Below are 72,089 nucleotides of genomic sequence, written 5' to 3'. Positions count from 1 at the left end.
ATGTGTTTTTGATCAAAAATGCTTTTAATAATCCTCTTAACAAAATTTGAAAGGGATTATTGAAGGTATTTTTTGTCAAAAATACTTTCAATAATCCCTCATAAAAATTTTATTAAGTGGATTATTGAAGGTGTTTTTGACCAAAAATACCTTCAATAATTCCTCATAAAAATTTATTGAGGGATCAAAAACGCCTTCAATAATCCAAACAAAAAATTTTGTTGAGATGATAATTGAAGACATTTTAAACCAGAAATACCTTCAATAATCCTTCATAAAAATTTATTGAGGGGTTATTGAATGCATTTTTGACCAAAAATACCTTTAATAATCTTTTTAACAAAATTTGAAAGGGATTATTGAAGGCATTTTTTGCCAAAAATACCTTCAATAATCCCTCATAAAAATTTTATTAAATGGATTATTAAAGGTATTTTTGGTCAAAAATACCTTCAATAATTCTTCATAAAAATTTATTGAGGGGATTATTGAAAGCGTTTTTGACCAGAAACGCCTTTAATAATCCTATTCAATATTTTATTATGGACTATTCAAGGTGTTTTCTAAAGCAAAAATACCTTCAATAATCTCCTGATAAAAATTGAAAGGGATTATTCAAGGCGTTTTTGATAAAAAAATGCCTTCAATAATCCCCTTTGAATGAATAATTTATGGGTTACAGAAAGTATTTTTAGCCAAAAATACCTTGAATAATCCATCAATTATTGAAGGCATTTTTAGTCAGAAATATCTTCAATAACCTCATTTAATATTTTGTAAAGAATTATTGAATGTGTTTTCTAGCTAAAAACACCTTCAATAATCCCATCATAAAAATTGAAAGGGATTATTCAAGGTGTTTTATGGGTAAAACACCTTGAATATTAAAAAAAAAATGTTGGGATTAAAAATGCCTTTAATAATCTCTTCTGAATAAATACTTTATGGGTTATAAAAGGTTTTTTTGGCCAAAAATACCTTGAATAATCCATGAATTATTCAAGGCATTTTTAGCCATAAATGCCTTCAATAACCCTATTTAATATTTTGTAAGGGATTATTCAAGGTATTTTTTAGCTAAAAATGCCTTTAATAATCCCATTATAAAAATTAAAAGGGATTATTCAAGGCATTTTCTAGGCAAAAACATCTTAAATATTCCAAAAGAAAAACGTTGGGATTATTGAAGGCATTTTTAGCAGAAAATATCTTTAATAATCCCTTATGAATGAATAATTTGTGGGTTATAGAAAGCGTTTTTGGTCAAAAATGCATTGAATAATCTATGAATTATTTAAGGCATTTTTAGTCAAAAACGCATTCAAAAACCCCATTTAATATTTTGTAAGGGATTATTCAAGGTGTTTTCTAGGCAAAAATGCCTTAAATATTCCAAAAACAATGTTGGGATTATTTAAGGCTTTTTTGATAGAAAAGAACTTCAATAATCTCCAATTAATGAATAATTCGTGGGTTATATAAGGTATTTTTGGCAAAAAATGCATTCAATAATCTATGTATTATTTAAAACATTTTTAGCTAGAAACACCTTCAAAAACCCCATTCAATATTTTGTAATGGATTATTCAAGGCATTTTCTGGCTAAAAACGCCTTCAATAATCCCATTCAATACTTTGTGAGAGGATTATTGAAGGCATTTTTGGTCAACAATGCCTTCAATAATTCACTCATAAAAAATCTAAGGAGATTATTCAATGCGTTTTAGACCAAAAACATCTTTAATAACCCTATTCAATTTTTTTTATAAGTGATTATTCAATACATTTTTTGGGTTAAAACTTGATTTATCCTCACCTAAAAAATTAAAGGGATTATTAAAGGTATTTTTTGCAAAAAATACTTTAAATAATCCTTCATAAAAAATTGAAGGGAATAATCTCCTATCTAAAGATTATTCAAGGCGTTTTCTGGCAAAAAACGACTTCAAGAATCCACCATCCTTACTTTATGCTCCCACGTCTTGGGAATGAAAACCTTTCAAAAAATCTAAACTTATTAAAACAAAAATAGTGAAAATTTTGTTTCCACTATCTTTACCTTGCCTTTCAATTTTTATCTCATTTGAAGCGTATCTTGTCTCACTTTCCCTTGCCTTTGACATTTTTAACTTTGTAGCTAAAAGCCTTGTTTAAAATTTCAAGCTTTAAAACTTTGTTTTTCTTGTAAAAATCCCTTATTTCTACACAGTTTTTACAAGCTGTCCTGATTTTGTCTCTTTGCAATTGTGAGTTACTTTCCTTCTATCATCTGCCTCTCTCTTGCTTATTCAACTAAAACTTGTTTTGGTTGTGCTTCTCTTAAAAATACATAAGTTTAATTATAAAAGTATGTTTGAAATATTATTCTTAATGAAAATGTTACATTATGATTACATAGTCAAATTTTATTTAGTGCTTAAATTAAATGGTATTGTTTTACTTTAATTTTTTAAATTAAATATAATTTTATTACTAGGTCAAATCATCTTACATTCTATGGATAAAGCTTGGATAAATCTCACGTCAAGAGCCAGTGAAGAATACATAAAAAAGTCACTAGTTTTTTAAACTTTGGCTTCGCAATATCATCTAAAAATGGAAAATTTTGGTGTTCTTGTGTTTAATGTGTCAACACATTTAGAGTTTGTAGGAGAGATGCATTTGATCACATAATATGTCATGATTTTCTCTAAGGATATGTTCGATGGGTATTTTATGAGGAGATTTTGGATGCTACCTACTAGAACAACTAATGACGAAGAAAGAGAGTAAAGTCCTGACATTTATGATTTATTACATGATATGATAGCTAAAAGAGCTATGAATGTTGATGTGGGTAACATACAAGCTAGAAATACTAGTGGAAAGTGACACCATGGTCATAGAATTGATAGTGACAGGTTTTATTATTTACTTAAAGATACAGAGGAGAAACTATATCCAAATTACAAAAACTTCACAAAGTTTTCCTTTATAATCTATTTGTTCCACATTAAGTGTTTTAATGGTTGGACAAATAAATCTTTTAATACATTGTTAGAGGTTTTGAAACTTGCTCTACCAAAGGGTAATACATTGTCAGGGTCTTATTAAGAATTGAAAAAGATGATTTCTGCCTTAAGTTTAGGATATGAAAAAATCCATGCTTATTCCACTGATTGTATGTTATTTTGGAAAAATATGGTTAATGAAGAAATATGTTCAAAATGTGGCACTTCTAGATGGAAAAAAAGCTTGAGTGATGCAGAAAGTGATCCCTAATATATAGTGTCAAAAAAAAGAAAAAAAAAAGCTACTAAGATTTTGCATTGCTTTCCTTTAATTCCAAGTCTACAAAGGTTACTCATGTCTTCAAAAACTGCTCATTTGATGAATTGGCATGAATATAAGCATGCTAAGTATGGACATGTAAGACATCCTGCAGATTCTCTAGCTTGTAAAGAATTACATTCTTGATATCCTGAGTTTTCCTTTGACCCTCGTAATATTCGCTTGGAATTGACTTCTGATGGCTTTAACCCTTTCAAAGTTATGAGTGTGACACATAGCACTTGGCCTATTATATTGATACCTTATAACTTGCCTTTATGGATGTGCATGAAATAGCCAAACTTTATTATTTTCTTACTATTTTCCTACTTATTCATAGTCCAAAAGGCCTTGAAAACAATATAGATATATACCTACAATCTTTGATATAAGTGTTGCAGGAACTTTAGAAAGTTGGTGCTCAAATTTTTGATACCTCAAAAAATTGAAACTTTCAACTGCATGCAACATTAATTTGGACCATTAACGACTTCCCTACATATGCCAATTTGTCTGGGTGAAGTACTAGGGGAGAGTATGCATGTCTTTGTTATGGATTTGATACTACATCCAAGTGGTTATAACATGGTAGAAAGTATTGTTACATGTGTCATCGTAGGTGGTTGCAACTTAATCATAGGTTTTGGAATGATAAAAAGTCATTTAATGGGACCTAAGAATTTAGAAGTGCTCATTTACCAACATTTGTGAGTGAAGTGTTGAGATGGTTGGAACAATGGAATGTTAATAAAGATGGGCCATGGAAAAAAATAGTATTTTTTTCACATTACCTTATTGGAAACATTTTTTATTATGTCACAATCTTGATGTGATGCATATAAAAAGAAAGTTTGTAATAACATTATTGGTACATTGATTGGGCAAAAAAGGAAGTCAAAAGATAACTACAAAGCATGACTTAACCTTGTAAAAATGGGTATAAGGAGTGTTCTTTATCCAAAGACTCGTTCTAGCACTAATACCAATACTTGCCTCAAGCTTCATATCAAATGAGCTAAATTGAAAAAAAAATTATTTTTTAAAGATTCTTAAGGAAATGAAAACTTTCAATGAATACTCTTCAAATATCTCACATTGTGTGTAACATAAACAACTAATAGGGCTCAAAAGTTATGATTGCTATCTTTTAATGCAAGAGTTTCTTCCTATAGCAATATGATGTTCTTTATCTGATAAGGTGTACTTGGTTCTTATTGATTTGTGTACCTTTTTTAAAATCCTTTATTCTAAAGTTCTCAAAGAACATATGCTTGAATTATTTGAGTTTTAGGCTACATCAATTTTATGTGAAATGGAGAAGATTTTTTCTCCATCTTTTTTTACAATAATGGTACATTTTGTTTTTTATTAGGCAAATGAAGCAAAAATTGTTGATCTAGTCATTTATCAGTGGATGTATCCTATTGAGAGGTATATCTTAAAGTGAAATAGATTTTTTTACTTAAATTTAAACTAGGATATTTGTTAATGATCTTTTTTATTAAACTTTCATTTTATGGGTTTTTTTTTATTCTTAAATCATATGTGCACAAGTGCGCAATAGAGCTTGTCTTAAAGGTTCAATTGCAGAAGGGTACTTAGTAAATGAATGCATAACTTTTTGTTCAAGATACTTTGATGGGATGGAAAATATTTTTAATCGACCCTTCCGAAGTGAAGACAAGAATCCCTTTGTAGAGGAAGAAATATCCATTCATTTTATTATAGAAAGACCATTGGGAACATCAAAACATAAAAGTTTTTGTTAACAAGCGTAAAAGTGTCTTATAAATTGTACTTGATGCTATAACTTTGGTTCAAGCACATCGATATGTGCTATTTAATTCTGTTGATGTTGCTCCTTTTATAAAGTAAGATCACTTATATACATGCATATTATACTTGATAATTTTCTTTTGTAGTATATTGTATAGTCTTCTAAGAATTTTTTTTCATGTAAAAAACTTAAGCAATTTATTAAGAGTCGTAATTGGTCTCTTCAGTTTACTTCATATGAGATACAAAAGTTACAAAGTGAAACTTTTCATGATTGGTTTTGTGATCATGTAAGTCGCACATCATGGTTTGGAATATGTAATTAAAGATTTTATAATTAAGTTATTATTTTAACCATATATGAAATTGGATAGGTAGCCAATTTGGATCAACAAGGAGATGCAAACATCACAAATCAATTTAGATGGCTTGCTCGTGGTCCAACTAATACTTTAAGAAATACACTTGTTATATTGTTGATGGTTTTAGATTTCTTACTAAGGCACATGAGAGATATTTGAAAACTCAAAATAGTAGGGTTGTTGTAATAATCAAGATGATGAGTTATACAAGTACAAAAAATGCATAACCTATTGAAGGGGAAGTTAACTATTATGAGGTTTAAAAAGACAAAATTCAATTAAATTATACTGGTAGAATAAAAGTTGTTTAATTAAATATGATTGGATTGATATAAATAAAGGTTGCAAGAAGGATAAATTTGGTTTCACTCTTATGAATTTTTCACATCTAGCTTATAGTGAAACTAATTTGGTTCATGATCCTTTTATCTTGGCATCACAAGCTAAGAAAGTTTTTATATGAAGGATGAAAGACATAATGGTTAGGTTCTTGTCAAGCATGCAAAACTTAGTGATGTATTTGATATGGTTGATGAATCATCCTTACATAAAGAGCAAGAGAATAAAGAAATCCATGTTGAATTTGATGACACACATGGTACTTCAATTTGGGTTAAAAGTGAAGTTGATGATGAAGGAATAGAGGTCACACCAAAGATGGAAAATAAGTATGTAGAAGAAAATCCCCTAGATGAAACAATGAGAAGGACATTTTTTAATTCTATGTAATAGTTTAAATTATTTTTAAGGTTTTGCAACGTAAGACATAGTTCACTAATATATTATGTATTATTAGACTTGATATGACAAAGCGTAGATGATTGAATATCACTAAGGCAAATCATGCCTCTAGTTATCAATTGCAAACACAATCTGAAAAATAACATGTGCCTATAAATCCAGAAGCTTCATAACATGAGCTTCTACAAAAATCTCAAGAACCAATTTCTCAATCTACAAAAAATAAAGATCAAGATAAACAAGTTGAACATAATTCAGGTATAAAAACACTATATTCTATTAGTACAATTCTTTATGTGTTATAATGTTGTACAAATACAATTTTTAATGAATTTAATTACTTTCTTTACATGTAATTTTTTTATGTAGGAAATGTTTAACATAAAAAAGCTCAAGGTCCTACATGTATGACTGATATTTGGGATTTAAAAGAAGGGGAGCATGTTGTTGTTAAGGTCAATGATGATGTATACCAATCGATGATGAATCTTGCTCTTTAACTTGATTCATTAGTAGCATGGTGAGAATGCCTAGCTTTGCACCTACTAACTATACAAATTGGCATGAAATGTTAGATGATAAGAAAGAAGAAATGTGAAAAATATTAGAGGTATCAATACGATAATGTTTTATTTTCTAGCTAATGCCATGACAATAATCTTTTAGTTTCTAGTTAATAAAAGCAATTCATATAATATATATATTGACATTTTCTTTCCAATTACCTCTTTCAAATTGTAGTTAAAGTTTGAATTTCACAAATCTAATTCTGATGAGCTCATTGATGGAGAAATATAAAAAAAAATTAAGTCTTGAGCACTAAGAAACATGGGTATTAACTGGAGGCAATAAAAGAACAAATTGAAGTCTAAATTTTATGATGAACATAAAACACTAAAAGAAATGGCTGCAAAGGTTGATGATTCTAGAGTACACAAAAGTTAATTCCTATATCTTACTACACATTGGTTGACTAATAAAGCAAAGGTAAATGTTTACAAAAGATATTATTTACTTTGTTTTAATACTATGATAATAATTAGAAAGTTATTATAATATATCTTTTCTTATTCATTTGTGTAAAAAAACAAAATAAGACAAAGAAAACATATCGCTCAAAATTAGATAAATCTTATTACACAAGAACAAAATCATTCTCGATGATCATTTAAACCTTAGTACATATATCAATTTTTCTTGTCGTACTCAGTTAAATGAATATGAAGTTTTCTTTTTATATGTGCAATTTTGTCATTACAATAATTAATGTTTTACCTTTGTAGAAAGAAAAAGCTAATGGAATTCCATCATCATTTGCTGAGGTATATATTTTTTCTCATACACATAAAGATAAAAGTGTTGTGAATGACAAGGCAGTTGAAATTGTGGTACTTAATTTAATTCTTACTTGCTTTTACTTATGTTTTGTTTCTTTATACTAAAATGTTTGTTTACAATTTTAGAAAATCATGAAACAAGGTTTGAGCGAAACTAGTGCTCAAAATTTTGAAGGGAGTTCATGAAAAGATGATGTTTATTCAAAAGTTAAAGGACCGAAAAGAAAAAGGCATGTTTGTTGCATAGGTACAGTATCTACTTCATCTAAATAATATGGTCTTTCATTTTTTAATTAGATCAACATAAGGAAGAGGTACAAAAGTTGAAGGCCAAAATTAAAGACTTGAAACAACTTTAAGTATTATTTTATTGGTACTTAAAAGATAATTTTCTAATAAGAATATGGATATCTTGAATATTGCTACTCACATGGTGAATAGAGAGGTATATATAACATCTATTTTAGTTTATATATATGTAAATTGTTATATTGCTCATGAATCTTGAACCTTATTGAAATTTTTTTTAAAATTATTTTGAAGTTCCTAATGCTAGTAATGCTCCAAAAATTGCATGTAAAAACTATTGTTCTTCAAATTCAAGTCATCAACCTAATGAGAATGAAAATCGTAAACTCGTCATCACATGATATATATGTGGAAATGCTTTACTTGATACTTGTTTCTTAGATAGAATGTCAAAATTAATTTTGAATCTAGGTTTTGAATAATATAATTGTGTTCTTGAAACATTACCCATCTTTCCCATAATCATTAAATAACAATATGATTTAAAGCCTACTCTATTTTTCTTGAGAAGGCTTTCTTACCTTTTTTTTTTAATTTTTCCTTTTAAAAGGCTTCCTTATGATGTAAGCATGCTTTGTAGTTGTAGACTTTAATGTTATAGTGAAAATATTTGTTTAATGATAGTTCTGTTGACTAAAATAATCTTAGGTTGGTTTCATTAAATTATTATTTGGAATTAAACTAAAAGAATAAGGAGATTACATAAGTAAATTAGGTTATTTATTGTTCATTCATGGATTACAATAATGAATAGGATGCTTATAATATTATTTTTGCTGGTATATAGACGGATGATTACCTTCTGTATATATGAATAAATAAGATGTTTATAAAATTATTTCTATTGGTATATGAATGGATGATTACCTTCTTACCTTCTGTACATATAAAATAATTTACAAGAATTCTAATTGGATTTTTTTATGTTATACCGATGCTTCTTTGTAAAAATCTATGATGGAATCATTTATTTTAGGAAGTTGTTTATTTATGTGCAGCATTATGTTTGTAGGGGGATTTGGTTTTGTTTTGGATGTTATGCACTTTGTTGAAATAAGGCTATTGTGTTTTGTGATGCTTGATTGGTATATTGAATACTGTTAGTGAGCTGGGTTCATTAAGCTTGTAAGTTATATGATGTAGCTACACTTGTTGACTTTTTCAAGACTTGAGATATATTGTATGAATTAAAATATTTTGGTTTTGGAAAAGGCTTGTAATAGGTGCATGTAACTTATTAAGGTAGTTTTGCAATTATTTGTTGGTTTATAGATTTTTTAAGATTATCTCGTTCAGAGTATTATTGAAGTTTTAAGGTGATCAAAAGGTCTTTTGGTGTCTGGTGGCACAAACTTATGATTGTGTTTTTTAGGGTGAGGATCAGACTTAGTACAATGGCTTTAGTTTTTCACTTATACTAAGTTTGTGGATTATAAATACTTTACTTGAGTTTTAATGTTATTAAATATTTTTTACTTTATTTTATTTTTTTGTTTATATGAAAACATATCATATTATGATTATAAATAAATTAATATTAATAATTGAAAATATAAATTTTAAAAAATTTTACCAACGTCTTAACATTTATACTGATGCAGTTGATCATTGAAATATTTCAGGCGATACTAACAATCATCAAAATATAATAAAAAATTAAAACATATAAGCCTTTATTGATAATCTCTAACTGTCGGTATAGGTATATCCATTAAAGCATACAATTCTATACTGAAAGTCTCTAATCATCGATATAGGTAAAAAAATTAAAAAAAATAAGTCTATATTGACAGATGCTAAGCGTTGGTATAGGTAAGAAAAATTAAAGTCTATACTAACAGGCGTTAATTATCGGTATAAGTCAAAAAAATTAAAACATATAAGTCTATAATGACGGGCGTTAACTGTTGATATAGGTGAGAAAATTAAAATATTTTTTACCTATATTGACAAGTTTTAAGCGTTAGTATAGGTAAAGGCTATACTGACGGGCATTAACCATTGGTATAGGCTGGAAAAATTAAAACATACAAATCTATACTGATGTGTGTTAACTGTCGATAAAAGATATAATGATGGAACACACAACATATGCTATACCAATAGATATACCTTTACTGATGGTCTTGAATCATAGGTATATCTTTGCAAGCTATTTCGATACCTTAAAAACTGTTAGTATAGGTCTATACTGATGGTTAAAATTTCGGAATACACATTTTGACTATTAGTATAAAGTTTATAGTGCTATACTGATGGATTTTGGGATTTTACCAACCCTTTTTCGAATGTCACTATATGTCAGATTTCTTGTAGTGTTAGTAATTATAGTAGTATTTGTTATCTTGCCATTGTGAATTTCTAATTAAACTGTATAATAATTTAACATATCCTTGATTAATTAGTTTCATAGGCTACTTATGATGTATTCTTACTCTAATCCAATTTGTTCAATTTCTTTATTATATAATACATAGTTATATTCCAATCATGATAGAGCATAAATTAATTATTGTTATTTTCCTTCTTTTTGAATTGTAGTTATATTTATCATTTGATATTTACTATTTTGATTTCATTTTTATTTTTGATATGTTAAAGAAATCTATTTTATCTTATTGCTTATAATTTATTAACAAACTCCTATATTTGAAATTAATAGAAAAATATAATAGAAAAAAATCAAATCTTTCTTTGTTAATTCAAAATTCAAATACAACAAATTATATTTTTAATTTGAAATGTTTTACTACCAAATCATCTCTTTGAATTTAGGAATGATAATATTGTTTATTATATGGAATATAGATAATTTTAGACCAATTAAACCCTAAAAAGTTGGCTAAATAAATTTATTTCAGTTAATCTAATTAAACTAGATTGATAAAAATATATGTTTTTTAAAATTCATATTGCTTATTTGATTATTTTTAATTTGCTACTATATTTTGACCAAATTATTCACAATTTTATCTAATAGTTAAAATCATAAATCTTGATTAAAGCTTACAATCATATTACAATATAGTACATTTTTTCTTAGAAAAAATAGAAGATAAGACATTTATCATGTAATAATTTTATGTATAAGCATGTAATCACAATTCATACACCACTTTTCTTTTGGCAGTTTTGATCTTTGAATAGTATTTATGTTGGTTCTAAAATGCTAAATTTAATTATGAATATTGTGAATTTATTTGATTTTTATCGATTAAATAATCATATAAACAATAATCTTTACTTCCGCTAATTGGATGGTAAATCCTAATTATTAGGCTAAATTTCCTTTTATTTTCATTAAAATTTCAAATTAAAATTTATAAATCTATTACCCTAAAAATTTTTAAAGAAAAACAAAATTTAGGTTTTCACCTTATAAATAATATGTCACATGTGTAAATTTTAGTTTTCATAGTAAAATAATATATACTTTTAAGAGTGTATGTAATTGTGAACAAGAGATTGAGTTTTTCATTGAGTTTTATATGTAATTTTACTTTCATAATACAAAAAAATTTTATTGAAATTAATTTTTTTCAAAACTTGCATAATGTTTATTTCGATTCTTTTCATAATAATTTATATATAGATGGCTTTTGTAATTTTTGACTACAAATTATAGATGATTACAAATATTTTATTTATCTATATATAATATAAAAATTAATATAAATTAAAATTTTAAATTAAGAAACATATAATAAAAAATTTCATGCATGGCACGAGTTTAAAAAAAAAAACTAGTTTAATGATATTACAATAAAATCAAGATTACTTTCTATTACTTTAAGATATCTTTTTTTCTTCCAAGTCTGATTTGATGAGTCAAGGGAAAGAGTTTTGAACTATCTAATTCAAGTTGAATCCAAGTTTTGTCATCTCCCCCCGATTATAAATGAAGAAAGATGACAGAGATTGGGATTTTTAAGTATCATAATTTATATTTATGCCCTTCTAACAATTTCTTTTAAATAAATTTCACATGTTTGTGTCTCTCCTAGGTTATCCCCCTAGGTTTTCTGCCTAGGGTTTCTAGTGGGAATTTTGTCTTGCTTTGGCAAGTTTTTCTTTTTGTTCTATTTTGGTGAGATTAGGCTTATGAAGTAGTATTTGAATATATAACATTCTCTGGAGATAGTTTCTCCTGTAAAGTAGTCATGACGGAGAGCCTTGAGGAATGTGGAGGAAGTTGTCACTGACGGAGGAAGAACTACAAGAGGTTAAGATTGATGAGGAGTGGGTGGCACCCACTATAGAAGCAGGGAAAAACTGTCTGTTGGGTAAATCCTTTCCACAAAAGGGATCAATGTAGAGGCCATGAAAAAAGACCTATCGAAAATATGGAGGATCCCAGAAAGCCAAAATGTTCAGGAAAGTGGGGGAGAGAATCTTCCTTTTCTAGTTCCAAAATCAGAAAGACAATGATTGAGTTCGCATTAACCAACCAAGGTCGTTTAATAGGGCGCTGATTGTCTTTAATGATTTTAGTGGCCTGACTACGCCAGAATCCATTTGTATGGACTGGTGTCCTTTTTGGATTCAAGTGTATGGACTTCCATTGGGCCTAATGAATGAGAAAGTTGGGATAGTGCTTGGTGAATCCTTGGGCGAAGTTGAAGAAGTTGAACAGAAGGATGATAATGTTGCATGGGGACGTTTCTTGTGGGTACGGGTCAATATTAACGTCCATAAGCCACTGATGAGATGCTCCAAAGCCTCTTTAGGTGAGGGGGAGTACATATGGTAATGTAAAAATATGAATGGCTACCAGATTTCTGCTATGTATGTGGCAAGTTGGTTCACTTAGAGAATGAACGTGAGGTGGCAATACAGATCAAGAAGATTTCAAATAGGGTGAAAAAGGAGTATGGCGCTTGGATGAGAGTTGATGATGTCAAACCATAGTCCTCAAAGTCCATGAAGACAGATCCAAACCAATTAATGTCTCAAAATACTTATGGTCCGTTTGGGGTCGACGATCAGGAATACCACAGTAAACCCCACAGACCATGGAAGGCAGTGGACAGAATGATGATCTTCCTTAGTCTGGAAAGGGAATTATGGACTATTTGATAGAAACCAGATTGGTGGAGAAATTAGCAAGCGAGATTTACGTGAGGATAGTGGCGCTGATAAGGGATATACCTGTAATTCAGGGCAGAAGAGAGGGGATAGTGCTCAGGCTTCAAATATCGACTTTGGTGGCAAGGGTGGTTATGATCAAGCCAAGGAATATGATCAAATGGGCCAGGGATCTGACAACCCATATAATGTTGATGCTTCCTTTGGGAATGGAGCAATCGAGGCCTAATCCAACTCGTTAACAAGGGTGCCAATTATGGTCTTAAGTGGCTAAAGCAAATGAATGAGAGTTAAGGGGAAAAATACAAAGGTACGCAACCATGGTCGTTCTTTAATGTAAGGGGTTAGAAAGCGGAATTGGGAGAACCATACATTGATGTAATGAAGGGTAATGCAAATAAGAAGCCTAAAGAGATTACGGGAGAGAGTGTCCACGACTTAGGAAAAGATAAAATATCGGCCAAGATTGGCGATGGGAGCCAATCCCACTGGCAACGATGAATTGTTTAGTATGGAAATATAAGGGCTAGGGGCACCCCGTGCAGTTCATGAACTGACTAGGTTGGTCACAGAGAATAACCCCCTAATTGTGTTCTTTTCAGAAACAAAAAGGAAAAGGAACGAGATGGATTGGTTGAGATAACATTATTACAGTAGACAGTGCAAGTAGAAGTGACAGACTGGCTCCTTTATGGAGGAATGAAGTGGATGTCACTTTACTATCTTTATCTACTAGCCATAAAGGGAGGAAATGACGAGGGGGATCAGAGATTTACTGTTATCAATGGTAGGCCGAAAACCCATAGAAGAGTCGAGTCGTGCGAATTGTTAAAAACTCTGAGGAATAGAATTTTATTACCATGGCTTTGTGCTGATGATGGTAGAGGATGAAAAAGTAGGAGGCAGTCAACGTCCTATATAGCAGATTGAAAATTTTAGAGGGGCTGTTGATCATTGTGGCTTCATAGAAATACCAGTGGTAGGACCAAGGCTCACGTTGGCAAGAAGGGTTGACGAAGAAGAAATTCTAGACAGGTTGGACCATGGTTTATGTAATAATATTTTCTTAACCAGGTTCCAATCATTGCTAGGAAGGCACCTCATCTGGACGACTTCTGACCATATGCCATTGTTATTCAGCCTTCATCAACCAAGCAGGACTGTCGTAAGAGAGAATAGACCATTTCATTTTGAAAACATGTAGGTGGACCATGCAGAATTGGAGAACATTATTAATCAAGAATGAAAGTAAAGCCAGCTGTCAAACTTTATCGATTAGAGCGTGCAGGTGAAGAGGTGTGGACGCGAGTTACGTTAATGGAGCCGTACACGATTTTGGGACTTAAAAGTCTCACATAAAACACAAGCAAAGACAGATTGAGCAGCATTACTTATACCTTGTAAACAGAGATCAACTCCACAATGAATTATCTGATCTTTTACATCAAGAGGAGATTTTTTTGCGCCAAAGATCAAAAGAATTATGGCTGGACGGGGACAGAAACACAAGATATTTCCATTGTGTGGCCATGAGAAAAAGGAGGAATAATGCTTGTCTAGAGTCCAGGATAAGTGTGGGTGGTGGTGTGACAAATAGGAAGAGATTGAAATATTGTTCCCGCCATATTTTGAGGCCCTTTTCATGACAAGAGGGGTGACACTTAATACTTTCTATGGTAAGGTGGGTGCTAAAGTCATGGATGAAATGAATAGATTCTTTGATGGGGAGTTTGTGGAAGCTGGGGTCAAAGAAGCACTGCATCAGATGAATCCAGGTAAAGCCCTTGGGCCAGACGGGTTGAGTGCAATGTTCTTTCAGAAACACAGGCATATTATAAGGAAGGACATCACAAAAATTATTTTGGATGGATTGAATAATAATCTCTTATTACAAGAAATTAACCATACAAAACTGGTGCTAATTCCGAAGATCAAAGCCCTAACTTCTGTCACGGATTACAGACCTATCAGTTTGTGCAATGTGATCTACAAATTAATCTCGAAAGTGCTCACAAATAAACTGAAAAAGGTCCCGCCGGAGATCATCAATAAAAGTCAAAGTCCCTTCGTACCTGGAAGATCAATTTTTGACAACATGATGGTGGCTTTTGGAACCACGCATTACATGCGAAATAAACGAGGTGGACGAGGTTGTCACATAGTGATCAAGCTGGACATAAGTAAGGCGTATGACAGGGTAGAGTGGCAATACCTATGGAAATAATGAGGAGGATTGGATTTTCGAAAAGATGGATTGCTTTGACCATGGCGTGTGTACGTACTGTGACTTATTCGATTCTGACTAATGATCAATAATATGGTAGGATTGTTCCATCATGAGGACTTAGACAGGGTGATTCACTTTTGCCATACCTATTTCTCCTATATGTTGAGGGTTTGTCTTGTCACTTACAAAATGTTGAGAAAGAAAGAAAGCTGAGAGGAGTTGCTATTCGAAGAAATGGACCCAGAATTGCCCATCCTCTTTTTGCAAATGATAGTTTATTTCTTATAGAGGCAAAAGAATGTGAAGGGGAGAAGTTGAGGCAGATGCTAAAGGACTATGAAGTAGCTTCTGGACAAGCAATTAACGTGGACTAATCTGCAATGGTCTTTAGTTCCAATACAAGGGCCGAATGTAAGATTAAACTAATGGACATTTTTGGGTATTCATAATACCATGGACAATAGTTCTTATCTGGGGCTACCAATTGTGGTTCGAAGAGCAAAAAATTTTGTTCTGGACCTAATCAAAAATTAAGTATGGGCAAAGATACAAGGGTGGCATGGCAAAATTCTTTCTTAGGCAGTTAGAGCTGTACTCATCCAAGTAGTAGCATTATCAATTCAATCATACATTATGTGTTGCTTTCAGTTGCCAAAGAGCTTTATCAACGAACTCACAAGCTTAATGGCTAGTCTTTGGTGGGTTGATAATGAAGAAAATAGGAAGATTTATTGGTGTATATGGGACCCCATGTGTTGGTCTAAGATGGACGGTGGCCTGGATTCAGGGATTTGAAGGCATTCAATTTGGCTTTATTAGCTAAACAAGGATTGAGGATTGTCCAAAATGAAAATTCCTTATGTATTAGAGTTTCGAAGGCTAGGTATTTTCCAAGTGGCTCCTTTCTAAAGGTCAAAAAAGGCACGGCTCCTTCGTATTTGTGAATTAGTTTGTTGGCTGTCAGGGATATACTGCTAATTGGTACGAGATGGAGGATTGGTGATGGATCGAGAGTGGATATTTGGCAAGACAGATGAGCATGGACGGCTGGTACCCCGCCAAAAATTTTGAAAAATTTTCTTTTATTTATACGTAGATATGTTTTTTGTATTAAATAAATTTAAATTGGAACTTCTTTTAATTTAGATTTTTTAAATTAAAAAGACAAAATTATATTAATAGTTATCTATTTATTTTAATTACTAATCACAATTGACAAACACTTAAAATCGATAGATACGTGATAAACATTAAGTCATAATTCATGTGAATTTAAAAAAAAATCAATTTAATTTTTTAAATTCTAACCTATACTGAATAAGATAAATTAAATTTAAAATTTCAATTGAAACATTTTGAGTGTGACATTTATAATAATGTGAAACATCAAAATTTATCTTCTACATCATAATTATGCCTTATTTTGATAGAAATTGAAAAAAAAGTTTTTATCTCATTAATATATTGATCAATTTAGTTTAATTCTTTTCAATATCTAAATAACTAGTTGATTAAGCAAACATTTGTAGCTATAAAAATCATCAAAATAAAACTATGAAATAAGATGGAATATGAGTTTTTTTTTTTATGGATAATTTGGTTGTCAACATAGAACAAATATTTAATTTAGATTCAACAGTTGAAGATTTTATTTTATTTTTAAAAGAACATTGCACAATTTTAAATAAAATTATTTATATGCTATATTTTTTTATTTTGAATTAATAAAATTTAAGATTTTATAAGTTTGTTATTTTTTTAATATATTATTACATATATGTTTTATGTTAATAAAATATATAGTAGTATAACTCAAATGAAAAATATATAATTTTAAATTTTTAATTAGCCCCTTCAAAATCAAACACTAGGATTCGCCATTGCAAATGGGTGAACAAACCACCACATTATAAAAGTTGAAGCTCCTGAGGAACATCAACCTACATCAATGATAGTAGCTCTCTTAATTGATTAAAGATCACCAAAATGGAGGATTGGCATCATAGATGAGATGTTCTTTTCTAAGGATGTGGAAAGAATAATAAGCATACCACTATGCAAAGATAGCGCTTGAGATACTCTCATTTGGAATGACACATTGCTTGGGAACTTTGCTGTAAAATCGATTTATTTTCAAGCAATAAGGGTGCTAGAAAGAAGGTGTCCAAACCAAGATCAATGGCATCCAATCTAAAAAACCATATGGATGGCTAAAGTGTTTCTAAAGGTGAAAATCTGCTTATGAAGACTTATACATGACTATTTACCAACAAATAGTCAACTAAGTATAAGAGGTTTGCATTTAGAAAACAAATGTTCAGTATGTGGCACCTATAGGGAATCATGGTAGCATATTTTTGTTGAATGCTATCTTAGTAGCAAGGTATGGAAAAAGCTAGAGAAGACAATTAACTTCATACCTTAGAATAACTTTCCTAAAGATTTTGGTTGCAAGTCTTTAGCAGTGCAACATGGACAGATTTTATAAAGACCAACATGCTATGCATTCGATTGTTATAGATAAACGAAAACTTATGTGTTCACCAAGGAAAATGCTTGAGTTATAGGAACTTGACAAGGTAAGCAAGATGTATGGTAGGAGAAATGATGGGATGGTAGGGAGTAGTAACTTAAACACCCAGTAGATTTAATGGCATCCCCCAAATCAAGATGTGCTCAAACTAAATGTTGATGCCAAGTTTGTTGCTTCCACGAATGAGACATGCTTAGGAATGGTGCTTCGGGATGCAAATAGAAATATCATCTTCTCTACAGTGGCTAGAAAGGCCAAAATAAACTGTCTTTTAATGGCAGAAGTGAGTGCAACAAATGTGGTTTACAAATGGCTCAAGATCAAGGGGTGGAGAAAATACTTATGGAAAGTGACTAACTAATAGCTATAAAGGAAATTATTGATCAGATTGAGTCTTTCTTTGCAAGACGAAGTATGATACAAGACATCAAGGAGCTAGCTATTGGTTTTCAAAAGTGCTCTTTCAAACATATCAATAGGAAGGCAAATGGTTTTGCACATAATCTTGCGAAGGTTTCTATTTAGTATGGGGAAATAAGGCTATGGTCATGTGAGCTTCCCCCTTATTTGTGTAACTTAGATTTATTACACCATGAATGAATTAGCTTTTATGATAAAAAAGAATCATAATTGAGTATTAGAATTTTAAGGTTTGCATTTATTGTACCTTAAATAATAAAAGAAATGTTGTCCTAGGTCATGGGTATTTGATATCAAAATTGTTGTATTTTTTGGAAAAATTTAGATATTTGAATTTACAAGTAGTTCAAACAATCAGTGGTGAATCATGAGCAAAGAGTGACCGAATCATGGTTACTCACCTATTAAACAACCACTTGAACATAAGGCTACCATATGATTATTTTTTGGTTATATGAAAATGTGATTAATTCTTGTTTGGTTTGAATTTGTGATTTTTCAGATTTAAGGATAAAAAGCCTTAGAAATCAAAACAAAAACTAATTATGCTACATGGATATATACATATCTTTCTATTTTTTTATTGAAAATTGTGAGATTTTGTAGGATGGAGTGAAGAAATAGTCAACAAACATTTTTTTAATTTTTAATACATTTTTAATTTGTATGAACTTTTTTAATTTTTAATATACTTTTAATTTATGTTAACTCTAATAAAAAAAAATCTTACGTGCCTAAATCTTTTTAAACTCTTAATGTTCAAAAATCTAACCAATATACATGTTATCTACTTACATGTTTTCTTAGTTAATACTATAGTCAACTAATGCTTTTACTCTTTCTAGTTGATAGGTTTCTTCAATGTTATTTAAACTTTATGTATTTTTAATCACTTTTCTTGGGGTATTTTTAGGTCTAAAGGGCAAAATGGTTTTTCCCTCATTATAGATTGCCAGTAAACAATAGGGACATCTTTTACTTTTGGGCTAACTTAACATACACAATGCCATGTCAGCTTGACCCATCACCAATGTACCTTGCAAACCCTTCACTTTTCATCAATAAAAAATGCCATCTAGGTACTATCAATCATCTTGCTTTCTTTTACTTTCCTTTTATTTTACTATTTTTCTAATCTTTTATAGCTAACATTTGACTTGAACATGCAAGTGTAAGGAACACTCTCTGCCTTTACATATAATTACTCTCTGCCCTTGTCTTATGATTTTAAGGTTTTATCCTTTAGCTCAAAACTTGACACAAACATTTGACACATCAGGTAGGGGTATATACATTATTTAGTCGAGCTAAACAATGTCGCTCAGAAAAAGAGTTCCTAAAGAAAGAGAGCCAACTATTCCTATTGAAACTAAAACACATACCAACCAATCTACAAACTGATTTATGCTTATGCAAGTAAGATCAACCATGGAACAATTCCAAGCCCTAAATAACAAAATCTAGTCCCTTAAAGAATTGCTTCAAATTATAATCCTACTACAAACCTCTAATGTACCCAATGTAGTCACCTTTAGTAAATAGCCAGCAGAGAGACAACCGAGCTATGAGAACATTAAAGCCTCTTCAGCGTCAAAAGAAGAAGAACATACCACTCTAACCACCTATCACCATTACCTTAGCCATAACTCCACTCATGCCATTGCACAAGAATCTAAACAGAATGACTTAGAGCCATAATCAAACAGAGACTTCGAAGCCAGGATGCAAGCCATAGATAAAAAATTGAAAAGAAAAGCCATCGCATTTGAGGACAAGCTAAGGTTCCTAGAATGATCACCCTTTATTAAAGAAATAGATCAGACCATGCCTCTTAAAGGGTTTAAGATGCCAACCTTAAAAATTTATTATGGTACAATTGATTCTTTTGGTTATTTGAAACTTTATAGAACTAATATGTTGATACAAGGAATGGATAAGGCTCTCACTACAACAAATTTAGTAATTTCTCATAATTTTTCTAAGTGACACATTATATTTCGTCATGCAAGGTATGTAAAATGTGATGAAAAATATACTTCATCACATTTTTATATTGTTTTGATATTTTATATGACGATATCAAAATCGTCACACGATAACATCACCAAAATCTTACCGCCAAATTTATTTGGTGAGATGTTTTTGTGACATTTTTTTATTTTAGGTGATGTTATAATTTTGTTACCAATTTAAAATTTTATCCATGATAAATTTTTTGTAAGAGATTTTAGGTGACGTTATTAATTTTTGTCACAAATTGAACACTTTAGTTAACTATTAATGATATTGCAATTTTATCACATCAATGTATGGTGTTATATGATGATAATCATAAGATCGACAAGATCTTTTATCCCAATCACTGATGAATCATGTCCAAATCTCGTGTTTATCCTAACATCAACATGTTTCATCCTAAAGAGTACTAGGATTATGAGTTGAGGGTAAATTTTAAATTAATTCCTCAAAAATAGTGTTGATCCTTGATTAGGTTTGTTCTTGATTTGTTTAATCAAAATTTAAAATAGGTTACATCCACTATAACAAATTCAAGATTTTGTAATTGGCTTTAATTAACGAGATCTTCTAATCTTACTAGTGACACTTACTTAAGCATTTCTATAACTTTTTTAATATAATCCTAATGTTAACTGTTTGATTCAGTTCCAGATTAGCGTAAATTGATTTTTTTTATCATTTTTGTTTTACTGTGTTCTATTTTAATGACCAAGATGATTATAAAGTTGTTCATAAAATTGGAAGGCAAAAATACAGTAAAGTTTTCATAGCCATAAATGACAATAACAATAAGCACAATATAATCAAAATCCTTAAGCCCATAAAAAAAAAGAAGGTTAGAACTTATTATTATCTATCAAATTTGATTAATATTCGAGTAAATTTATATGAGATAGAACTTTAAGGTGCATTTGCAATGATTATTATAAATGCAATATTTATTATTATTATTATTGGCAAATTAAAAGAGAGATAAAATCCTTTAGAATCTATATAGTAGGCCAAATATTGTTAAACTTCTTGATATTGTAAAAGATTAGCACTCAAAAGTGCCTAGCTCGATATTTAAGTATGTTAACAGTACGGATTTCTAAGTTCTCTACCTTACTTTGACAAACTATCATATCCACTACTACATATATGAACTTCTCAAGATAATACTACACCTCTCATTTAAACTTTTATATATAGAACTATGCTTCATCATGTTATTTGTCTGGTGGTTGTTTTTAGTTTTACTCATTACTTTGATTGATTTCCTAAGATTGACTATCTTTTTTAAGCTTTTGATGGATTTTTAATTTGCGTGTTTGCATCATATGATGATAGGAAAAGATTTCTTTGCTTTGTAGGCATTAGATTACTACCATTCACATGGAATAATGCACGAAAATGTCAAGTCTCACAATGTCATGATAAACCATGAGTTGTGCAAACTTCACTTGATAGATTGGGGACTTGTTGAATTTGACCATCCTAGCAAATGTATGAGAATGACTTTTATATTTTACTAATTCAAGCAAAGCAAGTGTTTTACTTGGATAATACCAAGTTAGGGAAAGATTAGATAATAGTGCAAAAGTTTCATCATAGGCACTTGTATGATATTCCAAAGATGTAGCATGTTGAAGTTGGTGAAATGTTTGATGTGGATGAAAATCAAATAGATCAAGAGAATGAAATATTTGATAGTGATAAAATTATGCAAATTGATGAAAATGAAATACCACTAGATAGGGATGATATTGTTCCTAATATCATTGAGTCTAATTTAATGGAAAAAAACATATGAAACACTGAATCATATGTCTATGGAAGAATCTGACAAAGATGATGAAGAATCATGTACAATTTTGTAGTGCAAAGACGATGAAAAACCTAATAGGATAGAAATTTTTAAGGCAACTCACTAGTCAAAGAATAAAATATAGTCAACACTTGAAGCTCAAGTAGCTTATGTACGAAATTTCAAATTAAGAGTTATAAATTTATTGTTGTAATATAATTTTTTGAGTTAATCAAGATTTTTGTTAAATGCTAGGAGAAAATAGTGGAGTTACAATCAGTTCTTACCAAAAAAGGAATAGAACCTAAAATTATTTATGCTATCATGGATGAAGTGCTTGATACTAGGTTAGGATACATCAAAGGACTTGGATACAAGCCTAAATCTAGTACTAAAACCTTGTTTACAAGTGTTGTTAACTTAGAAGAAAATTTTAAAAAGACACAGGAAGAACTTCAACAATATAAGTAAACTTTTGGGTTTTTTCAAGCTCAAATTGAAACTATGATAAATGCTTTAATAGCTGCTGGAATCCAAGTGCCCATCCCCCAATTTACAAGTATATACTTGAATATACCTTTATCTATGTGCTTATAATCTGTTAAATACTATTAACTTTTTTTTTTTTGCAACAATTCTTTCTAGTTATGCTAGCCATTATATATTAGAATTTTGTAAACATGTTAGCCATTCAAGTAAGTTGTTCTTCAACTAGCTATATTTCAAATACAGGCATTAGTATAAGTGATACAGCTCGTGGTGCCTTTTGGTATATTGATTTTATTGTGGTTGTGATGTTGCTAGCATTATATATCTAGGCTTTGTTTAATACCTAATTCAAAAGTAAAAATGGTAACTTTTTTGTCACTCCTTTTTTACAAATCAATTGATTTTTACTTATTTATTGAGTTTTTATGAAGTTTACTTGTCAATTTCTTGACAAGGCCTATTTTTTAATATAAGGTAGGGCCTCATTTAAAAATTTGATATCCATAAAATGGATTAGTTTGTTTTTTATATATGTTTTAATCTTTTTATGTGTATTGTGGTTTGTTTTAATACTTGTTATTAATTATTTATTACAACTTCAAGTGACACAAATTCACCATCAACACAATCACCCTTGTGCAAGATTTGGATTGAGAGCTTAAAAACAAGATTTCAATGACTACTTATTTTGTAGTTCTAATACTCTTTGCATTTTAAACAATATTATTTCTATATGATTTTATGGTAAACTTTAGAGAATATGCTACATTTAAAAACCAATTCAAATATTTAGTGGATTTGCAAGAACACTACATTGGATTATTTTCATAAATGATTGTGATGATTTTATTTTATATATAGGATTTAATGACATTAATTATGTCACCAATGCTATGATGCTTTACCTTTTGTTACTAATATATCAAATTTTATCATTTATTTTGTGACAATTATAGCCTTCAATGACATTTTTTTCTTTTTTTTCATAAAGAGTGATAAAAACTAACGTCACAAAAAAAGGCATAAGTTGACATTTGATTTTATTGTCACGTTTGACATTATCTTATAATCATTAGTGATGATAATTATGTCATCAATGCTATAATGATTTACCTTTTCGTTACTAATATATTGGGTTTTATCATTTATTTTGTAATGTTATAGCTTTTAATGACTTTTTCTTCATAAATAACAGACGTAGACTAACGTCAAGAAACAAAAAAAAAGTATAAGGTGACGTTTGATTTTATTATCACGGTAGACATTATCTTATAATCATTGGTGGCGATAATTGTGTCACCAATATAGTAACAATAACTATGTCACTAATACTGTGATTATTTAACTTTCGTCACTAATATAACAAATTTTTTCATTTACTTTGTGACAATTATAGCATTTAATGACTTTTTTTTTATACATAGCTGACGAAAATTAACATCATAAAAAATAAAGCATAAGGTGACGTTTTATTTTATTGTCATGGTAGATTCACAATAGGTAAGGATATTTTGTTATTGTCACATTAGACTTTTAGTGACGGTGCAAACGTGATGAATGTTGTAACATTTAATTTTTTGTCAAGGAATATATATGGTTATGAAAAACAAATATTTAGTGACATTATTCTATGTGCCACTAATGGCCAAATTTGTTGTAGTGTTTCATGTGTAAAAGTCTAGCTCAAAAGGGTAGCTCGATCCTAGTATTATCTTCTGAAATCGGGTCCATTACCACATTTAAAAAGCTTAGTCATGCTTTCTTGTCTTGTTTTGTCAACAATAAGAGAACTAAGAAAAAAATACTCAGTCTGATGTCTATTCAAAAACTCTCAACATAAAAGACTTAGAATAGACCACTATAGTTGCCGTCATAACTAGTGGATTCAATGACAAAGAGTAACATTTGAAGCTTACACTCTTTCTTGAATTGCCAAAAACCTTAGCCAACGTGGTACTTGTTGCAAAAAAATATATAAATATTGAAGCTATAATAAAAAATAAGGTGAGAGAGACTTATGCCACCTCTTCGATTGAAAAAAAAGTAAGGAAATCTATGATCCTTCCTCAAGAGAGAAACAAAAAAAGTACCCTAGGGCTAGAAGCCTAATCAGACAATGGAACCACATATCATTGAATACCTTTAGAGAGAGTATTATGATGTAAATAGAAAGGGACCCCGAGCTCATATGGCCAAAGCCACTGAGGTAGAACACTCGATAAGACCCTAACAAATGTTACACATTTCACAGGGACTTCAACCATAACACTAAAGATTGTGTCGACCTAAAAAGTGAGATAAAAAGTTTGATCAGAAGAGGTCAGTTGGACAGAATTATGGATCAACCAAAATAAGGTCAAGGCAAGCTAGACTACAAAAAGGAAAATCAAAGAGAAGAGTTAAAAAAGAATTAGAGGGAGACCAGAAGGGAATTGAGGTGGTGGAAATCATAGGAATGAACAAGAGGAATAAGGCCAAGCTATAGGCAACTAGCCCATTATGGGCATCATTAATGTGATAATTAGTGGGAGCTCTACCTCGGTCAAAAGAAGTTTGACTAAAGGATGATCATGGCCTTTGCATTCTTAGCTATGAAAGAAAAAATCTAGAAAGATAAGTTGATCTCTTTCAGCTCAAAAGATTTAGAAAGGATTCAGTTTCTCATGAAAATGCAATAGCAGTCATTGTTGTGGTGTACAACCACGTGGTGAGAAAGATTTTATTTGATACGAAAGTTTAATTGATGTATATACTATGCCACCATGTTCATAATGGGTATAAGGGAAGAAATATTGAAGCCATTCACTACCATTTTAATTGGTTTTAGGTATGAGCAAGGACCAGTAAAGGGAACTATTAGGCTACCGATCACACTAGGCATCGAGCTAAGATGCATCACTTCGGTTATTGAATTTATGATGGTAGACATACCTTTAGCTTTCAACATGATTTTAGGTTGACCTAGCTAGTCTATTATGTTGGTAGTTGGCTTAACTCCTTATTTAAAGATTAAGTTTTCGATGCTAAATAGGGTTGGAAAGGTCAAAAGAGACCAATCCATAGTACGATAATGTTATGTGACGATGATAAAGGGTAGGACTAGGAAGTATATTGATAAATTGACCAAAACCAAGGAACCAGAGAAGGCACATGTGACCAATGTGAATGTCAGGGAAGTGGAAAAAGTAAAGTAAAACAACTTTGGTAGAAGCACTATGAAACAAAAAAAAGGAAAAAAAGTACACTATTAAGCTACTTTAAGCTCTTAAGCTTAAGAGTTGTACATATTACGAACTTTTGCAATTTTTGAGCAAACGTATAGAAGTCGAGCTCTTAAGCTAACATATATACATACATGACAAATAAGACCGAGTTTTTAAGTCAATGATCTACCATAGCTAAGCTATTAGGCCAGCAAATATGCATATCTATGAAACAGAACCAAGCTTTTAAGTCGATTAAAGAAAATTTGAAATGAAATTCTACATTTTGATCAAGTTCTACTTTTTTACTAATTGTTTCATTGACAATCAAGTAATAGTTACATTGGGATTTCTCCTTCTCATAGAAAATAATCTTGACCTAATTAAGAAAAAAAAATCATTGATCAAAGACCAAAAATTGATGACAACCAACCAAAATCGGTAGAAGACCTCATCTTTATACCATTCTGGGAGAATAATTCTAAAAAGTGTACGCAAATTAGGGTAAATATTCACTATAAAGAATAACTAATTCGATGATTAAGAAATAATGCAAGCTTATTTGCATGGACTCCATTCGACATGCTGGCTATAAATCCTAAAATGATAGTCCATCGACTGGACATTGATCCAAACGTAAAACTAATTTGACAAAAGAAAAAGACATTTGCCCTAAAGAAACAAAAAACAATAGAGGAAGAGGTTGCCAAATTATTAAAAACAGGTTTCATCAGGGAGGCATACTATCCTAATTGGATTGCCAATGTGGTCATGGTAAAAAAGCATAAAGGGAAATGGAGAATGTGTGTGAACTTTACTGACCTTAATAGAGCTTGTCCAAAAAAAAAGCTTTCTTCTTCCTAGCATGGATTGGCTAGTAAATGATAGTGCCAAGCACAACTTGCTTAATTTCATGGACATTTATTAAACCTATAATCAGATTAAAATATTTAAAGAAAATGAAGAAAAATAGTCTTAATAACATAAAAAGGTTTGTATTGTTATAAGGTCATGCCCTTTGGCTTAAAAAATGTAGAAGTAGCCTATTAGAGGCTAGTTAATAAGATCTTTAAAGACCAAATCGATAAAATATGAAAGTATATGTGGATAATATGATTGTGAAAATAAGTGCTTGACTGAACATTTAAAAGATTTGGAAAAAAAACCTTCAATACCCTAAGGAAGTACAACATGAGACTCAACTTGAGAAAATATCTTTTTGGTGTAATGTTAGAAAAGTTTCTCAGCTACCTGATCAACAAAAAGGTGTAAAGGATAATAGGGAGAATTGTTGCTTTAAGCAAATTTATGTCCAAGTCGATGGAACGGTGCCCACTGTTCTTTAAAATCTTTAAGAATATCTCAGACTTCAGATGGACACCACAGTGTTAAAATGCTTTTGAAGAGCTTAAATAATTTCTTTCCTCACCACCTATCATATAAAAGCTGAGGCTTGACAAAATGCTCTACCTATACTTCACATGATTAACCAAGTTATCAGCTCAGTTTAGTCATAAAAGAAGAAAAAAGATAGAGATTGGTGTATTTTGTAACTAAAGTGTTGATAAGATCTAAAATGAATTATTCTAAAATAGAAAAACTGACCTATGCAATTGTCACATCGATTAAAAATCTCAGGTGATACTTTTAAGCCCACACAATTAATATTTGGTAGACTAATCATTTGGTTAAACTCAGTAAGTACAACCTATATATACTTTCGAGTTTGGCCCTAAAATCAATAGTGCTAGTAGATTTTATCGTAGAATACATCTTGGTTCAAATCGATGAGCAACCCAAAGAGGCTATTGAAATCAAAGAGGAAGAAATGTGGAAACTTTTTATTAATAGGTCATCTATTAGCCAAAGAAATGAAGCCGACCTAATTCTAATCAATCCAAAAAACCTAAAGTTTGGGTTCAAAAATTCAAATAACAAGGTAAAAATGAGGCCTTAATCATTGGCTTGAGATTGGCAGCCGAGCTGAATGTGAAAAACATTATTGTATACAACAATTCACAACTAGTGGTCAGCCAAATAAACAAATAGTTTGAAGCTAGAAAAGAAGGACTAAGGAAGTACCTAGATAAAGCACTACCCCATTTGGTTGCATTCTTTAAGGTCGAGGCCAAAAAACTACTAAGGTAAAAAAACACATTAGTTGACTCATTGTCTAAACTAGCTTTAGGGATGAGAAAGGAAAGCTCAACTCATGTTCTGGTGGAACAGCTAGCAAAGAATACTATTAAGGAAAAACTAGTTGGCCAAATTGAAAGGAAAAAATCATGGATGACTCTTATCAAAGCATACCTAATAATAAAGGAACTACCCTAAAATAAGGTCCGAGCTAAAGCTTTAATGAGAAAAGCTCTTTGGTGCACTATGATAAATGGGAAACTGTATAAAAGATCTTTTAGTTTGCCCTACTTGTGATGTGTAAATGAAGAAGAAGTAAACTATGTACTCAAGAAAATACATGAGGAAATCTATAGCAACTACTTCAGACCTCTGTCACTCGCTTATAAAGTACTCAGATAGAGCTATAATTGTTCAACTATTAGAAAAGATGCAATGAACCAAGTTAAGAAATGTGATAAATACTAGAGGTTTGCACATATACAACACCTCTCATCCATTGAACTAGTCCCTATCATTAACCCTTGGCCTTTCATGCGATAGGGTAGATGTCATTGGCCAATTCACCCTAACCATAAGGCAAAAATGGTTTGTAATAATAGCAGTTGACTACTTAACAAAATGGCTTGAAGCCAAGGCCCTAGGCACCACTACAAAAGCTCAGGCTGAACTGTTTGTCTCAAAGAACATAATATATAAATTTGGTTTACTTCGGTCCATAATAATGGACAATGAAAAATAATTTGACTATCCAATGTTTAAGAAATGGTGTGCCAATCTCCATATTGAGTTAAGGTTCACTTCGATCGCCCACCCCCAATCTAATAGGCAAGCTGGGGCAGCCAATAAAACTATATTAAAAGCCCTAAAAAGGGGGCTAGATGAAATTAAAGGTAAATGAGCTTACAAGCTACCCGGTGTATTTTGGGCTCTCAAAACTACCACCAAAGTCTCTACATGAGGGACACTATTTCATCTAGCTTTTAGGATAGATAATAAAGGAGCAAATTGATCATTCCACTTACTCAGATTGCTCAAAAACCCAAGTCAAACTGACCAAACTAGTCAAACACCAGGTCAACCTTGTGTTAAACCAAAAAATCAAATTCAAACACTAAGAAAAAAAACACAAGTCTCACATTAGTGCACACTATGTTAGACACATAAATCAAGTCGGTAATTACTCACAGGTTCACTTGGTCCAACCTTTGCCTACATCAACACTAGGTCACTCACCTTGGTAACCCTCGGACAGACCAATTAAGTGTATAATTCAAAACCCACTCTTAAGGTTAAGCTCGACACCATCAAGCACACATCAAATCAGCATATACCAGATCAGCCAAGTCTATTCTCAATAGTTTAATACTTAGATTGCTTGATTAGAGGACATAATGTTAGGGTTATTTTTGTGCCCAATGGGCAAAATGGTCTTTTCTCTCATTAAAGACTATCAGTAGACATTTAGGAGCAATTTTGACTTTTAGGTCGACTTGACATGTACAGTGACCAGTCAACTTGACCACATCACCAATTTACTACAAATCCCTCACCTTCCATCTATAAATAGGGCCATCCAGTTACTATCTAACCATATTGTATTCTTCTATTTTTATTTTATTTTACTCTCCTTGTGACCTCTTATAGTCAACTTCTGACTTGAGTGTCAAAGTACAAGTGCAAAGAATACTCACTGCCCTTGCTTTTAACCATTTTTTCCTCTCTCTCTTATGATTTTAGGGTTTTACCCCTCAACTTGGAGCTTGGCACAAACAACTTTGAAACCGATCTATAGCTTATAGGTAATAGAATTCTCTCAAAAGTTCTTTGCATCTTTTTTAATTTTTATTGTTTATATCTTTGTTTTTATTAATTTTTTTTCATTATCACAAGTATATTCTTGATTCGTTAATACTCTAACTTTCATTCCATCATCCATTTTAGTACTTGAAACTAATGCCATTAGTAAACTTGCTGACTGGCATGAACATCTAATAAAATGCTGACATGTCAATAAGTCTAGTCACTGTCATATCATTAATTATCGCATAAACCTTGAAGGAAAATTTCTAAAAAAATTCATAAAAATTTTAAATTTTATTATAAAAATCTTTAATACTTTTAAAAATTATAAAAAAACTCAAATATTTATAAAAATTGAAAAAATTAAAAAAATATTATGAAAACTTAAAAGATTCAAAAAATTCAAAATTTTAATATCCAAAAAATGATGAAAAATTCATAAAATGAAATTTTAATAAAAAGAAATTTTTCTTAAAATTAAAAAAATTCAATGAAACTTAAAAAATTGCAAATAAAAAATCTAAAATATTTTGGAAAAATCCAAAAATTTTAAAAAATTTTAAATTTTTTTGAAAAAATTGTGAAAAATTTTCCTTTTTCTGAATGGTGTAATTTTAATATTTTAATATATTTTATGATTTTTTTTATTTTTTTCATAAAATTTTAAGTTTTTTATTTTTCCTAAAATTTTTTTAATTTTTATAATATTTCAGATTTTTGAAATTTTTTATTTTCAAAATTTATAAAATTTCTAAGAAATTTTTTTATAAAAGTTTAGATTTTTTTAATGTTCAAATTTTTTCAAAACATGCTAGATATTTTTACTTTCAATTTTTAAAAAATTTTTGGGAACCCTTTTTTGAATTTTAAGAAAATTTTATTTTATTGAAAATTTTTATTTTTTGAAAATTTCAAAATCTTTTTGGGTTTTTTATTAAAAATACGTGATTTTTTTATATTTTAAGTTTTTATAATTTTTTTAATTTTTATAATCTCTAGAAATATTTTGAAATATTTTATTTTTTTATAATTTTTAGAATATTTCAGATATTTTGAAAATTTTTTAAAATTTTTGAGAAAATTTTTTTTAGATTTTACGTGACAATTGATGATATGATACTGAATGGATTTTTTGACATGTGTTAGATTCTTATTGGATGTTCATACGATATTAACAAATTGACTAATGATTTTAGTCCAAGATACCAAAATGAATGACGGAATAAAAGTTTCAATATCAAATTGATAATTTTATTTCTCTAGATGCCAAACTAATAGAAAGTGTATAATAGTACAAGGGCTATTTTTTATTTAACCATTTATTTTATTAGTTTTATTCATTTCCATTTTGTATATATTTAAATTGAGCAACGCTAATTAATCTTGTCAAGACAATCTTTATCATTTTGAAAAAACATTGTCCTAATTAACTACTTATCCAGTCAATCGATCGAAAAATCAGTTGGCATATCGTTAAAATTGGCATTTGAAGGTTACAGATTCAAATTATTCATGTAATGCTCTTTTTAATCAAAGTATTAAGGTAAGGGATTCAAAGATAAATTAAGAATAAAGAAAATATTTATCTAGAATGCTATTCTATCTATCAGTAAATACTTACAAGAAACTTAAAAAATTAATCTCAAATTCTCAACTCAAAAGCAAAGACATCAAGAAACTTATTTAAAAATCAATAAAAAAATTATCACTTTTTGTTTTATGTCTTCAAGTAGTGGTGGAGTTAGAAATTTTATTTAGTGGAGATTTAGTTCAAATTTATTAAATTTTACGAAAAATAATAATAACAACATAATAGTATTAAAAAAAGCTAAAACTTCCATATCTAATCATATTGTAAAAATTTTACAGTTGTCTTTGACATAATTTCATAATTTGAAAATATTGTATAATAACTTCATTATCAATACTTTTGGACACTTTTGTCTTAATGTGCACAATTAAACTATCAATCAACTATTTATGTTGCATAATGTAAAAAAAAAAAATTAATTGATCTTGCTTTCCATTATACAAACAAGTCTTTAAAGTATTTATCGCTGAAAATGTTTCCTCTACTGTGAGAATGATAACAATAAATAGAATCAATACTACTATCAAGAACAAATAAACTGAATCAATGAACACTCTTTAAACTTTATTTATAACACAAAAATTCATAAATTTTTTATGTCAATGAGGGCTTGAGCCTCCGTTAGATCTTCAAGAAAAAAAAAACATCATAAATATACTATCTTTTGCTTAATTTTCTCTAAACCAAATTATTAATATACTTTTTCTCTAAACCTATTCTCCTATATTTATTATCTGATTTGTTCTCTTTCTTTTCATTTTTATTAATCCAAAACTCATCGATTAATTTGGTGTTTGGATTGGTTTCAAATAAGTTTTTGGTCTTTTGATTGTTCAACCTTTTTTTACAAGAAAATATACATTTTTCTGTTCATTTTTAATTCTTTCGTTCATTTAGATTGATATAATTATGGGTTTGTTCATTTGATTAGAATGGTTTTTTCAGTTTCCAAGTTAATTAGATCACATTTCTTTGGATCAATCTTTAATTCAGAGTATTTGTTAACTAATAAAATTAACCCTTATTCAAGATCTTATTCAAATTCCTTTTAAGACTTGGATATATGATGAAATATTATGAACAATTTTTAATTAACACTATGTTACCAATTGTTTTATATGAGGTTGTTAAAATTTTGATTTTAATTATTGAAATTAAAAATTCAACCTATTGCCAGACTACATAATTGTTAGCTATTCTAGTTGGTAAAATTTTAATTTTAATTATTAAAATTAAAAGTTCAACACTTATTGACAGACTATATAATTATTAACTCTTCTATGTTTACTAGGTTGACAATAACACAACTTAGTCAATTAGGATATTTAGTTTTTTTTTTTAAAGGATTTAGTTACAATCCTTCATATTTTGTGGAAAATATCAAGCCAAAAAAAGCAAGATAAACCTTAATATGTGTACAAATTTACAATAGACATGATTTCCACTTTCTGTTTCCCCTCTCATTTTTTTAATTTATTAATTAATGCCTACGTTGTCTTCATATATAGCTATTACTCTTCTTGCCTTCAGTAATTTTCAATTTATAATTGTCAATGGCATTTGTTTGATCAGTTTGCTGCTTCATTTTCGTTTATGCATGCCTTGTGTGGTTTTATCAGGACAGAGAATTTATTTCTCTCTGCTAATCCAATGCTGCCTTTTCTTACACTACATATTTTAGTGAGATGATTAGAGCAGAAGCTGCACAAGCCGAGCGAGATAGTTTTTAGATTAGGCTGATGAGGATAAAATTTGTTAGATATATTAACTTCATGTGGCCACGATCCCACTAAGTTTAGGAATTTGTTTGACTTTTCTTCCTATGCCATTATATGAATCAAATTAATCATGAATAATTAACAAGGTAAAGAAAAAATAGGCATCTCACCGTCTTTCCTTTAATTATCTTAGATTATGAAGTGCGTCATGTGTAGTTGTGGTAACAGATTTATTCTAGGTTATGGAACACACTACCAAAAAAAAGGGTATCACCTATGGAATTTTTCATTGGTAATAACCTAAAATTTGTGGGTAATACATTTATCAACAGAATTTATTGATGAAAAATTTTATTGATGATAGACAAGTCGATAATACTAATCCATCAATAATGCGTTAAATCTGTTGATAATTACGAATGAAATTTTTCGTGGATAAATTCCGTCAGTAATAATTTTGTCGATAATTAAAAGGAAAATCCATCGATAAAATCTATCAGTAAAAGTGTCGGTAATCCGTTGGTAAAATTCATAGGTAATCCATCGGTGATCCATCCATAATTGATTGATAATCGATCACTAAAATTGCTTTCTATCAGTAATGGCCTAAATTCTATCAGTAATACTAAAATTTCGTTTGTAATATTGAAATTCTTTTAGTAAAATCCATTGATAAAATTATAATTTCATCAATAAATTGATTAATTTCATCTATAATTATTTGAAAAAACCTGTAAATTAAAATTAAAACATTTGTAATTATTTAAAAAGTTTATTATTTGTCTATTTTTATTAATTAAAGTATCAAATCCACATCATAAATTTATAAACAATCCAAGTTATAAAGTTAACCTCCATAACATCCATAAATAGCCATAACATCCATAAAACATCCATAAAGTACATCATACAAATCCTAAAAATTGTCATATTGCTACTACATCTCCTAATCCAAAAACTTTGTTATCATCATTAGGTCTAAAAAATTGTGTTGGCAAAAATTATTTAGACCCCATCAACCGCAACATTTGATCTATGAAAGATCAAAGCTCAACTTTTAGCTTAGTCTTCAACTCATCAATTTATTCTTGCATCTGAGGCAAAGAAGGCATAGATGATGGACTACAAATTGAGTGAGACATTCTTGCTGCAACAATGAATTGACTTGAGTAAAGTAAGTCCTTATATCTATCTGCAGATCCAAAGTCATATACATGAGTGCGCGTAGCTTTAACCCTTCTAATAGCTTCAATCCATGCCTATAGAAAGATATCTGGATGATTGGAAGAGTTTTCATTATATTTTTAAGATAATGCAACAACATAGTTTTCTTATAAAAGGTTTAAAACAATTATCATTACATTTTACCTATATAGTTCAATAAAATAAGACAATTTTAAACAATTCAAAATGTCAAGATTTGATCATAAATGCACAATAGTTTTCACCTTTAACAAAGTCATTGCATTTCAATATGCACAAAACACTATCTAGTTTAATACTAAATTTCTTACAATTACTATACTATCTACTTCATCAATAATCATAATACACAGCTAGAATTACAAAGTAATATATACAGTAGTTTTCACCTTTCACAAATATGATCTCATCTCAGTACTCATAAAACACTATCTAGTTCAATACTAAATTTTTTACAATGACTAGGCTTTCAATTACTACACTATTTACTTCATCAACAATCACAATACACAATAGAATCATAAAGCAAAATATGCAATACTTTTCACCTTTTGCAAATGTGATCTCATCATAATATACTATAAAGATAGTTCATTAACAATCACAATACACAACCAAAATAGCAAAACATGTTACACAACAGTTTTGACTTTTCACAAAGTTTTTACATCTCAAAACACACAAGATATTATATATTTCAATAAAGTAAGGTAGTAATTTGAAAGTATTCACAAAGTAATTCGAAAGTCACATACACTGACAACTTTGGACTTCTTGTCAATGAAATCACCACTTCCTCTGAACATCTATGAGTGCAATTGAAAACTTCTATAAATGTCGATTCTTGTTGCAACTCAAGTGATTGTATTCATTGAAAGACATATTCAATGAAATATGTAACAATGTAATTTATATAAAATTGACCACTTTATGATAAAATAACTCGTGAAAAAATAGCATACCATTCTTTTTTATGAACAAGAAATGCAATTAAACTGCCAATGTGCTTCATAATACTTTCTTATTTTTGTGTCTGATGATTTTGTTTGACTTTGGCATAGATGTTTTGCCATTTCGGAGTGCTCCATATATTTTCAATAAGAGCATCTTAAATTAGAGCAGTGATCGACCTCCACTCCATCCTTTTATAATGTATGTTGTTATCAACTCCATGCTCTTTCATCACCAATTCACTCTTATCATATAACAAGTCTTTCAGTCGATTCTAAAAAATATTATTCTATACCCATTGAGTAAGAGCATCATCTGACTCAACCCAATGACATTTTTTCTAACATAATAAATATGAATACAATAAGTCATTGACAAGAATTTCAACTTTTCATTCAAATAAAAAAAAATATATACAAAAAAATTAATATCCAATTACTATCTTAAATTTTTCAAACCATGAAAAACTTCATTGGCATAGGAACTTTATCCCATGTAGGCCAAGGACTAGTAAAATTCCCTTAAATTATGCCTGAAATTGTTGAACTAATGAATGATTGCTCAAAACAACTACCAACATCTATTTATTAGTGAGATTAGTTAAACTACATGAATTATTTCAAAACCAAATAACAATAAGAAAAAATCTATAGTTTAAATTGCAAACTGCACAAATTGTTTCAAAATCAAATAACAATAAGAAAATATTTATAACAAAATTTTGTCATACCTATCTCCTAGCGAAGTAATCCATACCTATTTGTCTAAATCTATAGGAATTGGTAAGCTTTTGTTCACCCCTTAATCCTCTACCTTGTTTTCATCCCTTTTTTTTTTCTCCAGGTGGTGGTTCATCAGTGAATTCTAGATTGACATCATGCTCCATTAGTGGATCAACCATCATCAGTGTTAAAGGTGACCATTATGGTGGATCACACTGTATCTATACTAAATATGACCTGTATGGTGGATCATATTATATTGGTAGTAACGATAACTCGATACATGAATCACCTTTCATTGATCTTGCCTAAAACCACCTCATTGAATAACGCTCTTTGCATGACATCCTATCATAACTATTATATAGAACAAAAACATTCCATAAGTATTCCAAAAACATAAAGAAAAAAATACATATATAATATTATTTTAGAAATACAAGATTAAATTTAAATGATTAAAAGAGTAAATGAAATGAGCAAAATATATAAAAATAAGCACATAAAATATTATAATTAAAATAAGCTAAATCAAGTATTATATTTAACATTACATATATTGACCACATTGAATAAACATTATATATAGTACTAAAAATCACACTACATACATAAATTGCTACTAGAAGAAGTAAATTCATGTGTTTCATCATCATCATCATCATCATCATCTTCTTCTTTTTTTTTTCTTTTTCATCATCATCATCATCATCATCTTCTTCTTCTTTTTTTTCATCATCATCATCATCATCTTCTTCTTCTTCTTCATCTTTATTTTTTGGTTCTTCTGCTCGAATCATTTATACTAAATCTATTTCATAATCACCAACAATAAGAATTGCAGGATTATCAAGTTCTTTTGAGATAGTAACTATAGACACCCATTTTGGTCCGAGCCTAATTGGGCTCATTTTGGTCCAAGCCTAACTAGGCCCATTCTGGTCGAGCCAAACTATACGCCATTTTGGTTAGACCCATTATGGCTTGTTTTGGTCCAATTAGTTACTTTTATTATTATTATTATTATTATTATTATTATTATTATTATTATTATTATTTTCCTTTTCTATTCAACTTACACATGAATGAAGATCAGGATCACAATATTTTGGGGTCAACACAGAACCAAATTAATACTGTTAAAATTTTGGACCTAAAATCTCATCTAGACAGAATGTTATCCCAGGAATCAAGCCTGGGATTGATTCTGTCCATTTCTTGAATTGATCCTAGGTTGCCTATAAACTAAACCTATTCTATAGAAAAGAACAAATAGAAAAACAGAGAGAAAATCACTGAAAGAAGGTTTGGGGAAATTTCAGGCAGAAAGGGTTTCGAAATTTGGTCTTGGGATTTTGCAGGTTAATTTATGGTTCTAAGAGTGAATTCAGGTTTCTGGAGGTGAATTTAGGGTTGTAAAAGGTACGATGAAGGCTTAGAATCATCTGAGAGTTTTATTGGACTTTTCTAGAATTTTTTTCAAATTTTTTTGGATTTTTCTAGGTTTGGTTGAATTTTTTGACGAAGTATGAATTTTTCGATGAAGTTTTCGGCAATCGATTGAATTTTTTGATCACATTTTGGCCAACTTCCCAAAAACTAGTGGTTTCTAGTTTTCATTTGAATTTTTAGGCAACTTTTCCATAAACTAATGAATTTTTTTATCCTGGTTGAAATTTTCGATGGCGTTTTTTAGAGAGAAGGTAAAGGATTTTGGAGTTAGATAGAGAGAGGCTCTGAGATTTTTGAGAAAAAACACTGAAGGGTGCTTTATATACTACCCCTACATGACGTCATTTTGGATAAGCCAAGATCTGTGCATTGACTCGAAGACCCACACATCGACCCACGTTCTGACTCGACCCGATCGTAGGTTTTTCCTTTTCCATTTTATTTTATTTTATTTCTAACCCATTTTTCATTTTTATTTTATTTTATTTTATTATTTTTTGGTTTATATTAAAAAAAAATATTTCCACCATTGATATTTTTTAAAAGAAATATATTTCAAAACAAAAAAAAATAAAAAAAAACAAAAAAAACCTTAAAAAAAAGGAAGAAAAATCTTTATGGATAATGCTTTCAAAATAACAAATAAATAAGAATTTTGAAAGATTTTACTACTCTAATAAAATTAATAAATTATTTGGTAAAAAATGATGATCAAGGCTTGGATAATTCAAAATCGTACTGGTACCATCTTTTGGATGGGCGTTGTGAGGATACTATAACCTTTCCCATGTGCAATTAACTTTCGAACCTAACCTTTATTTTGTAGACTAGCTTCAATCAGGTGGCCAATCACACCTAACCAAAAAAAATTGATGGTGACTCCCTTTTATTCTAAGTCTAACGGTAGGTCTATGAATCTATACGTTATGACAGCTTGGCGACTTCACTGGAGAGCATATCAGAGAGTCAAGCTAGTAAAAGATTTCTTATTATCCAGGCCTTGTCTAACAAATTTGAAATTACCTCTTTTCATTGCTTATATCTGCTTTATTATTGTTTATTTGTCTATTCTATTATTCATTATTTATATTTTGTCTAAATATCTGCTTATTATATCTATCATTCATTTGCATGTGCATAACATAAGCCCTTCACCCGGGCTCTACCTTTAGGAGGGAGTGAAGTACCTATACTCTTGTGAGATTTCATCTCTTCGCATGGACCTACGAAACACTCTAACTTAGATTGAATCCTTTCCGCTTGAAGCCTATGATGGATGAGGATTGGGGTGCCTTACTAGTTTGTAATGGACCATGATATAGGGAATAATTTACAAACCTTTTAGAAATGGCCCAAACCACATATAATTGACTTTAGAAGCCCAACCATAGATAAAGCCTTATTTTCCCACCCTCTGTAGATAATCCAAAATTCTAGGTGATGTTGTTATCTTAACTATTATGTTTTCCCTATATTTCATTGAAATGACTAACTAATTTCTTTGTCTTCTTTTTACACATTCATGAACATGTTCACAGATTGCATAGTATTCTTACCCCGAAACTATTTCAACAAAAGCCTTCATGGATTCCATAGAATGTCAGGTTTACGCCTCATCTATGCTGTCCAAATATGACTCTCCCATAAAAGTGAGAATGGAATAAAAAAAGAGGCAGCTAAAAGAATGAGACTGTTTGCCACCTGGTCATATCTCTACACTATCAGGAGAAGTTTGTCTACTTCTCAAATACAATGACTTGAAAAGCCTATCAGACATATGGAATGGTATGACCTCTTCAAGGCGTGAGGCTTTTTGTGAAAAGTTTAAACATATAGCATATCTGTTATTAGTGGAGGTTGACTACTCACTTATCAGGGTGATGGTATAGTTTTAAGATCCCTCTTACCGATGTTTCATCTTTAATGAGGTTGATTTAGTACCAACAATTGAGGAGTACTCAACTCTGGTGGGTATGCATTTATTGTATCCAGATAGAATATACATGAAAAAACATAAATTAGGAAGTCATAGGAAGCTGGGCCAGATGCTAGGAGTGGAAAAGAGACTATAGATTCATACATTCGAGAAAAAAGAGATCATAAGGGAATTCTATCCAGGATTTCATTATCAAGCATCCAAACGATGATTAGGGAATGAATGCAGTTGCTCTAGCCATATATGGGTTAGTTATTTTTTCTAAAGTCTTAGGACACGTTGAGATAGAAGTGATGGATCTATTTGAGCAGATTGAAAGAGGTTGTAATCCTTCACCAGTTATTTTGGTAAAAACTATCAGATCTTTGAATTTCTATAGGTAGATGGACAAAACACATTTCATGGGCTATTTACTCTTATTGTATATATGGATGAAAAGCCATTTTGAATGCAAGAAAAGTACTTTTACCAAACTTTATTTGCATAATCAAAGGTCGATTAAAGAATTCTGTTAGAGTACATGGCCAGAGGTAATAACTCAAAAATAATGGAAATGTTTGCTATAAGGGCTCATAGCTAGTCAGGTAAAATGGTTAGCTCTATGAATGGCAAGGAGCCTATGTTGTATCAATGTGGAGATGAGATAAGGCTCCCACTTCTAGGCTTATGGGGGTTAACAAGTTTTACCCCATTAATGGTAAGGAGGCAGCATAGAGTTGAACAATTTATTCCTATGACTTGCAAGCTTAGCCAGTTCAACTACTCATATGGGGAGCCTAAAACTTTCTAAAAGATTGATAACATGATTAAATCTTGGGAAAAGCCCAAGAGAGTAAGCCCAGGGTCATTCATTGATCGAGTTACTCAGGGATATTTGGTTTGAAAAAATAAGAGAGGTCAGAAGATTACATTTAGGTATCAGGGTCGTCACTTACCAGTGAGTCAAGAGTTTTATAAAAAGCTTTCGAATTAGAGCATGAGATAGAGAAGGAGAAACTAAGACAAGTGGTCTTGAAGCTGCAGGAAAAAAAGGACCAATGGTAAAATAAAGTAGAGAAACTAGAGGTCTAAGCCCATAGAATTTCTAAAGAATACAATAAGGCCCAGAAAGTTGTTAGAGAATGAGATGATGCCCTAAAAGAGCTAAAAGAGTTACAATAGGAGCATAAGAGGTTATGCATACAGGTATAAGCCAAAGAAATAAACAATACAAAGTTGGCTTGTGAAAATGAAGAGTTGAAAAAAGAGTGTGACCACATAGAAAATGCTTTCATAGAGGTTGAGTAGGAAAACCAATGGCTTTTCGACCACATCCTGACTCTGACATCAAAGTTAAGTGAATAGAAAAATCATGTTAGGTTTTTTATAGAAAGGCATAGAGAATTATCTTATCAGGTGTGGTGCGGTAAAAGAGAAAGGTTAAGAAGATAGAGATACATAGAACACCTCACTGTTCAGATAGACAAGGCTATGATCCAAGTAAGCGAAATGGCAGAAAAGGCTGAGGCACTAAAAACTTTGATTGCATTAGTAGGAGAGCAAGGACAGAAACTGTTGAACTTCATTGAGGAAACTAAGACCAATATGAGCAAGTTAGACGTTTCTATAAAGGAACAATATTAGGTTTGATGTAAAATAGACTCCTGTGGAATAAATGAAAAATTTCTTTTGTTAGATTTCTTTTAAGGGGTAAATATTTTCTTTTCTTTTTAGTTCCATCCATTTGCATTACATTCACTCATGCATTCATTATCATAACATTATCATTGAATCTTTAATTGTGGTATTAAGGTGCAAGAATAGCTACTCATCAATACAATACTCGAGCTCGAACGAGAAAGATGGATAGGACAATGCCAATCGCTTTGAAAGGATAGGAAATACCCAAAAAGCACTAGAGGGTAAGCTAAGCCAAATTATAGAAGCCTTGGAAAAGATAAATAGAGGGAAATCAATGGAAGAAGATACTTCATAAAAAGTTACTAATTTGGCATATCCTCTAGGCTTTGGTTCATAACAAACCGCACCATTCTTCCAACCTCAACAGGTAGCTTTTCCAAAATACAACTACCCAGGAATAACCTATACACCAGGTCATGAGAATGTCCAAAGTTATGATAATCCTATCTTTCTCGACAAAGTAGCTGAACCCATTCAACTCCCTATTGTAGATAAAGTAAATAAGAAAAAAAAGCCACAGGCAGCTATGCCCTTAAAAAATTTTAAAATTGATCAGGCTATGAACAAGCTTGAGAAAAGATTAAGAGTGGTAAAGGGGATAGATTTTTATGGGTCCATGGATGTTATGGGACTTTGCCTAGTACCAGATGTGATGGTATTACCCAAGTTTAAAGTGCCAAAATTTAAAAAATATGACGGTACTAAATGTCCTATCACGTATATCACCATGTACTATCACAAAATGACAGCTCATGTTAGTAAAGAGAAATTGCTTATGCATGTGTTTCAAGACAGTTTGACTGGATCTTTGATAAGATGGTACATCCAATTAGATGGGACTCACATCAAGGCATAGAAAGATCTAGCTAGATCTTTTATTAATCAGTACCATAACATCATTGACATGGCTCCTAACATCTTTCCCTACAAGCCATAGAAAAGAAGGCATTTGAGTCATTCAAGCAATATGCTCAAACATGACGGGATGTGGCTGCCCGGGTACACCCCTCTTAATAGAAAAATAAACTACTGTGCTATTTGTTAGTACTCTAAAGTCGCCTTATTATGAAAGGATGATTGGAAATACGACTAAGAATTTTGTTGATATAGTGATTTTGGGAGAGATCATCGAAAATACCATTAAGAATGGTAAGCTTGAAAGAGGTGAATCTTCCAAAAGAGTACCTAAAAAGAAAAAAAATGAGACTCAAGCTGTAAGTCTTAAAAGACAGCAATTCAAAAGCTACAATCGGCTTACTTACTCTATATACCACATAGTAAATCATACTTCTACATCTCTATATCAATCAACTACTCGACCATCTTATCCATCTTCTCCAAGATCCTTTGCTCATCCAGTCAGCACCACAAACAATACCAAAGAACCATAAACTAGAGAAAAACCAACCTTTGACCCCATACCCATAAGCTACACAGAGCTGTATCAAGAGCTCTATAAAAACCATTTAATAGCCCCAGTCCTTGAAAATAGCTTAAACCTCCTTACGCTAAATGGTACGATTCTAATGTCCATTATGATTACCATTTCAGAGTGGTAGGACATTTTACTAAAAACTGCATTCCCTTCAAATATAGGGTACAAAGTTTGATTAAGGAAGCACTGATAAGCTTTGATACCAGTAAGAGCTCTGCACCTAATGTCAGTAGGAATCTTTTGCCCAATCATATAATCAATACTTTGGACACAAGTGAAAGACATGTGAAAAAGAGAGTAAAAGAGCTCAAGATGCCATTTGAGCAACTATATGAAGCCTTATGCCAAGCCGAAATGATACAACCAATGGCTCTATGCACTCATGTGAAAAAACACATCCTAAATCAAAGATGTAAATATTATGACAGGGCATAAGGTCATTCAATTAATGTCTGCAAACAATTTTGTGGTAAAGTTCAAAAACTAATGGACTCTCACCAAATAGAGCTGTATGAAAAGTTAAGAGCCTTGGAAGACACTAAAGTGGCTATGATAGACAAGTGGGTGCTAAAACCTTTCACTATACATTGTAAAGAGAAGTCACAATTGGTTGGGAATAAGTTTGTTCCCAAACCAGTAGCCCTTAAAGTTTCATACCCATTTCCTTATAAAGATAACAAAGCAGTGCCCTGGAACTATGAATGTGAGGTGATAATGCAAAGGCAGCAAAAGGATATGCTAAAGTTGAAACTGCCCATATAACAGGGGTAAGGGCCATAACTAAAAATGAGAGGTGTTACACTCTAGAGACTTTGAATAAAACAAAAAAAAAGAGAAGCAAACTGAACTAAAGATCCTAGAAAAGGATACTTAAAAATCTGTGCCTGAAAAAGACGCCTATGAGTTTTGAAAGTTAGTACTCTATAGTAAAGCAATTAAATAAGCTGCCAATCAAAATTTCTCTATTATCACTTCTCTTGAACTCTGAGCTATATCATAATGTCTTGTTAAAGGTATTGAATTAGGCTTATGTGGCCCATATTGTTTTTGTAAAGTATGTAAATTATCTGGCAAGCAATCTAGTAGTGCCACACTATATCTCCTTTAGTGATGATGAGATTCCATCGAAAGGTAAAAAAAGTACCAAAGCATTGCATATAATTGTTAAATGTAAAGGCCATATAGTAGCCAAGGTCCTTGTTGATAATGGATCAGCCATTAATGTTATGCCCATGTCCACTTTGGCAAAGTTACCCTTTGATATGTCTCATATCCAAGACAGTCAAATGGTAGTTTGAGCATTTGATAAGACTAGGCAAGAAGTATTAGGAGCTGTTGAGCTACCCATACAAATTCATCCATGTGTTTTTAATATAAAATTTTAAGTTATGGATATTTTTCCCTTATATAGCTGCTTATTGGAAAAACCATGGATTCACAAGGCAGGCACTGTTCTTTTCTCATTACACCAAAAAATCAAATTTAATGTAGAAATACAATTGGTGATTGTGGCCAGGGAGAACGATTTGTTGGTAACCGAATGGAACCTAGTAACTCCATCCTGAAAATCAAATTCTAAAGCTCAGACACTTGCGTGGTCAGATCACTTATCCCTTTCATGATCTTATCCAAACCTTCATTATTACTTAAACCATTGAATGCTTCAGCATGTTCAAAAAATGTACTGGGCCTAACAGGAATCATTTGATCATGATTCCATGAGTTCACAAGACTTACTTGAGTTGAAACTAGTAAGGATCCTTGAAAAGGCATCAGCTTAAGTTCTTTAAGTCTATGAACCATTTTCGTCAACTCAATAAGTTGTTTTGTCATCTTTCGAATGTCATCACCAAACTTCTATTAATTGCATTCTAATGCACTAATTTGAACCTCCAATTAATCTCTCTTATTTTTGGCTTTTTATACCCACTAAAACAAATACTTTACTTCAAGGTTTTACACCAAAATGTTCATACTATTATTAGTGCTGAATAAATGACATAAAACAATGTCTAATTTGTATGCTACACAAAATATGTCTATGAATGCCTAAGTATGATAATGATACAAATATATCTATAAAAATGGAATAGCCCAAAATATACAAATCATCTTAAAGATGAATGTAGAATGCAATAATTGAATCCAAAAAAGATGACAAACTCCTTACCTATCCTAAATCTCTTTTTTTTTTAAACCTTATTCTTCTTTTTATTTGGACTCTTTTTTTTATGCTAACTTTACTTACACTATTACCTTAAACACAAATTGCATCAAAATCCCCCACTTATCCTACTTTGGGTTAATTTTTATAAAAAAAAATTAGCATGACTTTTAACTTCTAAATTACTGATGATTTCATGATAACTTCTTTTGTTAATGACTGACCCAAAACAAATACCCTTTCATAAAACATAATGCCTATATAATGTATGTAACAAAATTAAAGACTATACAAATAAAAATGAATCAATAATAAAAAAATAAATAAATAATAGAAATAACATAACAACTATATAATACAATATAATATATATAATGTCCTAACTTTCAGTTATTTTCTAAAAAGGTGGCATGACTCTACCTTCGACAGACTTCTTATGGCTCACGATATGCTAGGTCAAGATTTATTCATCTAAAAGTTCCGAAATCAAACCTTACATCATTGTCCATTATAGACTAATAAAGCACATTCATTATAAGCTACAAACGAAAAAAGTTCGATCTGAGTGAAAGTGTTTCACTAGCAAATATAGAGGTTATCTCCTCACAATAGCATAACTACTTAATTTCCTCCTAATAAGTATAGAGCCTAAGTTTAGAGCTCATGTATGTAATTAAATATACAAAAGTGTGCAAAGCAATTTATTAATCAAAACAAAATAAATGAATTACAAATAACAAAATCAAAATAAAATGATAATTAACAAGTTATTTATATATTTTTTGAAAAATTAAAATAAAAGGAAATAAATTAAATATCAAACAAAACCAATTAAATCCAAAACTTTTGAAAGCGTATGATTAAAATTTTTTTTAGACCGACTCTCAAAATATCTCTATTGAAATTGCCAACTATTATAACGTATTGATCTAGAGACTCAATCGCTAGAGGTAAACATTTAAAATTGAAAAAACACGATGAGTCACCACCAATCTTTTTTAGTGTATGATTGGCTACCCAAAAATTTTATCTTTTTAATAAAACAATAAAACAAGTTTAAAGTTTATTAAAAAAATAATTTTGGTCTATGAAAACAAAATTAGATTCATGAGTCAATTACGTATGGAGAAAGATTAGCACCCCTGCAGCTTTCATAAAATTAGTATCAATTAATCATGCGCTATTTATAACTTTGGACAAAAAAGGTCATTACATGAAATTTAATTATAATTCTCTTCATTTTTAAGAAATAAAATTATTTAAAATCTTTATTTAGAAATGCTATGAAAACCTCTAAATTAAAAAATACCTTCAAATTCTCTGACATAAAAGAAAAATTTGAAGATAATCCTTTTCGTCTACAATTTACCATAACATTTCCTTTAGAATAAAAATAATATTCTTTGAAAATGATAATTATTGGTGACTCTCCAACATCTAGGCAGAGCAACAAAATTATCTTCCTCGAAATATTATTTTAGATTTATTTATTTTTTTTATTTTTTTTAAAAATAATTAAATTATCAAATAGCTAGACATAAACATTAATAATTAAAATAAATAATATATAAGCAATAAATACAAATATGGAGGTAAATGTGTGTCATAAGTGACGATGAGATGCAAATTTAAGATTGGGTCCTTAAATATAAAAAGGACCACCTAGACTTTCCAACCTACAAACAGAGTTTAGGTGCAACTTTTTATGTTTAAGGTCCTACTTTTTTTTTCATTCATATTTGAAGTCCCATTTTATTTTCATTCTTCATTTAATTTTATTATTTTAAATTATGGAAATATATGAAAATTTTTAATGAAATAAAATTTTCTAAATACCCGATCATTTAGGTGGTATTTGGGAACAAATTATTTCACAAAAAGATTTTCACATAAATCCTTGAATTTTGGGATGGTTAAGGAGTTTTGAATGGTTAAGGTTTAGGACTTCAGTTTAGGGTTTAAGGTTTCACCTAGGATTTAGAGTTTCATCTAGGGTTTTATTTTACAGTTTCATTTTAGGATTTCACATTAGGGTTTCGGGTTTTATAAAAGGGTTTCGGTTTTATCTTAAGGTTTAAGGTTTCGCATATGGTTTTGGGATTTTGCTTATAATTTAGGATCTCACCTAGGGTTTAAGGTTTCACCTAGGATTTAAGGTTTTATTTTAGAGTTTTACTCTGAGCTTTAGAAATTTACGAACCTCTCTAAAAAAAATCTCTAATATCTAAGTAGATTTTTTGAGCAAGCTCATTTTTTCATAATTTCTCTAAAAAATGAATTTTTATATTTTCATATATTTTATTTTTACTAAAATTTTATTATATTTATTATTTATTATTTTTAATATTTAATAATTCTCCAACATCTAGATGAAATTATTTTTTTTAAAACACAAATTTTAATTCCCTCCAACACGTAGGCAGGGATCTTATGGTTTTTATTTTATTTTTTATTTACTTTATTTATTATTTTTTTAAAAAAAATTATTATTATTATCTTTTTATTTTCTTTTAAAATTTAAAGTGCATAGAGATGAATTGCATAAAAAAAAATAAAAGCATGAAAGATTAAATTGCATTAAATTAACATAAGCATAAAAATTTAACCAACAAAGAAAAAAAATGTAAGGGATTTAAATTTTAATTAAATTTAATCAATACTAAAGAAATGTGTTTAGATAGGAGTGATATGAAATATGCATGAAAATAAATGTTATTGAGAACAAACAATCTTAAGCCTCATAAAAAAAATTAATTTGTAAATAAATAACGTATTGGCCCCTGAAAGGTTTTTTTTTTTTTTTAATTCCTATTCCTTGGACCTCAATGAAGTTTTTATTATTTATTTATTTTTTCTTTAAAAAGAAAAACAAGGAACTGAGTAAACAAAGACATGAACCACAGACCATGAAGTTTCAAACCTTATTAAGCATCCAAAAAACATAACCGAATTCCCCATGAAGAAAAGGTTTTTCTTTTTTTTAAACAAATTCCCTAAAACGTTCCCTATTTTATCTGCTTAAAAGTTTCTTGGATCCCTAAGGGCAACAAACAGCTATTCCACCATCACAAACAGCAACTAAAACTCGGCGGTCAGCCAACAAAGAAATAAAGCTGATGCAAGCTTGGACCTTAGGACATTTTTTATTGTTGCAATGGGGAATTCAGGATCAAAATTTTCTCTTTCACTAAAAAGAAACAAGGAACTATTCAGTTTTTATTTTCCTGGGATCATTTTTCCATGAATGTGGCTTTCGATTAATTCAGGAAGAAAAAGGAAGACAGAGAATTTTTTCTTTTCAAAGTAAGGTATAAAAATGCAGAATAAGATTAGAACCTTAAAGCAAAACTAGAAACTTAAGCCAACCCAGAAAAGGCTTGCATTATATCAATCTTTTTAAACCTTACCCTAAGGAATGAAGGACATGAGCTTTTACAGGAGCTTTTTCATGCTTTCATAATCCTTCACCCGACTATGAAACCCTACTCAAAAAACAAGAAAGCGAATATATTTCTAACCCTTTTTAATCTTACGAGAAACATATGTGACCCTAAACAAAATAATATGACAGCACTTTATGTTTTGAATCAAATAAAAACATGAAAGTTTGGCATGCAGAAATAACCGGGGGAATAAAAATGAACTACCTTTTTTGTTTTTGCCAAGCTTGCTCCCGAACTCTTTTCTCTTCTGTTTCTTTGGTTTTCCTGCCAGCTTTCTGGTTTTTTCGAATGCCTCGCAGCTTCCTCACGAACACCCTTTTTCTTCTCCTGGTATTCTTTTTCTGGTTTTTCGCTTCCGTCGATTTCCTCTTCGTTCTGCCACTGCCTCACGTTTTTTTTTTTTTTGTTTTTTTTTTATTTTCTGGTCTTGTGTTCTTTTCTTTTCTCTCTTATGGTTGTACCCGAAAGCTCTTTTCCTTCTTTTTTTATTATTATTTTTATTTTTTTGCTAAATCCTTCATGCTTACTGCCAGTTTTTCAGCTTTTCAGCCGCTTCTCCCTTCCGCCATTCCGTTTTTCCTTGCCCTTTGCTGCTCTTCCTTCCTCCTTGTTTCCCTGTTTGCTCCTTTTTTTTCTTTTTCTTTTTTGTGCTCTTTTGGTCCTTCTCCTTTTTCTTTTCTATGAATGCCTCCCCCCTTTCGTGCTTTTCTTTCCTACCCTTTTTTTGCCTGCTGCCAGTTTCTGTTTGTTTTTCTGCCATTTTTCTTTGTTTGGGCCGCTGTCACGTTTTTCTACTATTTGTTTGTTTTTTTCATACCCATGCACCCACGTTAGTAAGCCATAACCTTCTTTCAGTTTTTAATTTCCTCACGCGGCTTTAAGCCTCATGCAGACCATGTGTCATGGACTAAGCTTTCTCTCAACAAGCAATAGACCGTGCGGCACTTGAATGGGCGCTCCCAACCAAGTCAGCCTTCAATAGATCGATATCTGAACAAATAACCATAAGCCATGGTTAGTCACAAGCATTCACAATAAGGCACAACATATCGAGATCAATCTCAAGCACACACACAAGAAGGCATATTTGCATCGAGAAAAAGAAAAACACATCAAGGCAACAATCGGGACATTCAATCGGGGTGAGTTTTATTATAAACGGGAATCATACATTGGGACCTCCCACCGTCACCAGGGCCAGGGGGGCAGCCCTTGGTGGGTGGTCTAAGCTCGCATAGCAACCGGTGAGACAGCCCAACACTACGCTGCCGGTTCACCCCCCTAAAGAGCCTTATAGATTTTAAAACTATGCTACTAGTAACCATTACAATGTTTGAAATGGGGACACTTTTCCTAGCACAAGGGATCTTCCCGGCCATGGCCCTATACATGGGTGGCTCATGGCAACCTAAGTCCCGGTCATGGCCCTATACAAGGTTGGCTCATGACATCCTCCCCCCACCTATTCTATCGACGTCCTCGTCGACTTGTTGGCTTGAAATTCTTCAATCTTCCTCTGAAATCTCTGGAGGTTGTGTTCTCTCTCCCAGCTAGTTTCTTCTAGTCCTAATCCCTCCCACTTCACTAAGTACTCCCGAACTAGTTTCGAGATATCTTGGTTTCCCTGTCAGCTAAGATCTCTTCGACTTGACGCTCTGAGGGTGGCTTCATGGTGATGGTGGCTCTGGTTGGCTCCCTTCGGCTAGCATCTATACGATCTGCATGAAAAGGTTTTAGGTTGCTCACATGAAATACTGGGTGCACCTTCATCCACTTTGGTGGGTTAATTTTGTAAGAAGCATTCCCCACCTTGGAAAGGACCCTTACTGGACCTTCATATTTGCGTACCAGTCTATGATCTCTCTTTCTCAGGAACCTGGTTTGTTCAGGAACTAGTCAGACAAGAACCAAATCACCAACTTGAAATTGTTGAGCTCTACGACCCTTGTCTGCCCATTTCTTCATCCGCTTTGATGCTTTCTCCAGGTAAGCTTATGCAATCTCTGTGTTTTGTTTTCACTTTTTGCTGAGATTGAAGGCTCTCGGATTCTTTCCTCCATATTGTTCCAAGGAAGTGTGGGGTAGCCTTGGTAATTATCTAGTGACCACCTCAAATGGGCTCTTGTTGGTGGAAGAGCTTTTGTTGGAATTAAAACAGAGTTGAGCCACGTCTAATAATGAAGGCCAGTCTTTCTGATTGACTTGAACAAAATGCCTCAAGTATTCCTCTAATAATTCGTTGAACTGTTTCGTTTGACCATCGGTTTGAGGGTGATAGCTTAAGGAGATGTTGAGTTGGGACCCCAATATCTTGAAAAGTTCTCTTCAGAAGGACCCCGTGAATCTCAGATCTCGATCGCTGACAATGTTTTGAGGGAGGCCCCAGTATTTGACCACATGTTTGAACAATAGTCGAGCTGTGTCTTTCGCAGTGCAATACTTGTGAGCGAAAATGAATGTGGCATACTTAGAGAACTGATCAATTACCACCAAAATAGCTCCAAGGTCACCAACCTTGGGTAGGCTCGAAATGAAATCGAAGGAGATGCTTTCCCACGGTCTGGTGGGTACTGGTAGTGGTTCGAGCATGCCTGCTGGTTTTCTCCTTTCAACCTTGTCTTGTTGGTAAATGAGGCAAGTCTTCGTATAGTCCATCACATCTTATCGCATGTGAGGCCAATAGTATCCCTGTTTCAATAACGCCAAGGTGCGTTGCCAACCCGGGTGTCTCGCCTATGGTGTGTCATGACATTCCCTCATTAGCATCTGTCTTAGACTTTCTGCTTTTGGCACAAACACTCGAGGCCTCTTGGTCCATAGGACCTCATTTTCTTGCCAGAAGTTCTTGGACTTCCCTTCTTCCACTAGCTTCAGGATGGCACAAGCTTGCGGGTCCTTTCCTAAGTGATCTCCAATCAACTTGTGAATGTCTGTAGTGGCTCTACTAGTCGCCATTAGGGTAATTCTTCTAAGGGCCACTAGATCTACTCGCCTGCTCAATGCATCGGCCACTTGATTGGTCTTTCCAGCGGTGTGCTCAAAACAAAAGTCAAATTCGACTAAAAATTCCTACCACCTAGCTTGTTTTGCCATAAGCCTTGGTTGGGTGAGAAAATGGCTAACGGTCGTATTGTCTGTCTTCACGACAAAGTGTAAACCCAACAAGTAATGTCGCCAAGCCTTCAAGCAGTGAACCACTGCCAGGAGTTCTTTTTCTTGGGCTGTATATTTCCTTTCAGCTTCACTTAGCTTCCTGCTTTCAAATGCTACCGGGTGATGTTATTGCAACAGCACTCCTCCAATAGCAAAATCGGATGCATCCGTTTAAACTTCGAAGGGCTTTTCAATATCAGGGAAAGCTAAGATGGGATCCTTCATAATAGCATCCTTCAATCCCTCGAAGGCCTCTTGGCACTCACTTGTCCAACACTATTTACACTCCTTCTTCAATAGCTCCGTGAGGGTCGTGGTCTTGCAAGAGTACCCTTCCACAAACCTTCTATAGTAGTTGGCTAGTCCCAAAAATAAGCGGAGTTCACTAACGTTCTTCGGTGTTGTCCACTCCTTGATGGCCTTAACCTTTTCCATGTCCATTCGAATGTGGCCACGTTCGACAATGTGACCGAGAAAATGGATTTGGGTCTGAGCAAATGCACACTTCTCCCTTTTTATGTATAATTGGTGGTCATGTAATCTTTGAAGTACCTGGCACAGGTGCTCTTGATGTTCTTTCAAGGTGGAGCTATATACCACTATATCGTCTAAATAAATGACTACAAATTTGTCTAGGTAGTCATAGAACACCTGATTCATCAATGTACAAAATGTGGTAGGAGCATTGGTCAGCCCAAAAGGCATAACAAGAAATTCAAATGCACCATACCGTGTCACACAAATGGTCTTTGGCTCATCTCCCTCAACGATTCTGACCTGATGGTAGCTAGATCTCAAGTCCAATTTGGAGAAGTACTTGGCCCGGCTCAATTGATCAAACAAGTCTGTTATAAGGGGAATAGAATATTTGTTTCTTATGGTGACTTTGTTCAGGGCCCTATAGTCAACTTATAATTGTAAACTTCCATCGTACTTCTTCTGAAATAGCACTGGCGCTCCGAAAGGAGCCTTTGATGGTCTGATGAACCCGGCTTATAGCAGCTCATCTAACTACTTTCTTAGTTCAGCTAACTCTGGCGGGGCCATGCAGTATGGCGCTCTAGCAGGGGGTTTTGCTCTTGGGAGGAGCTTAATTTCATGGTCCACTGCTCGTCGAGAGGGTAAAACTTTAGGCAACATCTCTGGCATCACCTCTTCAAATTCTTCCAACATTTTTTCCACACCATCAAGTATTGGTTCTGCTTTCGACCCTTCTTTGTAAATCGGCACTGCCACAAAGGAGGGTTCCCCTCTCTTTACCCCTTTCTTGAACTGCAAAGCTGAAATCATTTTCTTCTCACTCTTTGGTAAGATGTTGGCTGACACCACACATGGGTGTTCCCCTAAGAACAACAAGCAGCTAGCGGCGGGGATAGGGATGACTTGAGCCAACATCATGAAGTCTAATCCGAGGACAACATCAAAGTCATCCATGGGGTAAACTGTAAAGTCTACCTTTCCTTCCCATGGCCCCAATCGGGTTGTCACACTTTTGAAGCTTCCACTGATCGTAAAGGCTGACGAATTGACCACTTTCATTCGTCCACAATCTTTACTAACCTGAAGACCACACATTTTTGCTTCTTTTGGTGTGATGAAAGTGTCGGTTGCACCCGTATCCACCATGGCCTTGGTGGTTTTCTCATTGATCGTCAAGTTTACATACATCAAGCCTCTACTCTACTCTTTCTTTATAGTGTTCAATTGGGTGCGGAGGGCATTGAAGAACCTTATTGAACCCATCATGGCTGGCTCCTCTTCAGCTTCTTCAATGCTCTCTGGTGCTTTTGCGGACTCTTGAGACGAGGTCCTTAAAACGTTAAGGGCTCCCCTGTGCGGGCATTCTGCCACCTGATGTGGCCCCTTGCAAAGAAAGCAAGCTAGCGGTTGCCTCGGCTTGAAAATCCCTACGTTGCTTGTCTTGGGTTGGGTGCTATCTCGACCAAAGAACCTCCTGTCTGATCCCCCACTGAAGGGTCAGTCCAACCTAGTCATCTTTCCCTCACTCCCAAAGTTAAAGCTACTGCCAGCTGATGGAGGGTTTTTTCGTTTTAAGGAGCCATCATTGTAATCGTGAAGACGTTCAGCTGCAGCCATGGCTGTGGCCACATCTTGCACTTTTTACCTTTGTAGTTCTGTCCTCGCCCAAGGCTTGAGGCCTTCAAGAAAATAGAACATCTTGTCCTTTTCAGACATGTCTCGAATATCCAACATCAGGGTAGAAAAGCTCCTTACAAACTCTCGCACCGTTCCGATTTGCACCAACTCTCGAAGTCTCTTTCGGGCCATATATTCCACATTCTCAGGGAAAAATTGGTTTTTCAATTCTCGCTTCAGATCCGTCCAAGTCTTAATCGGGCACTCGTCATCGACAAACTTGGAGTGCCACCACAGCTTGGCATCCCCTGTGAGGTACATCGACGCCATTGTCACCTTGTCTTCCTCTGAATTTGTGTGTACAGCTCGGAAGTATTGCTCCATGTCAAACAAGAAATTTTTAAGTTTCTTAGCATCCATTGCCCCCTCATAGCATCGAGGCTCTGGCACCTTGGGCCTTTTTCCCCTTTCCATCGAGCTCGAACCTGATTTGGCCACAGCCATTTGTAGGATGCTCACCTGTGCTCTGAGCTCCTCAAACTCCTTTTGGAGAATGTTCAAGGCATCTCTAGCCTCTTCGTTCACATTGTGGAGAGTATCAGACAACTCCCGCTGGGTTGTCTCGATCTCCCTCACTCGGTCTTTCGTCGCCATATGAGTTTTCATTACGACCACCGCGGCCTCAAGTTCCTCAATTCTCTGTTGATGATCCGATCCACCACTTGTGGCCATCTCATCCATTTTTCTAGCACTTCTCAATCGTGCTCTGATACCACTTGTCACGGACTAAGCTTTCTATCAACAAGCAATAGATCGTGCGGCACTTGAATGGGCGCTCCCAACTAAGTCAGCCTTCAATAGATCGATATCTGAACAAATAATCGTAAGCCATGGTTAGTCACAAGCATTCACAATAAGGTACAACATATCGAGATCAATCTCAAGCACACACACAAGAAAGCATATTCGCATCGAGAAAAAGAAAAACACATCAAGGCAACAATCGAGACATTCAATCGAGGTGAGTTTTATTATAAATGGGAATCATACATCGGGACCTCCTACCGTCACCAGGGCCAGGGGGTAACCCTTAGTGGGTGGCCTAAGCTCGCATAGCAACCGGTGAGACAGCCTAACACTACACTGCCGGCTCACCCCCTTAAAGAGCCTTAGAGATTTTAGAGCTATGCTACCAGTAACCATTACAATGTTTGAAATGGGGATACTTTTTCTAGCACAAGGGATCTACCGGGCCATGGCCCTATACATGGGTGGCTGATGGCAACCTAAGTCCCAGTCATGGCCCTATACAAGGTTGGCTCATGACACCATGCATGGTTTGGTTGGATTCCATTTTTCTTTACATAAGTTTAGCCCTCAAACAGAGCTAAAGCCGAACGGCTCACTTGGGCTTTTATTTTTGGGCTAATTTTGGGATTCTTACATTAGTTTTATTTTAGCTTTAATTGGGCCCTCACAATTTTATTTTGGGCTAGCCCTTTTTTTAAATAATTAATTATTATTATTATTATTATTATTATTATTATTATATATTTTTTATGGCTAATAATGGGCTTTAAGGATGAGCCTCTATCAGGTTTTTATTAAGTCATTTTGAGTATTATTCAAGCTAATGCAATGAGACTTACTATAGGGCCCATATTGAGTCTCATCCTTCAGCATTTTAAAAATGGTGAATTAATGGACCAAAAAAATTGATGATTGAGGCTTAATTACAAAAACAAATAAAGTTTAAAAAAATAAAATATTCTAGACAAAATTAGGTGTTTACAAGTGCCTAGATCTATTTAGAATGCAATTATTGAGTGATCTCATTTTCATAGATCTGTGTTCTATTAAAATACATGAATATACTATGGAAGTGTTGGAAAAAAATATTATGGAAACAATATACAAATTAGAAAAGCTTTTTCCTTAAAGTTTCTTTGATTCTATAGAATAATTGCCAATTTACTTGCCTAACGAGGAAAACATTGGTAGATTTATTTATTATCGATGGATGTATTCATCTGAAACATAATATATTTAAGTTGTTAGACATTAACATTGATTAATTTAATTTTCCTTCAATAATATTTATTTTATGCTATGATGATGAGTAGGTTTCTTCTTTATTTCAAGAAAAAATGCACCACTCAAGTATTTGTTGAAGTATCTATATGTGAGCATATGTTATCAAAAATATATCCACTTTTTGCTCATTCTATTTGAATCCAAAAGCATCAACAAGATTAAATTGAGTTTCATATAATGGTGATGGGAAAGTCATGCAATCTAGAGGATTTTTTTTATATTTTTAGTCATCCTGGCCAAGCATTTAGTCCACAAAATAAGTCTCAATGGATATTAGTGAATAAACATACCAAGGCACACTTATATGTTTTATTGAATTCTAAAAAGATAAATCCTTACATTGAGGAAGTAATATGTCAATTCTATTATTATGTTTCTAGTAAGTTGACAATTTTTCTAAGTTGTAATTAATAATTTTAGGATATTTGATTACTCAATGAGAAGAGAATTTTTAAATATAAGTGATGAAAAATTGGAGAAAGCATGTGATGAAAGATTTTCACAATGGTTAAGATAATTTGTAAGGGTTTAGTGCATAATAACATATGTGAATAGAAATTATATTTTCATATAATTTAAAATAATGATCAATTTTTTTTTTTTTTTGTTTTACAATTGGATAGGTTGAAAAGAAAAATAACGATATTGATCATTGTCTAGTTGAGATAGGTTATGGCCTCGAATGTGAATGGTTTTAAGTTTCATATGGTTAACTATGGCCAAACTTGAAAGACGATGAATTATGGGATATGTGTGAAAGAAAGTTATTACAATAATTATGAGCGTGACTTTTATGGTATCTTGGAAGATATCATTAAGTTAGAGTACTTTAGAGGAAAGAATAATGTTGTACTTTTTAAATATCATTGGTTTAACACAAAGAATGGAGTAAAGGTAGATACTCGTTATGGTCTTATCGAAATTAGATACAATTTAATGCTTGCTAGCAATGAACCATTTGTCTTAGCTTCGTAAGTACATCAAGCCATCATTCTAGAAGAAGAGGTCAATATGATTAGTGGGCAATTTTCAAAACAAAGACCAAGAGTACATATCAACTAAGTAATATTGATAGAGATGAAGAACAAACAACTAATTTAAATAAAGACGTGTTCCAAAAAGTTAAAGTTTATATTTCACGAAATGTTACTGCATAACGTATAGATCCATAGACCTACCTCTAGACTTAGAATAAAAGGACGTCGCCACTAATCTTTTTTTGGTTATGTGTGATTGGCCACCTAATTAAAGCTAGTCTATAAAACAGAGGTTAGGTTCAAAAGTCAATTATGCATTTGGAAGGTGTGACACCCTTACAATGCCTATCCAGAAGATGGTAACAGTACAATTTCAAATTATCCAAGCCTTGATCATTATTTTTTACTAAATAATTTATTAATTTTATTAGAGCAGTAAAATCTTTCAAAATTCTTATTTATTTGTTATTTTGAAAGCATTATCCATAAAGATTTTTCTCCCTTTTTTTAAGGTTTTTTTTTTAATTTTTTTTTGTTTTGAAATATATTTCTTTTCAAAAATATCATTGGCAAAAATAATTCTTTTTTTAAAAATATAAACCAAAAAATAAAAAAATGGGTTAGAAATAAAATAAAATAAAATCAAAAAATAAAATAAAATAGAAAAAAAAACCTACGATCAGGTCGGGTCAAAATGCGGGTTGATGCGCGAGTTTTCGGGTCAACACGCGGATCCTAGCTTATCCAAAATGACATCATGTAGGGGCGGTATATAAGGCACCCTCCAATGTTTTTTCTCAAAAATCCTAGAGCCTCTGTCTCTCTAACGTCAAAATCCTCTGCCTTCTCTTTAAAAAACTCAATTGAAAACTTCGATCGAGATAAAAAAATCCATTAATTTTTGGAAAAGTTGTCAAAAAATTCAAACGAAAACTAAAAAACCATCATTTTTCTGAGAAGTTGGCTAAAATGTGATTGAAAAATTCAACCAAACCTAGAAAAATCTAGAAAAATTCAAAAAAATTCCAAAAAAATCTAAAAAAACTCCCAGATGATTCTAAGCCTTCCCCGTACCTTTTACAACCCTGAATTCACCTCCAGAAACCTAAATTCACTCCTAAAACCATAAATTAACCCCAAAATCCGAAAACCAAATTCCAGAACCCTTTCTACCCAAAATTTCCCCAAACCTTCTTTCAGTGATTTTCTCTTTGTTTTTCTCTGTTTTCTTGTTCTGTAGAATAGTTTTAATTTATAGGCAGCCTAGGATCAATTCAGGAAACAGACAGAATCAATCTCAGGCTTGATTCTTGGGATCGTATTCTGTGTAGACAAGATTTTAGGTCTAAAATTGCAACTGTATTAATTTGGTTCTGTGTTGACCCAAAAATATTGTGATCCTGATCTTCATTCATGTGCAGGTTGAGCAAAAAAAAAAAGAAAATAATAATAATAATAATAATAATAATAATAATAATAATAATAAAAGTATCTAATTGGACCAAAACGGGCCATAATAGGTCTGACTAAAATGGCTTATAGTTGGGCTCGACCAGAATGAACCCAATGGGCCCAAACCAAAATGGGTCTAACTAGGTTGGGACCAAAATGGGTGTCTACAACTGCACCTCTTGCATATCTTTGTTAGACAAAGATGTTGCAAAGACCAAGATACCCACTCTGGTCATAAATTGGAAAAATAACCTGGATTGAACCAAGATCGAATGACCGAGATTAAACCATGAGTTAAATGAAGCTACCCAGATTAAGTCGGGGCCAAGAATAAATGATCTAAGAAATAATCTGGATTGAGCCAAGATCAAGTGATTGGGATGAAACCATGAATCGAAATAAAATGATCAAGACCAAGTCAAGGTCAAAAATAAATGATCGGGGTAGAACCATGAATCAATAGAGATAATATGGACTGAGCCAAGATCAAGTGATCGGGACGAAACCACAAGCCAAAATAAAGTGACCAGAACTAACTCGAGGTCGAAAATAAATGATCAGGACGAAACCATGAATCATAAGAAATGATCTGGATTGAGCCAAGATTATGCGATCGGATGAAACCATCAGTCAAATGAGGCGATCAAGTCCGAGTCGAGGTCGAAAATAAATGATCGGGATAAAACCATGAATCATAAAAAATGATCTAGATTGACCAAGTCAAGTGATCGAAATGAAACCACGAGTCAAATAAAACGACCAGGACCAAGTCAAGGTCAAAAATAAATGATCAAGATGAAACCACGAATCATAAAAAATGATTTGGACTGAGCCAATATCAAGTAGGCAAATAATGTTAGTGCATCCCTTATCTAGGATGCAGATGAATCTTTAATTATGGTACTAAGGCTTTTGTCTTTTTTATTTTGTTACATTTTTTGGCAAAGAAACTCTCTTTCATTAGTCTAAACACCTATCTCCACTGCACACTTTAATGAAGAAAACATGCATATCTTCGATGAAGAAACCATCTGAGCACATATCTTTGGCACAGAAATCAATTTGACTATTTATTTTTACCCCAAAGAATGCCATGGAAATCAGTTCTTTTTTATTTTTTTAGAAGCATTCATCCTTTGTTCTTGTCTCCTTCAATTCTTTAAGACAACACACAACTTCTTATGATTTTGTTCAATTATTAATCATTATTACAATTTCAAAGTGTGGGATGCAAATCATGCATTTCTTCCATTCATGGCAAGATATAAAGAGGAAGGACAATGTATAAGACTAAGAGAATAATAAGATGGCTTTCATTTATTTAGATAATTAATAAATTACAAATGATGGTATAGAGGTAAAAAGAAGGCTATTTAGGAGTAACTATTTGGAGTAACAATGCCCCAAGACAAATGATTAGATAATCATGACGATAAACCTTGGATCTCTTTCAAAAACTCAATTGAAACTTGATGCCCTTACACTTCAAAGCTCTTCGAAATCTATTGTCCCTAATATGCCTTCTTAAGTAATGCCAATTCCAGTTGCTTTCAAAGTTTTGACCTTTCCTTTAATTCCAAGTTGCCCTTTCGAGTTTTATACTTGAACTTCTCTTTATTTATTTTTTTTTATGGTTCAAACTACCCTTTCGGGTTTTCGATTTGACCTTTCTCTTTTTTTTGTTTTATTTTTTTTAGAATCAAGTAAAGTACTTCTTTATCACGTCAGAATTGATAGGACCAAGAATTTCATCTTCATCCATTTCTAACAAGATCAAAACTCCCTTTGAAAAAGCTTTTTTTACCATATAAGGCCCTTTCCAATTTAGAGTCCATTTTCCTTTATATCATGCTGACTTGGAAAAATCATTTTCAACACCATCTCTTATTCTTAAAACTGTCGAGGTTTGACTTTTTTTTCATGAGCTCTCATCATTCTTCTTTGGTACAATTGGCCATGGCATAGCGCCGTCAATTTCTTCTTATCGATAAAGTTTAATTGCTCATTGCGCTCTTGAATCCATTCAGCTTCTTCTAATCCCATTTCTCTTAGGACCCTTAGAGATAGGATTTTTACTTCTACTGGTAGTACAACTTCTATCCCGTAAACTAAAAAAAAAAGGAATTGCCCAAGTAAAAGTGCGTACAGAATTTTGATACGCATGTAGAGAAAAATGTAATTTTTCATGCCAATCCTTATACATTTCAGTCATCTTCTTCAAAATTTTTTTAATGTTCTTATTTGTAGCTTCCACTGCTCCATTCATTTTTGGGCAATATAAGGCTGAATTATAATGCTTGATCTTGAACTGAGCACATACTTTTTGCATCATCTTGCTATTTAAATTCTTTGCATTATCAAATATAATTTTTTTTAGAAGGCCATATCTGTAAATTATTTCTCTTTTAATGAATTTACAGACCACTGATCTAGCACCGTTGTGAAAGAGACAGCATTGACCCATTTGGTGAAGTAGTCAATCATTAAAAAAATGAATCTATTCCCATTTGAAGCCTTTGGTGTGATGGGGCCAATGACATCCATGCCCCACATAAAAAATGGCTAAGGTGGTGCTATGACATGTAAAGCACTGGGTGGAGCATGAATCTTGTTAGCATAAATCTAGCATTTATGGCACTTTCGAGCATAATCGATGCAATCTTTTTCCATTGTCAACCAATAATATCTAGCTCGCATAACTTATCTTACCATCATGTGCCCATTTGCATGTGCTCCACATACACCATTGTGCACCTCCTCAACAATTTTTATGGCTTTAGATGCACTTACACAACGTAGTAACACTTGGTCCTTGCCTCTTTTATACAAAGTTTCCCTATTTAAAAAGAATCCCATGACCAATCTTCTCAAGATTCTTTTACCATTTTCTGTGGCTAAATCTGGGTATTGTTGGTTCTTTAGATATCGTATATTATCATGATACTAGGGATGGCCACCTTTCTTTTCCTCCAAGTTGGCACAATATACTGGTATGTATTTGATATCCAATTCGATAGGTTGAATTTCTACAGTATCACCAATCTATACCATTACAGCCAAGGTAGCCAGAGCATCTACAATCTGATTTTTTTTTTAGGTAAATGTTCAAACCGAATTGTTTTAAACCATTTGCATAACTTTAAAATGTATTTATGATAAGGGATAAGTTTGGAATCCATTGTTTCTCATTCGTCTTTCAATTGATAAATGACTAGAGCTGAATCCCCAAACAACTTTAATGTTTCAATTTTCTTGTCCAAAGCAGCATGCAGCCCCATGACACAAGCCTCATATTCAGCTACATTATTAGTGCAGTTAAAATTCAATCTTGCTATAATATGATAGTAGTGATCCATTAAAGATATCAAAACTGCTCCAATGCTATGCCACATGGCTTAACGGCCCTATCAAAATACATCCACCATATTTTTTTTTCATCATCATCTTCTTCTGATTCTAAGAGGGCCATTAATTCCTCATTTGGGAAATCAAGCTTCATGGGCTCATAATTTTCAACGGCCTTGTCTGCCAAGAATTCGACAATGACACTTTCTTTGATTACTTTTTTACTCATATATACTATGTCATATTTAGAAAGCATCACTTGACTTCTTGCGATTCTTCCTGATAGGGAAGGCTTCTCAAAGATATATTTGATGGGATTCAGTTTAGCTATGAGCAAAGTTGTATGCTACAGCATGTATTGCTTTAGTCTTTTAGTTGTCTAAACCAAAGCACAACACATTTTTTTAGTGATGAATACTTGGACTCATACTCTGTTAATTTTTGCTCAAGTAATAAATAACTTTTTCTTTCTTACTAGATTCATCTTGTTAGGCCAGCGCACATCCCCTCGAGCCTTCATGTATCACTAGGTATAGAATCAATGGTTTTTCAAGGACAATGGGTGCTAGTATTGGAGTGTTTGATAAGTACTGCTTAATTTTGTTGAAGGCTTCTTGGCATTTTTCATTCCACTCCCTGGGATTATTCTTTCAAAGGAGTTTAAAAATGGGGTCACATTTGAGAGTGAGCTGAAAAATGAATCGAGAAATATAATTCAATCTGCCCAAGAAACTGCGAACCTCTTTTTATGTACTTGGTGGAGACAAATTATGAATTGCTCGAATTTTGTCTGGATGTACTTCTATCCTTCTTTCGCTGACTATAAATCTCAGCAACTTTCCTAACCTAGTTCCTAATGTACATTTAGCCAAATTCAATTTAAGCTGAAACTTCTGCAACCTTTCGAATAATTTTCTAAGGTCGACTACATGATCCTTTCCTTTTTAAGACTTGGTGATCATGTCATCTATATACACTTCAATCTCTTTACACATCATACCGTGGAAGAATGTTACCATAGCCTTTTGATAAGTTACCCCAGCATTTTTTAATCCAAAGGGCATGACTTTGCAGTAAAAGGTTTCCCACATGGTGATAAAAGTAATCTTTTCCATGTCATATTAGGCATTTTTATCTAATTATAGCCAGGAAATCCATCCATGAAAAAGAATACCGAATGTAAGGCTATATTATCCACCAAAGAGTCAATATGAGGTAGAGAAAAATTATCTTTAGGGCTAGCTCTGTTTAGATCTCTATAATCTACACACATTCGTACTTTGCCATCTTTTTTGGGAACAGGTATGATATTAGCCACCCATTCGGGATATTTGGCTACTTGCAAGAAGCCTGCATCAAATTACTTTTTAACTTCTTCTTTGATTTTTAACAATATCTTTGGTTTCATTTTTTTAGCTTTTGTTGCACCGGTTTGTATTCTGGCTTTAATGGTAACTTATGCTTTACTATTTCAGTGTTGAGTCCAGGTATATCTTGGTAGGACCAAACAAATACATCCGTAAATTCTTAGAGCAAATCCTCTAACTATTGTCAATCAATAACAAAAAGTGAAGTGCCAATCTTGACTTATTTTTTATTTTCAGGATTACCCAAATTGACCAATTTGACTATTTCTTGATAAGGCTCAATGGATTTATCTTTCTGTTCAATTAACCTCATTAAATTCGGAGACAAAGTATATTCCTTAAAATCTTTCTCAGTATCAAGTTCATCGGTATTAATCAAATTTTCAGAGTTAAACCCCAGATCATTGTCATGATTATCTTCCCATTCATTTTGGGACCTGAAAGTTAATAGAATAGGAGGTATTGGCAAGAAATTTTGATGGTGGAATGAATGGAATGGAAAAAATGAACAAAACACATGCTCTTACTTTTATTGAAATAATGAAAAATAAAAAGCCTAAACTAAGATCCCATCCTAATGCTTTTGGGCATAAGCGATTAGGAGATGTGATTACATTGAAGAAAAATCAGAAACAATAGGTATTTGGATGACCCTTTAATTATGTAATTCATACCCTGGTAAGCAAGGGTAAACCATGGCTTCCTCATTTTGGCTTCCATCATCCACCATGTGAATGGATAACTTGGCAAAAGCTTCCTCCCATTTCGGTTCTTTTTTTGTGTCCTCTTTAGCTTTTGGAAACATGTATCCTCTAAGACTGAAAGTCTCATTTAAATGGAGGACAACTGCCGACTCATTCCTTGGCCTCCTACTAAGGCTTGATACTTCTTCCATCTCATAACCTAATCTTGCTCTATCACTATTATCCTCAAGTTTTGGGAATTCTCTCATCCCTTGAAGGTTTTTGCTTAGGCCAAACCCAATACTTCAACCTTTGTTAACCATTTGATTAATCATAATCCAACTGAATTTAAGCTCTTCACCTACTGCATTAATAGGTTCAAAGGATCTGTATGAGCACTCCAATGATTCTTTTACTACTTCTACATATGGGGCATTTAACTTCAAACCTAAACTTGCATTCTGTATGAGCACTCCAATGATTCTTCTACTACTTCTACATATGGGGCATTTAACTTCAAACCTAAACTTGCATTAAATCCTTTTCATGTATGTCTTTGACCTCATTTCTAAGCATATAAGATCAAACCCCAAAACTTTATACAATCTATGATAAGTCCACATTAGAACCAAAATCTTTAGCCTGCTACTCCCTAACCACTTATTTAGCAAATTTCTCAACTCTGCGTCTTTGTACCACCATCAAATTCTTAAACTCCTAGTTAATTTGTTGCCTAAAAATTATCTAAGAAAAAGAAATAGTTAGATCCTATCCCCATTTCATATGGAAAACTCTTTCTCTATTTATTTGAGAAACACATTATTGCCCTTGTGCCTTCAGAGCCTTTAAAGCCTCTGTACCTAAAATATTTTAACCCAAATGCAAAATGTGAATACCATGTTGGAAATATGGGGTGCTCCATTGAGAATTGTGAGGGTTTCAAACACAATGTGCAATCACTCAAATATGCAAAATGGTTCGATCCAACAACAGGGGGTTAAAAATTTAGGAATAATGAAAAAGGGATGGCATGATAATGAAAATAGATGGGATTTTTTTATTAAAGAGGGTCTTCAAGTGATAGGTTGTTAGGAAAATAAAATGCTTTGTGAATTTTTTTTGTTTAAAAAATGTTTCCTTTTATGTTAATATGGTGTTGTCTTTTTGAACTTGGAGTTATGAATTATGATTTGTCTTTAATTTTTACTCTTTTTTTTAATTTCCACACTTTTCACCATAAAACTTTGTCATTTGTGCATTCATTCATTCATTCATTCATCCATTTATGTATCTATTCAATAGAATGAAATTCTTGTATGCTCTAAAAAGAAGGAATTTTTTTGAAAATAATCCCTATGATTTCTTTTGAAGATGAAAAGAATATTGATTTGAAAGGAGAAATGGAAGAGATTATTGGGGAACTTTTTGCTTAAGAAAATGATCAACCTAATGGACCTAGCTTAGGACCCTTAAGGGAGGAATCATATAATCTAGATGAATAGAGGAGATATAGTCTCTTTGAAGAAAAGATTCAAGTTGCTGAAGGTGGGGATAAATCTTGTGATGCAAAAAAATCCTAGCTAGTTTCAAATGTGGTTATTCCACCTAAGTTCAAGGTTCCATGGTTTGAGAAATATAATGGAATTGGATGTCCTGAAACATATTTGGCTCAATATTGTCTCAAATGATTGGGTATACTGATGACAATAAGCTATTTATTTATGCCTTTCAAGAAAGTTTAACAGGGGTAATAGCCAATTGGTATTATAGTCTGAAAAGTAACCAAATTTGTACTTTGAGGGATTTATCTTTGGCATTCTTGAAGTGATACCAAAACTTGTTAGAGATGGCTCCAGACCATTTAGCCCTTCAAAACATGAGAAAGAACCCTAATAAGAGTTACAAAAATTATGTTGCTAGATGAAAAAAGGTTGCATCATAAGTCCAATGACTTTTAACTAATAGGTAGTTGAATTTCTTATTTATGGATACATTTCCTTCTCCTTATTATAATAAGTTGATTGGTAATACATCCTCAGAATTTACCGATTTGCTATTTGCTATAGGCAGAATCGAGGATAGGATAAAACGGGGAAGAATTATGGATGCCAATGTGGAAATTCATGGTGAAAGGCAAAGAAGTATTTCCAATGAATATGCTCAAAAGGCAATTATTGAAAGGCAAAATAAAAGAAACCTCATAATGATACAAGAAGATTTGGTTAATGATTATTCCTAATAGTCATTGTAGTATTCCCAATTGACACCTTGGGTTGGTAATTTTTCTCAACTATCTCATCTATGTGCTTTAGTTTCTTCACTACAAACATTCACAAAATAAAGGATCAACCCAAGCTATTCATAAAGCTGTAAGAGAAAAGAGTCAAGATGCATCATTCACTCATAATGTCTTATGCTAAGCTCTTCACCTTACTTGTCAAAAATTATATGATTTCCATTGTCTCTGCAAAACCTATAAAACCTCCTTACTTAAAGTGGTATGATCCTAATGCTATGTGTGAATTCCACGATGGGATCGATAGGCATTGCATAAAAGATTGTACTGCCTTCAAATATATAGTTTAGGCTTTGAACGATGTAGATCTTGCAAAGTTTAAAAAACTTGTTAGTAATTATGATGATTAATAGCATTAGAATTAAGGGTCAATGATGCTAAAATTGAAGTACCAAGTGGGAAACTTTTGATTTTATAAATTTGAATGTCATTACAATAGCACTATTGAGATGAGAATTTTTTGGGTTTATGTCTGAGTGTTTGTATTGAATGAATTAATGTTGTGCATCATAGCGTCTTATGGATTTATATTATCATTTGAGGTTTTTTTATTTCTTTTAAGTTTTGGACTTATAAGTTTTTTTTAAAAGAAAATTAGTAAAATGGGAAAATTATTGGATTTGAATAAAGCCCTACGTAGTTAAATACCAAGATTTTAGAAAGGGAAATGCCTTAGAAAAAAAGAGATAAGAAAAAAAAAAGAAAAAAGTAAAAAAAAGAAAAAGGGTAAAAGTTTTATGATAAAATAAAAAAGTCTTGAATGAGTTGGTAATCACCATTAAGAATTTCTCAAATACCTAAACACCATTTCTTAAATCATTCAATTGATTCCATCCATAAGCCATAACCTTTCAAAAGTTATGAATTTGAATTCGTGAATCTTGCCCTCACTTGATAATGTTATGATATTAAAGGGTGCTAATTTTTTCTAGGCAATGAACAATGAAACAGTCAATTTAAAGAAAATGTGGTTCCTAGAAGATCAGACATATATGAACTTTTTAAGAATTCAGATGTGATAATTTTATGTGTCAATGTTCTGTTGTAGCTCCAAAAATTTCCAAAGTCAAAGCCATCATAAGTATATAGTGACCTTAAACATACCAACCTTTAGCTCATTACTCCAAAGTTGTCCTAGTCTAGTGTCTTAGGGGCACGTTGATCAGAAAAGAAAGACCTCATTGCCCTTTAAGACAACTTGATTTATGATCAACCCATTTGTTCCTTTTTTGTGGAGTGATATGAATCATTTGACACCTTGAATAGATTTATTCCACATAAGTCTCTTTCTTGTAATAACTTTAATTGAGGGTAGTTTGTTAAAATGGGGCATCTTACATGAATCACACTACTGGAAAAGTGAATTTATGTTTGAATTATGGAGGGCATTACAAAACAAAAAACAAAAAAAAAATAATAATAAGAGAAGAACAAAAAAAGAGAAAAAAGAAATAAAAAGTAAATAAAAATGGAGAAAAAAAATTTTGTTATGACATCATCACTTAGAAAATTCAAATAAATCCAAATAAAAACCTAACAAATCAAAAAAAAATGGAAAAAAAATAAGGAAAAAACCCAAAGCCAAAATGAAAAGGCAAAAAAAAAAAGTCAAGAAAGCCAAAATCCCAAAAAAGAAAAAATAAAAAGAAAAAGAGAACCTTTGGAAATGAAAAACCTTTCTTCAAGTTCAATATTCCTAAAAGAACTGTTCTTTAATTTAAGAGATCACGCTTGAAATGACAAATGGTCATCTTTCATCATCCCTTCACAAATGTAGAAATTTATGCTTTATTATCCATTTGAGTTTGCTAAATTTTTTTTCACAAATATAATTAAAGATCACCCTCTGCATTTGGGGTAAAAAGGATGCATTTAAGGGTTAAGAATAGTGGTATCCAAAAAGAAATCTTGTATATTAAGGGTAAAGGCTTAATATAAAAGTTCCTAAAGTTTTGAATCCACTTAGCAAAAATGAAAAGAAAAAAATGAAGAGAAAAAAAAAAGAAAAAAGAAAATAAATAAATAAATAAATAAATAAGAAGAAAGAAATAAAATGGAATGAATGGTAGAAAGCACAAGAAAATGAAAGGGAATATACGCAGAATGAATCTTTCAAGTGAAAGAATGATCCTTAGTTTTAATTACCCTTAAACATTTGTTTTGGGCGTATCCATCCCTTTCTATGAAAACCCTAAACCTCGGCCTACTTACATCTTATAAGAAGTCCATATTCGATCAAACATAGATACTAAAAAATTAAAGAGTTTTTCTTTGGAAAAATGGCCATAAAACCCATGAAACCCATGAATCTTTTGGTCCCTTCTTATTTTCTAATTTCTTGTTTGGAATACTATCCTTTTTTGGATAAGTTTGAATTCTTAAATGTATGGTGTAAAAATTAAAATAGTAAAAAAAAATAAAAAAAATAAGTGTGGCTCTAGGGTGAAAACCTTACAAGAAGGCAATCTAGAGCAAACCTTAAAGGCCACTCCTAATGCTAAGTGAGATGAATGCTAAACAAAGATAAGCCAGACTTGTTGAAAAATTCAAATAATCAAAGTCCCAGAACTTTGAGAAGGGTTGATTTCAAAAATCTTAGCTTTTTTACATTCCCAAATAACTTTTCAAAATTTTAAACCCTTATAGCTAACCTTGACATATATTAAAATGTCATATTTGGAGATTAAAGGAAGTGTGGAATATTTTTGGTTTTTAAGAGATTCATGTTTTTAAAAAAACTTATATTTCATTTGTGAGCCTGCATGGAAACAATGTCTTTTTTATCCCTTTCAAGTGATGAAACTCTTTTGAATGAACAATAACCTTAATGTGCTAAACCATTCAATCCATTTGGAAATAAAATTTTTACTTCTTTCATTTCTTATAGGGATTGCCAATTCCCGATAAAAAACTTAAGCCCAGTATAGCTAGAAACTTATGAAAATTTAAGCTTAGTTTAGTTAGCATCCAAATTTTAAACCTAGTTTAGTTGGCACAAAAGCTTAGATTTGTTGGCACATAAGCCCGGTTTCGTTGGCATGTAAGTCTGGTCTAGTTAGCATGCAATCTCAAATTAGTTGGTGCATAAACCCAGATTAGCTGAAAAAGTATACACCATTTTTATCCTTTTTAAGTGGCGAAGTCCTTTTGAATCAACAAAAATCTTCTAGTGCAAAACCATCTAATTCATTGGGAAAGAAAATTCTTTCCTCTTTCATTTTTAATTGGGATCACCAATTCTCGAGAAAAATTTAAGTCTAGTTTTTCTAGCACCCAAGCTTTAAGCCTAAATTATCCAATTCCCAATGAAAATTTAAGCCCAACTTAGCTAACATCCCATAAAAATTTAAGTCCATTTTAGTTGGCACCCAAGTTTTAAACCTAATTTAATTGGCACTCAAGTTTTATGCCTAGTTTAGCTGGCACCCAGGTTTTAAGCCCAAATTATTTTACGCCAAATAAAGATTTAAGCCCAGTTTAGCTAGCACCCAATGAAAATTTAAGTCTAGATTATTTAGCACCAATGAAAATTTAAATCTAACTTAACTGGCATGTAAGCCCAGATTAGCTAGCATCTATAAAAATTTCAGCTAGTTTAATTGGCACGTAAGCCCAGATTAGCAGTCACCTCACTTGACTTGCAGTTTAATCCTGATCACATTATTTGACTTGTAATTTAGTCTCGATCACTTCATTCGACATACAGTTTAATCTCGATCATCTTTATCTTTCAACTCACGATTTAATCATGGTCGTCTTAAAGAAAAAGGCAAAACAAAAAAAACAAAAAAGAAAAGAAGAAAAACTTTTCCTATGAAGTAGCATCCAAACAAAATTGTTGTCTATATCTTTACATTATTCATGATCCTCATAAATACATAAAGAGGGGTAGCTATAACACATAATTTTGTCCGAAATATTTTATCATTTTAAACCAAGTTTGATTTTGTAGTTGGGTCTCAATCATCAATTTTTCGGATCCATTAACGAACCATTTTTAAATGCTCAAGGATGAGGCCCAAAATGAACCCAATAGTGAAGCTCATTGCATTGGCTTGAATAATATCCAAAATAACTGAATAGAAAGCCCGATAAAAGCCCATCCTTAAAGCCCATTAATGGGCCATTGTTAGCCATAAAAAATATATAAAAACTATAAATAATAATAATAATAATAAAATTAATTATTTAAAGCCCAAAATAAAATTTTGAGGGCCAATTAAAGCTAAAATAAAACAAATGCAAGAATCCCAAAATTATCCCAAAAATCATAGCCCAAATGGGCCATTCGGCTTTAGCTTTGTTTGGGGGCTAAACTCATGTAAAGAAAAGAGGAATCTAGCCAAACCATGCATGATCTACATGAGGCTAAAAGCCATGTGAAGAAATTAAAAATTGAAGGAAGGTTGTGGCTTAAGAATGTGGGTGCATGGGTATGAAAAAGAAACTGAAAAACAAACAAACAGAAGAAAAACGTGAACAGCAACCCAAACAAGGAAAAACGGCAGAACAAACAAACAGAAACTGGCAGCAGGCAAAGAAAAAGGAAGGAAAGAAAAGCACGGGAGGGGGAAGGCATTCGTAGAAAAGAAAAAGGAGAAGGACCAAAAGAGCACAAAAAGAAAGAGAGGAGGAAACGGGGAAACAAGGAGGAAGGAAGAGCAGCAAAGGAGAAGAAAAAACAGAAACGGTGACAGGGGGAAGCGGCTGAAAAGCTAAAAAACTGGCAGCAAGCGTGAGGGATTCAGCCGCTGAATTTCAGCTTTATTTCTTTGTTGGTCGACCACTGAATTTCAGTCGCTGTTTGTGATGGTGGAATAGCCATTTGTTGCCTTTAGGGATCCAAGAAATTTTTAAGAAGATAAAACAGGGAACGTTTTAGGGAACTTGTTAAAAAAAAAACTGTTTTTCATGGGGAATTCGGTTATGTTTTCTGGATGCTTAAAGAGGTTTGAAACGTCATGGTCTGTGACTCATGTCTTTGTTTTCCTAGTTCCTTGTTTTTCCATTTTTTAAAAATAAAATAAAATATAATAAAAACTTCATGAATGTCCAAGGAATAGGAATTAATAAAAAAAAAAAAACCGTTCAAAGCTATAGGGGTTAAGGGGCCAATACATTATTTATTTATAAATAAATTTTTTGTATGAGGCGTAAGATTGTTTGTTCACAATAATATTTATTTTCATGCATATTTCATATCACTCATGTTCGAGCACATTTCTTTAGTATTGATTAAATTTAATTACAATTTAAATCCTATACTTTTTTTTCTTTATTGGTTGAATTTTTATGTTTATGTTAATTTTATGCAATTTAATCTTTCATGCTCTAATTTATTTTTAATGCAATTCATCTCTAGGCACTTTAAATTTTAAAAGAAAATAAAAAGACAATAATAATAATAATAATAATAAGTTTTTTCTTAAAAAATAAAATAAAAATCCTTAAGATCCATACTTAGATGGTGAAGGTAAAAACAATTATAATTTCACCTAAATGTCGAAAAATTATTAAATATTAAAAATAAAAATAATAAAAGATTAATAAATAATAAGTATAATGAAATTTTAATAAAAAAAATATTAAAATATAAATATTCATTTTTTAAAGAAACTATGAAAAGACGAGCTTGCTTCAAAAATTTGTCTAGATGTTAGAGATTTTTTAAAGAGGTTCACAAATTCCTAAAACCTAGAGCAAATCCCTAAACGAAACCTTAAATCATAGGTGAATCCTTAGACTCTAGGTGAGACCCTAAATTATAAGTGAAATCTCAAAACCCTATGTGAAACCTTAAAATGAAACTAAAACCCTTTTGTGAAACTTAAAACCTTAAAATAAAACCATAAAATAAAATCTTAGAATAAGTGAAACTTTAAACCCTAAAATGAAGCCTAAACCTTAATCCATTCAAAACCCGAGACCATTCCAAAATTCAAGGATTTATATGAAAATCTTTTTGTGAAATAATTTTTCCTAAATACCGCCTAAATAATAGAATATTTAGGAAATTTTATTTCATTAAGAATTTTTATATATTTTCATAATTTAAAATAATAAAATTAAATAAAGAATGAAAATAAAGTGGGACCTTAAATATAAAAAATCACACTCAAACTCTACTTTGAGGTTGGAGAGTCCAGGTGGCCTTTTTTATATTTAAAGACCGATCTTAAATTTGTATCTCATTGTCACTTATAACACACATTTACCTCCATATTTGCATTTATTATTTATATATATGTTTATTTTAATTGTTAATATTTATGGTTAGCTATTTGATAATTTAATTTTTTTTAAAAAAATTAATTTCAAAAATAAATAAATAATCTAACATAATTTCTTGGGAATATAAGTTTTTGTACTCTACTTAGATGCTAGAGAGTCACTAATAATTATCATTTTCAAAGAATATTATTTTTATTTTCAAGGAAATGTTATGGTAAATCATAAACAAAAAAGATTATCTTCAAATTTTGTTTTTATGTCAAGGATTTTAAGGTATTTCTTTAATTTAGAGGTTTTCACAATATTTCTAAATAAAGATCTTTAAATAATTTTATTTCTAAAAAATGAAGGGAATTATAATTAAATTTCCTGTAAAGACTATTTTTGTCCAAAGTTATAAGTAATGCATGATTAATTAGTACCAATTTCATGAGTGCTATGGGGATATTAATCGTTTCTCACACGTAACTGACTTCCAAACCTAATCCTATTTTTATAGATCAAAATTATCTTTTAATAAACTTTAAACTTGTTTTATTGTTTTATTAAAAAGTTAAGATTTTT

The 72,089-nt window shown here is 31.8% G+C and overlaps 1 pseudogene; it reads left to right on the top strand.

Moving 5' to 3' along the window:
- Positions 1 to 20,429: 20,429 nt before the first annotated feature.
- LOC111298241 (casein kinase II subunit alpha-like) lies at positions 20,430 to 62,449 on the top strand (annotated as a pseudogene).
- The last annotated feature ends 9,640 nt before the right edge of the window (positions 62,450 to 72,089 follow it).

This window comes from Durio zibethinus, chromosome 16 (assembly GCF_047325235.1).
Source record: "Durio zibethinus cultivar Kanyao isolate XHJ-2024 chromosome 16, ASM4732523v1, whole genome shotgun sequence".
Lineage (NCBI taxonomy): Eukaryota > Viridiplantae > Streptophyta > Magnoliopsida > Malvales > Malvaceae > Durio > Durio zibethinus.
The sequence above is the reverse complement of the archived record's forward strand: the minus strand, read 5'-3'. Positions and strand labels throughout refer to the sequence as shown.